The sequence below is a fragment of the Sceloporus occidentalis genome, unplaced genomic scaffold (genome assembly GCF_023333645.1).
Source record: "Sceloporus occidentalis isolate IW3139 unplaced genomic scaffold, rSceOcc1.0.p SCAF_1, whole genome shotgun sequence".
NCBI classification, from domain to species: Eukaryota; Metazoa; Chordata; class Lepidosauria; order Squamata; family Phrynosomatidae; genus Sceloporus; species Sceloporus occidentalis.
The window spans coordinates 221,504,852-221,576,384 of NW_028316981.1; the positions used below are offsets into that span (position 1 = coordinate 221,504,852).

At 44.1% G+C, this 71,533-nt stretch overlaps 3 protein-coding genes across 5 annotated transcripts in view; all 3 read right to left on the reverse strand.

The window, feature by feature from the left end:
* Positions 1-3,890, reverse strand: part of SYDE1 (synapse defective Rho GTPase activating protein 1) — a 24,220-nt gene extending 20,330 nt beyond the window's left edge. Inside the window, exon 1 of the mRNA XM_089489094.1 lies at positions 3,740-3,890. Coding sequence (XP_089345220.1) covers positions 3,740-3,836 — 97 coding nt within the window. The 5' untranslated portion in view covers positions 3,837-3,890. The remainder of the gene's footprint in view (positions 1-3,739) is intronic.
* Positions 3,891-15,276: 11,386 nt separating this feature from the next.
* On the reverse strand, positions 15,277-47,002 carry LOC149323510 (2-hydroxyacyl-CoA lyase 2-like). Of its 3 annotated transcripts, none has more exons than XM_089489095.1 (16): positions 46,842-46,912; positions 36,577-36,738; positions 36,000-36,201; positions 35,785-35,912; positions 35,361-35,499; positions 34,933-35,044; positions 27,764-27,863; positions 26,726-26,823; positions 26,238-26,374; positions 25,967-26,101; positions 24,848-24,962; positions 19,884-20,053; positions 18,779-18,849; positions 18,445-18,516; positions 17,707-17,812; positions 15,277-16,495 (listed from the first exon to the last, which is right to left on the reverse strand). In XM_089489095.1, exons 2-16 carry the CDS (start codon positions 36,712-36,714, stop codon positions 16,317-16,319), a joined length of 1,902 nt encoding a protein of 633 aa, XP_089345221.1. In that variant the 5' UTR covers positions 36,715-36,738; positions 46,842-46,912; the 3' UTR covers positions 15,277-16,316. The 3 variants fall into 3 exon arrangements, with proteins under 3 accessions (XP_089345221.1, XP_089345222.1, XP_089345223.1); XM_089489096.1 differs by having other exon boundaries at positions 36,577-36,735; positions 46,842-46,911; XM_089489097.1 differs by lacking the exon at positions 36,577-36,738 and having other exon boundaries at positions 46,842-47,002.
* Positions 47,003-57,245: 10,243 nt separating this feature from the next.
* Positions 57,246-71,533, reverse strand: part of LOC149323511 (sphingosine 1-phosphate receptor 1-like) — a 16,241-nt gene continuing 1,953 nt past the window's right edge. The window contains exon 2 of the mRNA XM_089511387.1: positions 57,246-60,502. Within this exon, the coding sequence (XP_089367513.1) occupies positions 59,115-60,275 (1,161 nt within the window). The 5' untranslated portion in view covers positions 60,276-60,502 and the 3' untranslated portion in view covers positions 57,246-59,114. The remainder of the gene's footprint in view (positions 60,503-71,533) is intronic.

Below are 71,533 nucleotides of genomic sequence, written 5' to 3' on the forward strand. Positions count from 1 at the left end.
CCACTCCAATAACATTAACAAACAAACAAACAAACAAACAAACAAAAACAAACAGTGACATATTGGACCAACCAAAATGCACAATATACATATTGCAAGCTTTCTAAGCTCCACTAGTCTCTTCATCAGGCAAGGTGTTAAAACCATAATTGAAGAGCTTTTGTATTTAGCTGTTTGTTTTCTAAATTCAGATGGTATGGAGAGGTATTTCTTGCAGGCTGGCACCCCCTCCTTCTGGCCATGTGGTTACTGGGAGATTCTTAAAAAACCAGGAAATTTAACATCCACTTAGAGACTTGCATTTAATATCCACTTAGAGACCCAGCATGTGCCAGCCTGCAAGAGATACCCCTCCATACTATCTGAACTGAGACAGAAACAGCAAAATGCAGGCCTACGACTAACATCTTCGATTATGGTTTTCAACATCCTGCCTGATGGTTACAAGCTTACAACATTTATATTGAGTATTTCGCGTGGCCCCAAAAAAAGGTATTCCTATTTGGTGGGTTTTTGATGTTACTGGATTTGCTATATGGCCAACATAGCTATCCCTGAATGTTTTCTTCATTTTGCAGTTTTATACAAGGGACACCATTTTGCTATGCCATTGTATTTAATGGTGCATCCACGGATTTTGGTATCCACAGAGGATCCAGGAACCAAACTCCAGCAGACACCAAAGGCCCGCTGTATTTTGTCAAATGACATCAGGAGGAGGAGTTGGTAGCTGCTTACTTCTTTATTATTAGAATCAGTATTGAAATAATCAAGAGCCAGCATGAAACTCTGGAGGGCAGGGTTTGAATCACCGCTCGGCTATGAAAAACCCACTGGCTTTTGGCAAGTCACTCTCTCTCAGCCACAGAGGATGACGATGGCAATCCCCCTCTGGAGAAACTTGCCAAGAAAACCTGCCTTAAAGTCACCATAAATCAGCAACACCAACAAACAACACCAACAAATTCAAATAATCATGAGTGTACGAGGCCATTTTGCAATCAGATTATTGATTATTCATAGAATCATGATTTATTATTATTAGTAGTAGTAGTAATAGTAGTAGTAGTGTCCCACTTTCCCCCCAAAACTGGGATGCAAAGCAGCTCACACTACAATTAAAAATATACAAAAGTGACACATTAAAATAAAATACAATGATTATTATATTAATGATGTACTCCCAAAAGAAAGATTGCAGATACTGATATCTATGCCACAGATGACCCTTGGGGTTTTATTCCAGGATGCCCTGTGTATTGCAAAATCCCGGGATGCTCAAGTCTCACTGAATACAGTGGGGCAGGAAAATGGTGCCACTTATATAAACTGGCAAAATTAAGGTTTGCTTTTTGGAATTTGTATATTCTTTGCATATTTTCAAGCTGTGGATGCTGGAATTCATAGACAAAATATCAGTGGATACAGAGGACCAACTGTATAATTGTCGCTGTGGTTGCTGCTGCTATTGTTACTACTGACCCAGCTTTTCAATATTTTCAGGTTAGTTTGCAGTGAAGCATAAAAGCATAACACTATAATACAAATGTTAGAACCACAGCCTTAAAAGGCAGTGAAAGGGGGAGAGAAATAGCCACAATTAACATTAATCAGAAAGAGGCTAAAAGCCCCTGGATATAGTAAAAAGGTATTTACTTAACACCAAAAGGATGGCAAATTCAGTTCCAACCAAGTCTCCCTTGGAAGACAGTTTTACTAGCACTGTTTGGTGTTGGGCGCCTTCAATTTGTTTCCAAATTATGGCAACTGATGTGGTTTTCTTGGCAAGATTTGTTCAGAGAAGGTCTGCCAGTGCCATCCTCTCAGGCTGAGAAAGTGTGACTTGCCCAAGATCAACCAGTGGGTTTCATGGCTGAGCTGGGAATCGAAGCCTGGTCTCCAGACTCCTAGTCCAACACCGAAACCAGTACACCATGCTAGCTCTATATGCCAACACTGAAAAGGTCCTGGGTTTTGCCTGTCTTCCCTGTTCCTGGTTCCTTCCCCAACCTGTTGTTGTTGTATGCCTTCAAGTCATTTCTGACTTATGGAGACCCTAAGGGTATTCTTGGCAAGTTTCTTCAGAGAAGGTTTGCCACTGCCATCTTCTGAGGCCTTTGAGACCGAGAGAGTGTGACTTGCCAGGGTTACCCATTGGGCTGATAATGCCCAGACTGGATTGAACCATGATCTCCAGGTTCATAGTTCAACACTCAAACTTCTATCCTATGCTGGCTCCTGACCTGGCATCCCCTAAATGTATGAGTGTATGACCCACGCCACACCCCACCCTGACCAGCAAGGAAATATCTGTTGCCATGTGTCTTGATGGTCAGTTCACACAACCATGGGTGGCTCTGATGCCATGTGCAACAGCCTGCCTTTGCCATGCTGCCATAAGTAAGGCTCTTGGCAGTTTTGCAAGTGACCAATGGGCTCTGGATGTGGTGTGATGTGGTGACAGGACCGCATCTTGGGCTGCCCATGGAGCGATATCTACCACAAATCTTGCCAAGAAGACCTTATGATAGGTGTTCCTTAGGGTTGCCATAAATCAAAAATGACCTGAAGGCACTCAATGCCCAAATGTCAGCCTCAGTGCCTCAAACCCTAACAGTCCTTTTTGCCCCCACCTCCCAGAACAGGCTGCCCAGAGGTCCTCCTTTCCCAGGACCTGTCCTCCATCCCAACCTTCTGCTCCAGGAGGACTTCTCCAAGGCCGTCCCTTTGGAGCAGCACTAAGGAGCAGGCATTGGCATTGCTAGGAGTCCTCTGGATCTTGCATTTGGGCCTGTCCTCCATGAGGTCCTTCAGCACTAAGAGGCACATCCAGGCTGCCCAGAGGTCCTCCTTTCCCAGGACCTGTCCTCCATCCCAACCTTCTGCTCCAGGAGGCCTTCCAAAATGCATGCACTCATAGTTCTATGAGTGTCTATAGCTTTCCTTTGGCCATGTCCTCCATTTTACCTGAATGCCCTCCATTTGAGGAGATCTGGTCCCCCTGCTTCTACTTCCCCGAGTGCCCAGGCCCTGTCCTCCTTTCCCAGGCCCTGTCCTCCTTTCCAACCTTCTGCTCCAGGAGGACTTTCCAATGGTCCTCCCTTTGGAGCATCACTAAGGAGCAGGCATTGGCATTGCTAGGGCTGCCTGGAGCTTCTTCTTGGCTCCTGGCCTCCCTTTTCCCTTGGAGAGCCTCCATTTGGCAGTGCCTTCCCCTCCTTTGGGCTGAGGACCTCCCAGGACACGTCCTCCAGGGCCCCCTTCTGCTCCAGGAGGACTTCCCCAAGGCCCTCCCTTTGGGGCATCACTAAGGAGCAGGCATTGGCATTGCTAGGAGGAGGCTTTGGCAGCTTTCATTGCAGCATGTCCTTCCTCCTTTGCAGGCTGCCCCGAGGTCCTCCTTTTCTCCAGGACCCGTCCTCCATCCCCAGCCTTCAGGACCAGGGGGAGTTCTTAAACGTTCTCCTTTTGGAGCATCACTAAGAAGCAGGCATTGACTTTGCTAGGAGCCCTTTGGAGCTTTGATTGGGGAACAGCCTCCATGAGCTCCTCCCTTTGGAGCAGCACTGAGAGGCACATCCAGGCTGCCCAGGGGTCCTCCTTTCCCAGGACCCGTCCTCCTTTTCTACCTCCTGCCCAAAAGGACTCCCCCAAGGCTCCTCCTCCTCCTCCTCCTCCCTTTGGAGCCCCGTTAGCCCCCTTTCTCCCTGGGAAGGGGCTCCATTTTGGGGCTGCTTGCCTTCTTCCTGCGCCGCGGCCACTGCCAGCGTCTTCTTGCGCCCGAGGCGCTCTTTGGCCCTGAGGCGGGAGAAGGTCTTCCTGAGCAGAGGCTGCATCCCGCCAAGGGCCAGAGAGAGAGAGAGAGAGAGAGAGAGGCAGCAGCCCTCCGCCTCCCTCCCCACAAGGCTCAGGCGCTGAGAGGGAAGGAGAAGACGACCAGGCGCATTCCTGGCATGCTTCCTCCTCCCAGCCCCTCCCTCCGCCAAGGAAGAGAAGAAGAGGAGGAAGAAAGAGGAGGAGGGAGAACAGCAGGAAGGAGGGGAGAGGAAGAGGAGGGAAGGAGGAGGAGAAAGTGGAGGAGGAAGAAGAGAAAGAGGAAAGGAAGTGGGGGAGGAATTAGGAGAAGGAAGGGGAGGGGGAGGTAGGAGGAGGAAGAAGCGGGGAAGGAGGAAGATGAGGAGGGGAGGAAGAAGAGAAAGAGGAAATGAAGTGGGGGAGGAATTAGGAGAAGGAAGGGGAGGGGGAGGTAGGAGGAGGAAGAAGAGGGGAAGGAGGAGGAGAGGAAGAGGGGAAGGAGGAAGATGAGGAGGAGAGGAAGAAGAGAAAGAGGAAATGAAGTGGGGGAGGAATTAGGAGAAGGAAGGGGAGGGGAGGAAGGAGGAGGAAGAAGAGGGGAAGGAGGAGGAGAGGAAGAGGGGAAGGAGGAAGATGAGGAGGGGGAGGAAGAAGGAAAAGGAGAGGGGGAGGAATTAGGAGGAGGGTGGGGAGGGGGAGGTAGGAGGAGGAAAAAGAGGGGAAGGAGGAGGAAGAAGTAGAAGGAGGAAAAGAGGAGAAGGAGGAAGAAGAAGGAAAAGGAGAGGGGGAGGAATTAGGAGGAGGGTGGGGAGGGGGAGGTATGAGGAGGAAGAAGAGGGGAAGGAGGAAGATGAGGAGGGGGAGGAAGAAGAGAAAGAGGAAATGAAGTGGGGGAGGAATTAGGAGAAGGAAGGGGAGGGGAGGTAGGAGGAGGAAGAAGAGGGGAAGGAGGAGGAGAGGAAGAGAAGGAGGAAGATGAGGGGGGAGGAAGAAGAAGGAAAAGGAGAGGGGGTGGAATTAGGAGGAGGAAGGGAGAGGAAGAGGAGGTGAAAGAGGACAAGGAAAAAGAGGAGGAGGAGGAAGAAGAAGAAGAGGGAAAGGAGGAGGAAGAAGGGTAGGAGGGGAGAGAGGAAGAGGAGAGGAGGGGGGAGGAGGAGGAGGAAGAAGAAAGCGAAGAGGAGGAGGAGGAGGAAGGCAGGACCAGGGGCCCCCATCCCATCCAAACCTGAACTGAGCCCACCAGGATCTCTTGGAGCTAAGCCTGTCGTAGGTCCAGCCTTTTGGTGGGTTTCTCAGGATGGGGAGACGAAAAGGAAGGAGGAAGGCTCAGGGCCACCCACCCCATCTCACTCTGTACTGAGCCTGGGCCTCCTCCAAGCAGAGTGACCAGATATCCAGACTCTCAAGGACAACAAGGCACTGCCAAATATAGGACCTCCCAGACAAATGGAGGACATGACCAAAGAAAAGCTCCAAATATTCCTAGAAATGTAGGTTCCATTGAGACAGTTTATTGACAGCTATATGACGCACACATGTGTGTGTGTGTGTTGTATACCTTCAAGTCGTTTTGACATGGCAGCCCTAAGGGGGACCTATCATTGGGTTTTCTTGGGAAGATTTCTTCAGAGGTGGTTTGCCATTGCCTTTCCCGGAGGCTGAGAGAGTGTGACTTGCCCAAGGTTAGTCGGTTTCAAACTCTGGTCTCCAGAGTTCTAGTCCAAACATTCAAACCACTAAGCCATGCTGGCTCCATATTATCCCATATAAAGATAAGTTCCATCAGAAAAGTATGGTTGAGTCCATAATAACATGCAGTATATACTTTTGTTTGTTAACTTTCCTCATGGCAACCCTGTGGATGAGGCATCTCCAAGATCTCCTATCCTCCACTGCTCTGCTCAGGTCCTGCAAAGCCATGCCTGTGACCTCCCAGACTGTGTCCATCTATCTAGCATGTGGTCTTCCTCTCTTTCTACATCCCATCGCCTTCCCTAGCATTATTGTATTCTCCCATGTCTTTTCATGATGTGACCAAAGTACAATAGTCTCAGTTTGATACTCTTGGCTTCCAAGATTTCATGCTTGATCTGTTCAAAGATGTCTTTTTGACTGTCCTTGGTATGGCAAACATACAATGGATGATGAGGATCTTGTAGCACCTTTGAGACGAACTGAAAGAAAGAAGTTGGTAGCATGAGCTTTCGTAGACTTCAGTCTACTTCCTCAGATGCATTCGGTGAAGTGGAAGCCAGCCAGGCACAGACATACAGACATATATATATATATGTATATGCCATTGGTATGTGAGCATGTCAGTTCAAATTACAAATCCTTTGTTTATGGAAATGAAGTTGCAGGTCCAATTTTAACTATAGTCCATGGTCATTAGCGCACAAAGACATAAGAAACTGGTCTTTGTGCATGGAGATGAACTGGCAGATTTTGCAAAGGGACTAGCCTGTGATAAGAGGAATAGATGAATGTAAGGCACCCCCTGAGGATGGGATCAGATAGTGTTGAAGTGTGTGTAGTGAGTGAGGAAACCATTGTCTTTGTTCAATCCATTACTGAGGCACTGTAGTTTGTGCATAAACTCCAATTCTGCTGTTTCTCTTTCCAATCTACCCTTGTAGTTCTTTTGTTCAAGGACTGCTGTTCTGAGGTCTGAGATGGAATGTCCAGAGTAACTGAAATGCTCTGCCACTGTTTTTTGTGTATTCCCATTCCTAATGTCTGATTTATGTCCATTTATCCTCTGGCGCAGAATAAATGGGCAAATGGATAAATGGAGTGCTGATAGGCATTGATGACATAGTATGGCATAAATCACATTGGAGGATGAGCACGTGAAGGTCCCCCTAATATTGTGGGTGATGCCATTAGGTCTTGTGATGACATTTCCTGGATAAATGTGTGGGCAGAGTTAGCATCTTGGTCTGTGGCAAGGCTTAGTACCTGTGTCCCCATCTGTGGCATGTGTCTTCCTGTGGGTGAATACCTGTTTGAGGTTTGGCGGCTGTCTGTAGATGAGTAAAGGTCTGTCACCAGGAGCCCTTCAAAGAGTAGCATTATTGTCCAGAATGGGTTGTAGTTCATTGATGATGTGCCTGAGAGGTCCCAGTTGGGAGATGTATGTGACTACTAGTGGAGTTCTGTCAATTTCCCTCTTCAATTTGTTCTGTAATAGATCAGTCCTGGGTACACATCTTGCTTTGTTTATTTTTTTTTTTCACTTCATGTGGTGGGTACTGTAGTTTGAGGAATGCTTGTTGTAATTCCTTGAGTTTGGCGTCCCTGTCTTCTGGATCTGAGCAGATGTGATTTGTATCAAAGGGCTTTGCTGTAGACCAGGGGTCGGCAACCTACGGCCCGTGGGACGGATCCGGCCCGGCGAGGCCTTGGGACCGGCCCCAGCCCGGTCCTGCCACCGATTGCTGACCCCGCCGCAGCTTCCACGCCGCTCCGGGCTCCATTTTGAGTTCGGCCCCCCAGTTGTCTGAGGGACAGCAACCCGGCCCCCGGCTCAAAAAGGTTGCCTACCTCTGCTGTAGACTATGGATCTGATGGTGTGTTCAGGGTGGAGTGAGCCAAAGAATTCCAGAAGAAAATCAGCAAGTGCTTTATAGACTATAGCAAGGCATTTGATTGCAAAGATCACAAAATGCTATGGAAAACTCTTAAAGACATGAGAATGCCACTACACTGGATAGTCTTGATAAGAATATGGAGAAACAGAATGGTTCCCAGTTGGCAAAGGGGTCAGGCAAGGCTGCATCCTTTCACCTTATCTGTTCAATTTGTATGTAGAACAAATAATAATAATAATAATAATAATAATAATAATAATAAAATTTACTTATATTTCCCGCTTCTCCCTTTGGATCGAAGCGGGATTACAACAGTAAAAACATCATAAAATCCATAGATAATACAAAATACATCAATCAAAATAAAAAATAAAATAAAAAGGGGAAGAGTTGTTGCAGTGTTGCTGACAGTTGTAAGAATGGAGTCATCACATTCAGATGTTCAAAATCGGATTAGAGGAGCTCCATTGGATAGGCCCGCCGGAAGAGATCCGTCTTCAATGCCCTCTTGAAGGCTTCCAAAGAAGGTATAAGACAGATCTCTTCTGGTAAGTTGTTCCAAAGTCTAGGGGCCATCGCAGAAAACATTTTACAAGAGGTGGTTTTCAACCGGGTTTTGGGTTGTTCTAATATTTTTGTGCCAGATGTCCTGAGAGTGCGGGGCGGATTATGTAGGGAGAGGCGTTCCTTTAAGTAACTCGAGCCCAGGCCATGTAGGGCTTTATAGGTAATAACCGACACTTTGTATTGCACCCGGAAGCTAATCGGCAGCCAGTGTAGGGATTTCAACACCGGTGTAATGTGCTCTGATCTCGGTGTCCTGGTGATCAGTCTGGCTGCAGCATTCTGAATCAGTTGGAGCTTCCGAACTTGGTACAAAGGTAGCCCCATGTAGAGCGCATTGCAGAAATCTAAACGAGAGGTTACCAGTGCATGTACTACTGTTTCAAGGTCCCCCTGAGCCAGGTAGGGACGCAGTTGGCGTATCAGCCGAAGCTGATACCATGCACTCCTGGCTATCGCCTCCACCTGAGATGTCAACTGTAGAGGCGAGTCCAGGAGCACTCCCAAACTGCGGACTTCATTCTTCAGGGGGAGTGTGACCCCATCAAGGATGGGTTGGCAGATCTCCCCCACTGGACCAGGGGCACCTGTCACGAGCACCTCTGTTTTCTCTGGATTCAGCTTGAGTTTGTTTTCCCTCTTCCAGCCCATTACAGACTCAAGGCAGGCATTCAGAGGAGAGATGCCATCCTTAGTCACTGCAGCAGTCGGAGACATAGAGAAGTGAATTTGAGTGTCATTGGCATATTGATAACACCGCGCCCCATGTCTCTGGATGATCTCTTCCAGCAGCTTCATGTAAATGTTAAAAAGCATGGGGGACATAATAGCGCCCTGAGGGACACCAGATGTCAGTTCCCTTTTACGAGAACAACTGTCCCCCAGCATCACCATCTGGAATCTGCTCGAGAGGTAGGAATGGAACCACTGGAGTGCAGTGCCCCCAATACCTAGCTCCCTCAGGCGTTCCAGAAGGATACCATGGTCATTGGTATCGAATGCCGCTGAGATGTCTAAGAGCACCAACAGGGCCACACCTCCCCTGTCGATGCCTAGATGGAGATCATCGACTAGGGTGACCATGGCAGTTTCAACTCCGTATCCTGCCCTAAAGCCAGTTTGAAATGGGTCCAGATAATCGGCTTCATCCAAGACATCCTGGAGTTGGAAGGCGACTGCCCTCTCAATCACTTTGCCCAAAAATGGTAGTAAAGAGACAGGCCTATAGTTGTTCCTTATCAGGGGATCTAGAGAGGGTTTCTTTAAGAGTGGCTTAACCACTACATCCTTAAGTGCTGATGGAAATTTCCCCTCTCTAAGGGATGCATTTATTATAGTCTGAAGCAGTGATGTTACAGCATCTCCTCCTTGAACGGTCAGCCAAGATGGGCAGGGATCAAGGGGGCAAGTCGTCCTCCTTACACATCCAAGGAGCTTGCCCACTTCATTGGTACTCACAAGCTCAAAACGATCCAGTCTAACGCAATCCGCGGAGTCACTGGATACCTCTCTCATAGTCTCTGTTTTAATATCATTCAAAGAGCAGGTTTAGACTCAGAAGAAGAAGGAGTGAAGGAACATCAACAATCTAAGATATGCAGATGATACCATACTACTAGAAAAAAGCACCAGAGACTTGGAACAATCACTAAAGGTAGTAAAAGAAGAAAGTGCAAAGGCTGGACTAATGTTAAGCATAAAGGAAACCAAAATAATGATCATAGACGATTTAAATAAATTCAACCTAGATAATGAGGAAATTGAAATAGTTAAAGATTTCCCATACCTTGGATCAAACATTGATCAGAATGGAGACTGCAGTCAAGAAATCAGAAGAACATTAGGAATGGGAAGGGCAGCTATGAAAGAACTAGACAAAATTCTAAAGTATAAAGATATGCAGCTGAACACTAAAGGTAGAATTCTTGAAGTTGTGTTATTCCCAATCACTGTGTGCGGCTGTGAGATCTGGACAGTGAAGAAAACAGATAAGACAATAAACTGATTTGAGATGTGGTGCAGGAGAAGAATGCTGAGGATACTGTGGACAGCCAAAAAGAAGGCAAAATGGGTCTTTGAACAGATCAAGCCAGAAATCTCCCTGGAAGCTAAGATGATCAAGCTGAGGCTGTCATACTTCAACCACATCATGAGAAGGCATTAGAAAAGACAATGCTGCTGGAGAAGGTGGAGGGGATCAGAAAGAGAGGGAGACCACATGCCAGATGGGTGGATTCAATAAGAGAGACCGTGGGCCTGAGCCTGTATGACCTGAGCAGGGATGTGGAGGGTAGGGGAGATGTCTCATTCACAGGGTTGCCATGAGTCAAGGTCGACTGGAAAGGCAGCTAACAACAACAACAGCAACAACAATGGTATCCTTAGCCCTCTTCTCCAGCACCACATCTCAAAGGAATTGATTTTCTTTCTGTCTGCTTTCTTTACCGTCCATCTGTGCATGATGATAGGGAATACAAGGCTTGGATGATCCTAACTTCAGTGCTTAGTTGTATATTTTTACTCTTTTGTTTGTTTGTCTAGTTCTTCCATAGCTGCCCTCCCCATTCCTGGTCTTCTTCTTATTTCTTGACTGCAGTCACTATTCTGATCAATGTTTGATCCTAGATATGGGAATACTTTTAAGTACTTTGATTTTCTCATTATCTAGGTTGAATTTATGTATCTCTTCTGTGGTCATAATTTTTGTTTTCTTTATGTTCAGCATTTAGCCTGCCGTTACCTTTTCTTCTTGCCCTTCCTTAGTAATTGTTCCAAGTCTGTGATGTCTTCCGCTAGTAAGATGGTGTCAGCCACATACCCTAGGTTGTTGATGTTCCTTCCTCCTATGTTCACTTCTGCTTTTCTTATGATGTCTTCTGCATACAAGTTGAACAAATAGGGTGATAAAATGCAGCCCTGCCTGACCCCTTTACCTATTGGGAACCAGTCTGTTTTTCCATATTCTGTTCTAACAGTTTCCTCTTGTCCTAAGTAGATTTCTCATCAGGACTTAAGAGCCATCCATAGCATTTTGTGATCTATACAAAGACTTCGCTATAGTCTATAAAGCACATGATGATTTTTTCCTGGAATTCCTTTGTACACTCCATTGCACTCCATTACTCATCATATGTTTGCAATGTGGGGGGAACTAAAACCATGTGTTTCCTCCAGTAATACAGTTTAAACATCCAATGGAATAATGAAACGATATAAACCATGTAGAAAATGATCAGACAGAAAAATTATTGAACAGTAACCATAATGTAAGGTATCCCATTTCTAATACATTCAGAAATGGATAAGGTAATGTCAACAATTCAAATATAAATCCATTTAGAGAAGATATAAAGTTCAGGTTTTAGAGAGTGGATACCTTACATTATGTTTCTTTTCAATATTTTTGTTGTCTGATCATTTTCTACATAGTTTTTTATGCTTTCATTATTCCACTGGATATTTAAATTGTGTCGTTGTAGTAAACACATGCAAATTATGAGTTTTAATAAGAAAATGAAGCTATCACATTTATCCAGCCTGTAAGTAGAAATATAGTGTGTAGGGGATGAGTTTAAACAGAAATTACCAAAATTCACAAGACTTGGATGGAGGAGGAGGAATTCACTTGCTGGTCCTCAGGATTTGTATGTATTGATGCAACTCTATGGGTAGATCTTTCCCAAGCCACTAGCATTCTTCCTGAAACTGGGATAAATGCTGGAGTGGGAAGGAACCGTATCATGGATGCATGCCTCCCACATGGTAGTGGGGTTTTGCGTTAGCTGCACGGTGTAGAAAAGTGCTGTGCTGCATACTTCTCTTGCTCCAGAAGGCACTGAGAAGAATTCAGCCTGGAGAAAGGTCACTGCTGTTTTCCAATCCTGCCATGTGAACCTTTGTTGGAAGTTAGTGTGATGTAGTGTTTTGGATCTGGAGTCAATTCCCAGCTCAGCCATGGAAGCCTTTGGGGTGACCTTAGGCAAGTCACACCCCTTCAGCCTCAGAGGTTGGCAATGACCAAATCTGACCAAATCTTGACAAGAAATCCCCATGATGGGTTCAATTTAGGGTCACTATAAGTCATTAATGAAGGTACACAACAACAACAATTATAACTGTCACGTACAAAAGGGCACGCTTGTGGCTTCCTTCTTCTTGACTGAGATAGAATCAGAGTTGGAAGAGACCACAAGGGCCATCCAGTCCAACCCCATTCTGCCATGCAGGAAATCTCAATCAAAGCATTCCCAACAGATGACCATCCAGCCTCTGTTTGAAGACCTCTAAGGAAGGAGACTCCACTACACTCCGAGGGAGTTTGTTCCACTGTCAAACAGCCCTTACTTTCAGGAGGTTCCTCTGAATGTTGAGCTGGAATATTTTCTCCGGGACCTTGCCTCCATTGCTCCAGGTCCTATTCTCTGGAGCAGCAGAAAACAAGCTCGCTCCCTCATCAATATCATCCCTTCAAATATTTAAACAGGGCTATTATCACCTCTTAACCTTCTCCCGGCTAAATGTCCCCAACTTCCTAAGTCGGTCCTCATAGGGCTTTATGGTTTCCAGGCCCATCAACATTTTGGTCGCCCTCTTTGGCAACCGAGGGATGCATGCAGCGGTGCTTTTCACAAATGTTGACTAATGTAACGCAGGAAGTGAACCTTTGTGCATTCATTTATGGTGGAATGATGTGTGTCCCATGTGTCCCAGCTGCTGCACAATTGCATGGCTTGCCTCCCACATCTCTTTGGATGAAACTGACAATATGCAAGATGATTCACACAGGGCAAGCAGATCACATGCAAAATGTCTTGCTTTCATATCACTTCTCATCCACACCAAATGTCAGGTTGACATGGAAGTTGCTGCCACTCCATACCCATCTCAGGTGATGTGAATGTTGCTTGGGATCCATTCACAGGAAAATAGCAGTCGTGTGGCACCAATAACAAGAAAAGAACCATGCCAGTAGCTTATTGTCTTGATAACAAGAAATTTAAAGCAGCCTAGACTACATATGGTCATTGTAACTGAAAGCCAGCATGGCATAGTGGTTTGAGTGTTGGAGTGTGATTCTGGAGACTAGGGATTCGATTCCTTGCTTGGTCATTAAACCCACTTTCTCAGCTTCAGGGGAAGGGAATGACAAACCCCCTTTGAGCAAATCTTGCCAAGAAAATCCCATGACAGGCTAGCCATAGGGTCGCCGTAAATAGGAAGTGACTTGAAGGCACACAGTAACAACAACAACACTGTACACTGGCCCACTTGACTGCTCCAACAGTTGCTTAAATGTTACACCCACTGGACTCATCTTATCAGCACTCCACATAGCTGTCTTCTGAATTTTCTGGTCATGAGACTCTTCTTGAGACTGAATATGTGCTTAGATGCCACTGGAAATGCATTGACTGCTCAGAAAGTGTTTGGGAACATTAACTATGTTTGTATGGCTATCATAGAGTTTTATAACATTACACACAGTGTGGGAAAAGTGGGATTTCCCTCCCATAATACTAGAACTCAGTTGATTTTAAAGAAAACTGCTTTGTGTATTTGGTTGCTGGTTGAAGAAATTTTATGCAGTTGTTACATTCCATTTTTCCACATTTTGCTTAAATGCTATGTATCTGACCCTGGGATATCTGTCGATCATAGTATGCATTTTAAGAATAAAATAAACTCTAAGTCATCCATCAAAAGTGATTGGAATGATTCAAGACAAACAAAAGAAAGTCTTCACTCAATGCACAGGTAATTTATGTAATCCACTGCGACAAAAAACAGTGACAATCCTCTATAACATCTCCTTATATTCCATTGTAGCTCAAGTGTGACCTCTAGGATGCTCGCAAGGTTAGCCAGATCTCTGTGTGCTGTATCCTCTCAAGTTGTATCTGATTTATGGCAACGATGAATGGGATTTCCTGGCAAGATTTGTTCATATGGAGGTTTGGCTTTGCCTTTCTCTGAAACAGAAAATGTAACTTGCCCAAGGTCTGCCAGTGAGTTTCTATGGGCGAGTGGGTCTTCAGACCCTGGTTTCCAGACTCATAGCCCAACACTGCAACCACTTCACCACATTAGTTCTCAGTATTACATCATCTCCACTCTCCTCACCTATGATGCAAACCTCCTTCAAACCCAAATCTACACACTTGGGAAATCCATGTGGTTTTATCTTGTTGTTTCCCAATTTGTTGTTATGTGCCTTCAAGTCATTTTTGACTTATGGTGACCTTAATGCCAACCTATCATGGGTTTTTCTTGGCAAGTTTTATTCAGTGGAGGTTTGCCATTGCCTTCCCCTGAGGCTGAGAGAGTGTGACTTTGCCCAAGGTCACCCATTGGGTTTCCATGGCTGAGCTGGGAATCTAATCTTGGTCTCCAGACACTTGAACAACTATGCCACACTTTCTTCCTTGTTTTCCAATAGGCATCTAAAATGCATGTATATATAAAAATAGTCCACCTGGTTTAAACTGGCTGATATTATTATTATTATTATTATTATTATTATTATTATTATTAGGGTTCTTAGGAAGGTGAGTGCAGGCAGCAAAGAGTTTTCTGATTTTCTGGCTAAACCAGACACCAGAAATTAGAGTGTTCCAAAGTTAGGCTAAAAAAAAGTGAATCTTCTGAGTTAAGTGACCATTTTTCACTGAACTCAGGTTCCCTTGTGTGAATTTATGCTTTCCTTATCTTCCAGCTATTAGAGACCAAGATGCTCTATGAAATAGGGTAGCTGCAACATCCAGAGGTCCATGGACTGCAGCTGTCTGGAGCTCACACCTGCCCTCTGACCCTTGGCATTCCCATTAAAATGCTTCCAAGGAGCTGCTTGCCCTCAAAGGGGCACAACTGGAAACTTCTGCCACACTTTCACCACCCACTTGTTGTAGGCCCTCCCCCAAAAAAGGGAATCAGAAAAGGCTAATAAGATAATTCAGAAGTGTCAGTCTTTGTTTCCAAAACTCAAGTGTTACAGATAGTCATTTATTGTCACATTCTGATGATATAACACTTGACATCTAAGCAACAAGTGCTACAACTCAATGCACACCTAAGAATGAGGCCAACTCAGAATCTTGGCAGGACTTGCTTGTAAGTAAGCGGACATAGGATTGTGTAGAAATATTTCTTTTGCAAGGAGGCTAAGGTAACAGGCCTGTTTATATTGGAGGCTAAAGTAACAGGCCTGTTTATATGTCCTATAGAGACAGGGAGGAGCAGCTATATACTGGCTGACAGAACATGACCCAGATCCTTGATGTTGAGCCAAAGCTGCAACAGTTCAAAACAGACACCAATGCAAGAGACAGAAAAAATTTCATCCCTTTATTATTTGCACTGCAAAAGGTTGCACAGTGGCTTCTGAAAGACAGAAACAAAGACACTGAGCCAAACTTTTGGCCATTTCCCCAGTTTTTCTCTGCTGAAGCATGTTTGCTAAAAGGGAGAGAAGTCCTAGACTTAGGGTTAGGGGAGGGTCTAAGGCTAGGATTATTTATAGGCCTAAGACCTTCAACCTATCAATCACAAACTGAGCAGTTTCTGGGACATGAAAGTAGGGGAGAGAGAAGAGTCAAAACCACAGACCTAAACTCACCTAAAGAATGTAAGCATGAGGTTCAGAAGGCTGTGCTGACAAAGTGTCTTACATCGGTTCTCACCCTGTGCTGCTGAATGAGCACAAGCAGCTGGTCACATGTATGCAACAGAATGAAAAGGGCACTTTAAGGGCCAGGAATGCTAAAAGAAAATCCTTCTGCGGTCCCAAAGAAGAAGACAGAGCACCCAATCTGATGAAGGGGGGGGGGGGGAGGAAGAGAAGGGCAGAAGGTGTCAATTTCAGTTGTGAACCAAACAGTATGTTTACTGCTGTGCCTGTGTTAAGTGTCCACTATCCATATGTGTAGAAAAATACTCTCTGAATCTTCAGATGGGGACACATGTGCTTGGCAGGCTGGGGAAGGTTGTGGTCTTTGTCCTTGATGGACACAAGTAAAAATATCAGGTAATCAGTGTTAGACATAAACCATGTTAGACATAAACCCAAAGAATGAAATTGCTTTCAGAAATAAACAAAACACAGTACAACACAGGCCAGCACAAGCATAGATATCAACACGATGGCTCAGTTAAAAACTAAAGAAATGGTGTATTTGCAGAAGGATCCCAAACAAGCCTGCTAAAGCAAGACTAGAGTTAAAAATCCTGGCCCACAGGAGAACCAACAAAAAGTAAAGCTTTGTGCTGACCTATGCCCTTGTTTGGGATCAGTTTATCTGAGCCAGATCTCTCAGGCAAGCACAAGTTCGGCTCTCTTGTCAGACTCCATGTGCTGCAGCTTCATCCAAGTCCTTAAACAGAGATGGAGCCTTCACGGAAGTTTGTTTTCCCAATGAGAGCATTGAGGAGGATGGGCTTTCCACTTCTGCATGCAGATTGTGCTGTCTTTATGATGTCATCCATTTGGTCCTCATTCTGTCGATTCAGCAGGAAACCTTTGCCTCCTAAACCGTCTGCTACCACATGGTAATCTGCAAGGAAAAATGTCTGCCATGAGCACGAGAGAAGAGAAGCCTAATCACAAGGGTTTATGTACAGTCCGTCTTTACCTTATGCGGAGGAACCGTTCCAGACCCCCCCCCCCCGCATAAGGCAAAAAGCGCATATGCTTGAGTCCCATTAGATATAATGGGGCATGTGTTCACCACGTGGCCGTGCGCACATGCCACAGGTGCGCACGCCATTCTCCCGGTGGCTTCCGCGAAAGCTGGAAGCCACCTATAATGAGCCTGTCTATGGCGCGGGCTCACTGTATAAAGAAAAAGCAAGAGACAAAATTTTAAGACAAGTGAGGAAGAAAGCATTTCCAAGGCCTGGTGATTTAATAATTTAATAATCCTAGAAGCCTATCCAGAATATAATAAAAACTACCTTACCTGCTTCTGAATTTGGTAGTCTGTAAACATCTATATGCATACAATTTACACCAGCAAGTTGGTAGGCAAAAACAAAGATTCTTGCATCCTGATTACACTTAGATGCTACAAAATATTGTGTTCACTGCAAATGAGCAACTTTTGTCAATAGAATTGCCCCCCAGATGTAGCAGGTCAGTTGTGCAATTCTTTTTAACTTACTTTTTTAAAAAATACAATCATGTTAGGAATATTAATAATGTTTTAATAATAAAAAGGCAGACAGTGCACTGTAAACATGGCATAGTCAGGTCCAAGAGTCTATGGTCTATGACTGTAATGAACGATTGATTTAAGGGTGTCTAGTGAATTAGGAGGAAAACATGCAGCACCTGTTTTTAATGTTACATTTGTATACACATCTGAGGCCCCTAACAAATGGGCCTGGCAAGACCAAATAATCCTCTATGCTGCAAGAATAAAAAGAGGAGTAATTGGCCTAGTGTCAATACCATTTGGAGGGAAGTAAGTGTATATCTGAGTTGCCATTCTGACAGTCTAACCTGGTTGTGTCCATTAAAACCTCAAGTGCAATGTACCATGACAGGTGTGCAATTGAATTCACTGGAGAATCTGACCTGTGATACAGGGCATGAGGAAATTTTGTTCCACAGACAGAATCTGCTTCATTCCAGGGGCTTGTGAAAAGCATTAGCTCACTAGACCTGGTTTGTTCAAGAAAAGTCAGTCTAGGCACTTTCACTTCTAGTTTGGCAGGATCTCTATATACAACATCATGGCAGATGCTATTCAGGCTGTTAACTCACCCAGGTAATCCAGGCCACAGGCTACATTGCTACCCAGCAAAGGCACTTGTTCCCGTGAGATCTGGCTCCAACAGGCATCATTCCCTACCAGGGCAATGACTGGTGTCTGACAGAACAGGACAAAACATTATTGAACCTAACAGAGGTCAGGAAGTGTAACCCAGTCCTCCCAACCAACCTTGTTGCACTATCAAATGGAGAGTACCATTCCATTACTGGGCTAATGAACTACTATTGAAGCCATTGCCCAGAGACCCTACTGAAATCATAGCCGGTCTCTGAACTAAGCTCCCTACATCTCAAACATGTAAGGAGGGAGCTTGCCACACTTTATCCTGATGTCAAAATCACATACCACCAAAACCAGTTACCAAGAAAGACTTAAAAACAAGAAACTGCTATTGAGCAGCGAAGGGGTCTTGTGGCCAAGCTGCCACAGTTCAAACAGCTTTTTCATCTTCATCTTTTTCATCTTTCAGTCTAGTTGTATTTTTTTCACCCACAGATACCAAGAGAAGACAGGATCCTTGGAAATCTGGCTGGGTTATACAGTGGTCCCTTCCCTTACGCGGGAGATGTGTTCTGGATTCCCCCCCCCCCCCGGGCATAAGGGGAATTCCACTTGTGCTTGAGCCCCATTAAAAATAATGGGGCTCATGCCCGTGGTGCAGTGTGCACACCATTACCCCTTCTGGGGTGCAGCGAGGCTTCTTCTGGCACGGCTTTCAGCGTACTTACCTTATGTCGTACGAAGGTGTCAAATTCCATTATACTGAAGCCAAGAGAGCCATCACCATATAGGATCCAGACCTATAAATGATTTAAAAAAGGACATATGCAGCAGCCAGACACCATGGGGAGGAAAACAAAACCACAGAAGATTTTAGCATCCTATTTACTTTTCCAAGTAAGCAACTGTTAACTAAGAAGAAGGGCCAGTCAGTCTGGAGAAGGCCCATGTAAGTAAACATATGGGTTGGGGACTCAGGCATTCAGCTCAGTAACATTCCTTGCAAAGAGGACGCATTTCACCAGAGCCTCCACGCTCAGCTTCCCGTTATTGAACACTAACCTCTGACTCTGGCCTGCAGAGCTTGGCTCCTAAGGCAAAGCCTCCACCAACTCCCAAGGTCCCAAAGGCTCCTGCAGTGAGAATTAGAACATCAATGATGAAACTGTTCTGGCATGCTAGGCTCTGGCAACCAGTTCCTAAATTGCTGTCACCAGGCCTTTTTTTAAAAAAGGTTTGATATGATGTGCTTATGATGCTTCTAATACATGTTTTTTTTTTAACTTAGCTACCTTGGGCATCTTAGATACAAAAAAGAAAAATTGGATATACTATTTTAAGTAAACAAATAAATAGTCCACAGCCTTGTGTCAAGTATTAACATATTATCGCATTGCATATTATTCTGCCTGCAGAATAATTTCTTCAAGTTACACGTTTATTCCCTTTGTTCCCAATTCACTTTCCAGACCTTTTGGGGGAGGCAGGGCCAGAACTTTCTGTTTGTCTGTCCTCTCTTTATAAATCTGAAGCAAGATGCAGGCAAGTGACTCTAACAACATCACTTTTATTCCCCTGCACATTTTGTTAACCTTCTGTACCTAACGTAATTTAGTTTTAGTTTTATATTTTTAAATTATTGTAAGCCACCTTGAAACCCCATTTTGGGAGAAAGGCAAGATATACATCCTATAAATAAATAAAAAGTAAATAAGTAATGAAGAAGCCACTTGGCTTCAGAAGCTAGTGTAATGATTGTTGCTCTTTCTGGATGGCTTAATAAAGGTATCACTTCTATGTGTATTTTGGATTTTATTTTATGACTACCACAACTACTCATGCATTATTTGAATTTAGGAAACTCTTCCTGCCATTTTCTCAAAATATACCTGCTTCTTGTTTTATTGATTGATTGACCTCCTTTCTGAAAGAACATTTTTCACAAGAGATGTTTTTCCAGATTATTCTTTCCACCTCAGTTATACAGAAAAGTAGAAAGCACAGCCTTTTGCATGCATCTCACAGTCTCTGTCAGACTGAGGTTTCTGGGTAATTTTGCCAGAAGGCTCATTTCTATTCAGTTGTGGAACTGGTCGAATGTTTATCTAGAGTGATGTATTCCTCCTACTGGAACAGAATACTAGCCAGGAAGTTTATCTCATGTTACCTGGATCAAGCCAGCATAGTGGACCCCTAGGCTTTATAATGTAAGCAGCACTTCCCACGAAATCACCTCCATCTGCAACTAGAAAGCTGTCTTCAGGAAGCAAGCAATCCACGTGGTGCAACAGCTTCAGTGGGTTGAGGTGGTGCTCTGTCAGTTCTTCTGTTTTTACTCTAAGGAAACAAGTGTTAGGAGGACATGAGACACACACAGCTAGCCTGACTCACTACATATCATAGTGTTAAGCAAGGGCAGGGCAAAGGGACAGGTTGCTCACCTGTAACTGTAGTTCTTTGAGTGGTCATCTGCGAATCCACACAAATGGGTTATTCTGCACCTGCGCAGCAATTTCGGATCCTTCTGGAATCGCTAGGGAAGACTTTTTGGCGGTATTCTGCCCACCCTCTATATAGGCTCGATGTCTTCCCGCCCTCTTCAGTTCAAAAAGTCCGCCAAAAGAGCAGACATAGGAAGAAAGAGCAGGACATGACAAGAGGGGAAGATGGGTGGGATTTGTGTGGATTTACAGATGACCACTCAAAGAATTACAGTTACAGGTGAGCAACCTGTCCTTCTTCTTCGTGGTCTCTGCGAAGCACACAAATGGGTTAGACTGACAAGTTGATCCATCCCAGGAGGAGGGAGTGTCCTGGCAATAAAGATTTTAACCAGGAAAGACAGTGTGATTGTCAATTATTAACAGCGTCAACTAACATGCTGGAAAGAGAACAGAGCTGCTTCACAAAGGCTGCTTCACAACGATGTCTGGTGTCAAACCTGTAGTGCTTGATAAAGGTCAAAGGTAGTAACCAAACTGCAGCCTTGCAAATGTCCTCCAATGAGATTCTGGACAGGAAGGCAGAGGATGTAGCTATTGCCCTGGTTGAATGAGCTCGAATTTGAGCAGGGGTAGTCTTCCCAAACAGTTTGTAGGAAAGGTGGAGGTCACTCATTTAGAAAAATATTGTGGTGTGACTGGGAATCCCAGTTTGGGAGTTGAGTAGCAGACAGAGTCTGTGGGAATGCCGAGAGGACGAAATCCTGTCGAGGTAGTAGGCCAGAGCCCACCTGACATTGAGGGAATGGAGTCAGCGCTCGGTGTTGGTGGTTGGGTTTGGGGCCAGCGTCAGGAGAATGATGTCTTGGTTGAGATGAAAGATAGAAACTATCTTAGGCAGGAAAGAAATGTTCGGTTGAAGGACGAACTTGTCTTTGAAGAATAAGAGTAAGGAGAGTCGGCACAGAAAGCACAGATTTCACTGGCTTGGCATGCTAAGGTCAGGGTGACCAAAAATTCAGTCTTCCAGATGAGGAGTATGAGGTCACAGGAAGCAAGAGGTTCAAAAGGAGAGGCAGACAAGGATGCCAAGACAAGTTGGAGGTCTCAAGCTGGCGCCAGGGCCACAGAAGGCGGTCTCAAGTTGGCGAGGCCTTTGAAAAAAATTTTTACCAGAGGGTTGGCAAAGAAGGACGGGCGGCCCAAAAACTGGTAGTGGGTACAGATGGTGGTGAGGTAGCATCTCAGGGAGGAGATGGAGAGGCCAGAGTCTGACAGAAAATTAAGAAAGTCCTGAACAATAGGAATAGTGACTTCCTTGGGAGAAAGTCCTTTCTTGGTTAACAAAGCCAAAAATTCAGCCCATTTGAGAGCATAAGAATGCTGAGCGGAAGGCTTGTGAGAAGCCAAAATGACCGGTCAGGTCAGAATCCTCCATGCCAAGAGACAGAGCGTGTCGATGTCGGGGTGCTGAACTTGACCCTTGTGGAGGGTCAGGAGGTTGGGATGGAGGGGCAAGGGTCAGAACCAGGTGAAGATGAGGAGTGAGCCATGGTTGCCTTGGCCACCAAGGGGTGATGAAGATGGCATCCAAGCGGTCCATCTGACCTGAGCTGTTCTCTCTCTGATGCGTCTGGAGGCGAGGCAGCATTGGATGGAGGACCTGAGGTTGACGAACCTGTCGTGAGCAAGATAGGCTGTCGAGGTTGTGGAGTCCAACATGGCGCCTATGAAGTGAACATGCTGAGTTGGGCAAAGTGTGGATTTGTCCATGTTGACCATCAGTCCCAAGGCATGAAGAAGCTTGAGGGCGAATTTGATGTTGGCCAGGAGCACGTCTTTGGTTGGCACCACAAATAACCAATTGTCGAGGTACGGAAAGATGATGATTTTTTGTTAGCGGAGGTATGCTGCCACAACCACCATGCATTTTGTGAAAACCCTTGGCGCTATGGAAAGTCCGAAGGGTAGAACACAGTATCAAAAGCAGTCGGGACTGATGGAAAAGGCCAAAAGGTCTCAATGGTCTTGTTGGATGCTGATGTGAAAATAAGCATCCTGAAGATCTTGTGTAGAAGAGGCAAGATGGAAGCCAGGATTACCATACAGAAACATCTGTATGATATAAAAGAGTTCAAGAAGTGGAGGTCCAGAATGGGGCAAAGGCCACCATTAGCTTTGGAAACAATAAAGTATCTGGAAAACAAGCAGACTTGGATTCAAGATGAGAGGACGAGCTCTATGGCCCATTTGTCCAAGAGAGAGTGCACTTCAAGAAGGGTATCTGAAGGTGGTGAGAAGAATACCCCTTGGGGGAGGATCTTGGAGCTCCAGGGCATATCCCCTCCAGACTATTGACAGGACCCAGGAGTCAGATGTTATGCTGGCCCAAGATTGGTAAAAATGGGGCAGGCCATCCCAAAAGGGGGAGGAGGGGGCAAAGGAATGAAGTGTGCTGGAAGATCTTAGAAGTGCCGCTTGCCTTGATTAGCATCCTTCTTATGGAAGGGCTGTTTGTATTTGGAGTTGGATTGGCTCTTTCCAGAGGACTGTTGCTGTTGCATAGGAAAACGCTGTTGCTGGAAGTCTGAAGACTGGTTGGATCTACCTTGGTTGGGGAGGGGGGTTTAGAGGGGTGTTTGCCATCCCGAACAGTGTTGGTTTGGGAAGGGAGACCGGGAAGTCGAGGAAGAGGTCATACCGTATTTACGGGCTGTGTTTCTTATCTTGTTTTTAAAGTCAAATTTTTCGTCAGACTCCTTATGAAAAAGCCCCGAGGCATCAAAGGGGAGTTCTTCAATAGCCAGTCTGGCCTGTGGAGTGAGGTCCAAGGATTTCAGCCAAGTGTGGTGACGAAGGGCCATGGAATCGGCAAGTTGTCTGGCGGTGCAGTCAGCCAAGTGCTTGGCAAACGAGATTTGTTGTGAGGCTAAAGAGTGAGCCTCAGCGTTTAGGACCAATGCCATGTGTTTCTTGTCCTCAGAGGCGTATGACTTGCGCACCATGGCATCGATTTTGCGACCTTCTGTGTCATTGGGATAAGTTGCCGCCTTGGGGAGTGAAACAAAGTTGACACCTCAACAATCGCTGAATTGGGTCGAGGATGTTCGAAAAGCCAAGACTCATCAGAGGGGGTAATCCTATAGAAATAGTGAAGGTTGTGAAGACAAAGAAGCCCAAGAACGCTTCACGATGTTGGTCATAGATGGGAGGAACGGGATGGAAGCTGGAGTGGGAAGCTTTCCACGTACTCTCTCATCTATGGGGTCAAGCTCCTCAGAGTCCATATGGAGGACCTTGATGTGTAGGGCTTTACCCATTTGGATCACTTGTTTGGCGAACGAGAAAGTGTCATCTGAGGGAGAGGCCTCTGGGACTGAGAGTGTCTGAGACTGGTGAATTCAAAGTAGTCAGCAACTCTGATAAGGCCAATGGAGTCTTTGGACGCGGGACGACTCTCTATACTGAGATGGATGATGGCAAAGGTCAATACAGGGCTGTGTGTGAGGCTGCCGAAGAGAGATATGATTGGGATGGAGTGGCCGAGACTGAGGCTGCTGTGGAGGGTAGCTGGGGTTCAGAGATGTGGAGAAGTGGTTGCAAACGACTGTCATGTATCTCCGAGGGGTCAAGTGGCAAGAAAAATGTGCCCGAAGCCTCGTCAAACATTGGGTCCCATCTGGAGGGCTCAGGGAAGCAAGGGAACTACGAACCTGAGGTCACACAGTAACGAGCTTGACTCAGTATAGACAGATTGGATAGGCTCGGAGTCCGGGATTGGACAAGATTTCTTTCCTGTATGTGAAGCCTCCTTGTCCTTTTCTTTAGAGGACTTCTGTTTCTTTTTCTCCGATTTGGAAGAGTCTGAGGATTTCTTCCATTTCAAAGCTAATGGCTGGCCAGCTGCATCTTGGTCGGTCTCCTTCCTTTTTTCTGGGGTTGGTGACCCAGAGACAGGAGAAAAGGATTTGCCCTCAGTAGCATTAGCTTTGGCAGGGACCCCGGAGGCAGAAGAGGGTTTGCCCTTGGCAGCAGGAGCCTTGGCAGGGACCCTATGGTCAGAGGGAGGTTAAGAATCTGTGCATATAGCATAGAACGCAGCCTCACCTCCCTATTCTTCCTGGCTTGTGGAGTGAAAGCCATACAATGAGGGCAAGTTGTGGTGATGTGGCCCTCACCCAGGCAAATGAGGCACAAGGAGTGTCCGTCGTGGCTGGGAATTTTCGCTCCACATTTCGTGCACTTTTTAAAGGAGTGCTAAGACATCATGGAGATTTACAAGGGAGTAGACAAACGAATGGTCAAACAAGCCAAGTGTTACCAGTAGTTAGAGTCCAAAACAAGCTGAATCACTATCCAAGAGAGAAGTCAGAGCCAAAAACGTAGTCAAAAATGAAAGTGAAAGGAAGGAGTGAATTTCAAGCGAGGTTCCTATGCTGCTCACGTGGCAGACAAAAGGAACTGAAGAAAGGCAGGAAGACAGCAAGCCTATATAGAGGGTGGACCGGAGCTACCGCCAAAAGTCTTTTTTAGCAATTCCAGAAGGATCCGAAATTGTTATGTAGGTGCAGAATAGCCCATTTGTATGCTTCGCAGAGACCATGAAGAAGAAGAACAAAATTTGCGGGCTCTATACGTCCACCCATCCACATAAATGCACCCAAACTTTAGACACAGTAGGGTTTCTAACCTGTTTTCTTTCTCCTTCTTGTGATCACTCTCCTTCAGACTTATTACCCAGTCACGGGAACACGAATAGCCATTAAGCTCTTGGCTCAAGTGCACCAGGAATGAGCCAGCATCCCCTGTTGGTAAAGAGTTGCAAGAAGCCTAAGAAGCACACATTTCAGGAAGGGAGGTTTATGTAACGTTCACTGTCACTTCCTTGGGTCACTGACATCACTAGGTCATGCCCTGAAACACTGTCTTCTCCTGCCAGCTATCCCACCCTCACCAAATCATAGAATCATAGAGTTGGAAAAGACCACAAGGGCCACCCAGTCCAAACCCCTGCCATGCAGGAACTCTCAATCAAAGCATCCTCAACAGATGACCATCCAGCCTCTGTTTAAAGATCTCCAAGGAAAGAGACTCCACCACTCTCCGAGGGAGTGTGCTCCACTGTCGAACAACCTTTACTGTCAGGAAGTTCCTCCTAATGTTAAGCTGGAATCTCTTTTCCTGGAGATTGTATCCATTGTTCTGGGTCCTGTTCTCTGGAGCAGCAGAATACAGGCTTGCTCCCTCCTCAATATGACATCCCTTCAAATATTTAAACAGGCCATCATATCACCTCTTAACCTTCTCTTCTCCAGGCTAAACATCTCCAGCTCCTAAATCGTTCCTCATAGGGCATGGTTTCCAGATCCTTCATCATTTTAGTTGCCCTCCTTTGGACACACTCCAGTTTCTCAACATCCTTTTTGAATTGTGGTGCCCAGAAATGAACACAGTATTCCAGGTGAGGCCTGACCAAAGCAGAATAGACTGGCACTTTTACTTCCTTTCATCTAGACACTATGCTCCTAATGATGCAGCCTAAAATTGCATTGGCCTTTTTAGCTGCCACATTGCCCTGTTGATTCATGTTCAACTTGTGGTCTACTTGGACTCCTAGATCCCTTGCACATGTAGTGTTGTTCAGCTAGGTGACCCCCATCCTATATCTGTGCATTTCATTTTTTCACCTTACATTTCTCTGTGTTGAATTTCATTTTGTTAGCTTTGGCCCAGCTTTTTAGTCTATTCAGGTCATCCCTAAAGTTCTTCTCCAAAACAGCCATATCAAAGCCCCAAGCAGGCCCCTCACCCTTTATGGCAATGTGGGGCTTCCAGAATATGTGTGCGTTTTTCAGCAGTTGTTCCGGATTCCTGTTGACAGCAATTATTTTACTGCCCTTGCTCAAGATTTGCCCGTATGACAGACGAAAATCACAAACTGTGCCTGGAAAGGGAAACAGGAATTAAAGAAACAGAGAATCCACAGAAATACTTCCCTCTCCACACAAATTTCCTAAAGTTGGCCCAGTGCTTATAAGCAAGACTCCTCAACAAAAGGCTAGCATTAACAGAACGCCTACCTGCCAGAATGACCACATCTGCCTCCTTGAGTGCCTCGCGGCGGTTCTGACGGATGTGCAGTGGACTATTCTTTCCCAGCATGCCACGGGCCATGCCTCCCAGGAAGCATGGAATCCCTAGTTCTTCTAAAGAATCTCTGTAAAGACAGGAGAAGGGAGAAATATCTCACTACAGGAACTCCACAACTGGTAGTCCATTGACAGTTAGTAGCAACTCATCCTCCTCTCTCTGAGTGCAGTCCTGCCTCCCACCTTCCACCTCTATCTATTAATCTGGATTCAAGCTATTCTCTTTCAGTTCTGGCTTCCTTATTTGATTTTGCTACCCCATCACTACCCCACTTCTCCTAAGCAATAAAAAGGTAGCCTTTCCAATTGGTGGCACTGGCCCACAAGTCGTACTGTTGTAGCATAGACTCGATGGGACCAAAATGGCTACTAAAGTTTCTCAGAACTCCTCTAAGGGCAGGTAGCAAAGCATGTCTCACCTGAGCTTCTTTACTGGGGTTGGAGGCAGGGTCACCTGGCTGCCAAGAAGGATGACTGGCTTCTTAGCCCGGCTGATAAGCTCTACACACTGTTGCACCTGCAAAGAAATATATCAAGAAGAGGATAAGACTGAGAGCAAAGACTCAGGCCCTGAAATAGCTTTGTGGCCACTACTTGTGTATTCTGGAGCTGGGGTAAGGCCAGCCTAACAGGGAAGCAAAACACCCTCATCCTAAGCCAATGAATATGGGAAGACAGTGATTCAAGGGCTATGCTGGTAATAGTGAGAACATATCTGAGAGTATCAATTTGCCTTCTTTCAAAACTAGTGCTAGCCTAAAGAAAGAGAGCCCCCCACCCCATGATAACTGTCATCCTTTAGCCTGTGAGGGAGTGAACAGGCAGGCCCAGTTCCATCAGGGCTAGCCTGAAGAAAAAGAGCCCTCCCTCCATGATAACTGTCATCCTTTGGCCTCCAAGGGAGTGAACAGGCAGGCCCAGCTCCATCAGGGCTAGCCTGAAGATAGAGAGCCCTCCCTCCATGATAACTGTCATCCTTCGGCCTGTGAGGGAGTGAACAAGCAGGCCCAGCTCCATCAGGGCTAGCCTGAAGAAGAGCCCTCCCTCCAGTCCATCTGCCTTGGTCCAGGCCTCAGAGGGAGAAAATAACGACTGGACCCCATCCCCTTTCCCACCACCGTTCCCTTCTCCTTTTGTGTCATGTCTTTTAGATTGTAAGCCTGAGGGCAGGGAACCGTCTAATTAAAAATAATAATTGTAAGCCGCTCTGATAGCCTTTAGGGCTTAAGGGTGGGGTATAAATACCATAAATAATAATGATAAATAAAAGAGCTATTCAATGCTAGAGGGGACGGCAAGGCAAACAGCCTAAGGGGACAATATTTGTCTAGAAAGCAGGACAAAAGTAGGATTAATAAATGCTCCTCGCCCCTAACTTTTGATTTTCCTAATTAAGTTCACCTGGAATTGGGGCACTCCTGGAGTGTTTTGTGATGTCTCCTACAGGGGAGCCTTACTTCTTTCTTTGTGGCCTTTTGAATCTTCACTGGCAGAGGTGAAAGGTCTTGCACCTCCCAAGCTCCAGCAAAGAGGTTCCCCAAATAACAGCGCAGGTACCTAGGAGAGAATAAAAATATGATCACTGGGATCAAGAGCCTGCCAGGGACCAGTGTGTAAGAGGATGTGGCATACAGCACACAAGCTACAAGAGCCTAAGAACCTATGCTGTCAGTTTCGTTACCTGAATTTTGAGCACCCGCAGGAGACTGGGTCCAAGAGTTACTGCACTTTGCAATTAAAGAATAGGTGGATGATTTAAAGATGTATTGTGTACATGTATTTGAGTAGTGGCAGAAGAAATGAGAGAGAGAGAGAGAGTCTGACAGACAGAAAGAGAAAGAGAGTCCCCTGCCCCTTCTTTGCAATCTCTGCATTATCTTGTGGACAATTGTGTTTAGAGTGGACTGGACTCCTATCAGCCCTAGCTAGCATAGGCAATGTTTAGAGGTTCTGGAAGATGCTGTACAACATCTGGAGGATGGCATGTTCCCCATCCCAGATGTTAGTTATGGTTTTTACTGGTTTACTTTTCTTTGTGGCAAAACTATAAACATTAAGATATAAAATACACCATGTGGCATTTTCTGAAATGGACTATGAGCACAATGAACTAGAGTGGAAATATAGCTGAGGAGCCAAGAGGGATGGCAACTAAAGATGTCTCTGAAGTTGTATTACATTGAGATTTTAAAAATTGTTCTCTTTTATACATTTTAAATAAAAACAAATATAAAAAAGCAAACATAACTCAGATCTAACCCACCTGGATGCAGCAGAAAAGTGGGGGGGAGCACTAACAAGCCAATTTGATGTGTGGAGGACAAAAAAGCCACCCACAGAAAATTGTTGAAGCATCATAGAAAATGCCACATGTAAAATGCTAATGAAAAACCTCCCTTGTACCTTAGTGAGCTAAGTCAGCAACCCTACAAGACTACAGAATAATAATCTTCTCACTAAATCACTGTAGAAAACTACTATAAAAACCTTACATTCATAAACATCTTTGTACATTGACAGACAGACAAAGGCCTATTTGCTCTCCCACTGGTAAGTGACAAGGAATTTTCACACACAGTAAGCTAACATACAGTACGTTGTTTCTCTATAACAGTGGTCCCCAACCTGTGGGTCGGGACCCCTTTGGGGGTCGAATGACCCTTTCATGGGGGTCGCCTAAGACCATTGGAAAACACCTATTTAATTACAGTTATGAAGTAGCAACGAAAATAATTTATTGGGTTTGGGTCACCACAAGATGAGGAACTGTATTAAAGGGTCGCGGCATTAGGAAGGTTGGGAACCACTGCTCTATAACCTAAGAGATTTACAACATTTTTAAAACTGCATCAAGGCAAAGACAAGTTCATAGTCATATAGCAGGGAGAGATCAGAAATACACCCTCAGCGACAGACAGAATCTCTTCTAGAACAAAGGCATTTTAGAGATTCCTCAGGATGAATTGAACTCTGATCTCATGTTAAAGATAAGGACTGGGGTTGGCTAAGGCCCCATTCCCAATGGGCATATAAAGCGACATATTTTGTTGCGATTCTGACTCAGATCTTTTTTCTGAGTCATATTCAAATCTGGTTCCTCGTTCCCATTACGAAAGGGTGCAAACGGTCCCGGGTTTTTTGACGCATGTTCTCGTTCCCACTGAAATTTTCTCTGCTGTAATTTGAAGCAGACTTTTTTTGCTCCCCATTCACATTGCCCTTCCGGAACCTCTTTTTTTTTAAGCAGCTGTCAATCAATCGCCTAGGCACTTGATGTCACAGTGACGTCAGTTGCTTCGATGCATTTTGACGTGAGCTATTTTTGTTCCCCATTCCCATTTGCATCTTTCAAACCTATTTTTCTGATTTTTTTTAAAGCAGTCAATCAATCGCTTAGGCGCTTATCCCCTCTGGGAAAGGGAGCCTCCATCCCCCCAAGTCCTTTTGCCTCCCAAGCTGTCCTGTGTCTTCCCAGAGACCCTCTGGGAAAGGGAGAAGGAGCCTCCATCTCCCCAAGTCCCTTTGCCTCCCCCATTGCTCCCTGGGCTGTCTGGGGGGCGATTGAGCAGGCATGTAAAAGAAAAAATAATAGTTAAAAAATGGTGTTCAATGGGTCTCCTCACATGTCGATCTATGATGATTGGGGAGTGTGCATGCGCAGGGAAAGATCCTCTCCCTTCTAAGAGATATAAAATAGATTTATTATTGCTCCGTTTAAAGCTTGAAGTGGATAAAAAAGCACAAGGCACTTAATTTGGACATTAGAATTACGATCATGGACAAGCAAGAACTCTGAACAAGAAGGAATCCTAGTGGGAGAGAAAAAGCTGGCTGCAATGTGATGAAGAACATCATGGAGACAGCTACGGTGAGTCCTCCCACGGGGGTTACGCTAGAAGTCCTCGATCATAAATTAGACAAACTTCTTTCAGTGGGATAGACTGTAACGGTTCTTCAACTGTAAGGTGGCTGGTGGTCGTGGGGATCGATTCCTGGGTGGGGTTTTAAAGTGGGAACTTTTCTTTGCGCCTTCAGATTCTGCAAAGACATGCTTGTGGTTACTTCTGCTGTGCATCTTACAATAAACTTTCTTGTTTTACATTAAGTTGGGTGTGGATCATTAGCCTAAGGTTCTCAGTTCGCACAGTGATGTACTTTGGGAAAGTTGCAAGACGGACTATATAATGTAATGGATGTAATAATGGAACAGGCAGTTATTACAGACCTGAGTAATATTAGACACTCGAATTATATTTTGAGGCAGTTCAATTGCTAAGAATGATAGAGGTAGAATATAATCATAATACAAAGTGGATTAAATTAGAAAGACAGAGCAATCAAATGGAGTTTGTCTCTATCTTTCAGGGGAAAATATGGGGGGGGGGGGGAGAGAAAAAGAGAAAAGAATTGGTCCAATGAGGGTGAATTATAAAATATGGGAGATGTGGAGTAAAAACCTGGGTATAAAAATAGGAAGTGGCTACCAATTGACTATTTAAATAAAAGCAACAATGAAGATCTTGGAAAGATAATTAAAAAATTAAAGAATAAGGGATTTAAAATAATTGGAGATCTGTATGATTTAACAGGGGTACGAATACTGGAAGAAAAATTAACTATTTTAATAGGTAAGCAATATTGGATTCAAATAAAAGGGACAATAAAATTACTAGATGAAACACAATTAAATATTGATGACCAAATGAATTATTAGAAGAAATAATTTTTAAAAAATTAGAAGGAGGTAAAGGACTAATAGGAAAAATTTATAAGAATATGTTAATAACCCAATTTAGAATGATAGAGGGATTGACAATGAACTGGGAAAAAGATTTATTGATTGATCTAAAATTTGGCTACAAGAAATTGTTAAAATTAAAAACACAAATGTAAAAGAACAACAAATGAAAATGATTGAAAAATGGTATAGGACACCACACCAATTAGCATTTACAAATGACAGATTTCAATCCAAATGTTGGCATGGATGTGGTGTTAAAGGAATATATGTACATATGTGGTGGGAATGTCCATTTGTACAAAAATTTTGGACTGAGGTTAAGCAACAGATAAATACAATTATAGGGATAGAAATACAATTAAGTAAAAAAAATTGCTTGACTCTCAATTTAGGGGAATTAAGATTGAATAATAATCATAAATATGTAACAATTTATAAAAGCTGCTCATGCAATGATTGCTTATGGATGGAGAAACAAATTAAATTGGAACAAGGCTTACTTATTTAAATATATAAAAGAATATATATTATTCGACTTCCTTAGGGAAAGAAGATTAAAATATATTGGGGAAAGCAATAAAGAACCCTGGGAAGACAAATGGGAAATTGTAATTAAGAACGTGAAAGGTAAAATGGGGTATGAAGAAGTTAATAATATAATCAATAATATTTTCCATATCTCTGAAACCGATTGCTAATTCGATTGGATTGTTAATTTCTCTATGCTGTTTTCTTATTTGGGTGGAGGGTGGTTGGAGAAAATTATAATATGAAACATGATTGTATAATAAGTATTATACACGGTGTAATAAAATTTTGGGGGAAAAAAACTAACATGTCGATCTATGAATGTGGAGCAAGGGGGAGGTTGCAGGGGGGCGTAATGTGTTTACCGTGTTTGGAGGTCAATGTAGCAATTTGATATGTTTGGACACCCAACAGAGTGCTTTGGCGATTGAAAGCTTTTTTTTTTTTAAATAAATTTGTCTATACATGCGATCACCTTACCATGCTTCCCACTCCACCGGGGGAAAGGCTATGCGAATGGGGGGAAATGGCACCGGTAATGCAGGAAAGAGAACAAAGCTGGTGACTCCCCCAAGCCAGCCCCTTGAGCATTGCTCCTCCCATCCCCAAGTTACTGAATTGGACACCCTTGTCATTCCCATTCATCTGCCCCGGATCGGACACAGGAGGTGCAAGGAAAAACCTCAGGAAAAGTGCAGTCAAATTAACCCAGGTTCAAACACCCCCCCCCCCCCCCCGATTTGGGGTTTCCCTGGAAAAATTGATTACATGGGAATCAGATCTGAATTCCAATGGGAACAAAATTGGTGTAAAGAGGATCGAATGCGCGCTTAAATGGGAACAATGCTCCCATAATCCGAGTCTTGATCTGTTTTATAAGCCAGTGGGAATGGGGTCTAAGAGTCACACCCCAAACTTTGTATATAGTCTAAAGAAGTAAATCAAATCACAGTAATGTAATGTAATTGTCTCTGTTCTTTATAAAACTTAAGACTATATACATTATGCAAGGGGATTATCCATTTGTTTCTTTTTTTGCCTCCAAACTTGCAATGCATTTTTTCTTACCTATTTTGTAGTTTTAGAAGAAACATGTACTGTACTTCTAAGCTTTTTATCATTTTCAAAAATATTTATTTGGTTCTCAACTATGTGGACATATGCACTGATTTTCCACTCATTCATACATTTAGCTCGCACAATCTTGCAAAGTTCTCACAAAGCGGTCCCAAAACATTAGACATTGAACACGAACATGTACTATACAAAAATGGCCCTATCGAATGTGGACCACAAGTATCATCATCATCATCATCATCTTCTACTACTACTACTACTATTTATTTGTATCCTGCTGTTTTCCCAGGGACTCAGAACAGCTCAACAATATTAAAAGAACAATACAATTAAAAACATAGAAAAGGGGTGCATTAAAAAGGAATGAAATTATTACAATAAGAATATAGATAGGTATTAAAAGAATAAAATATATTTTAAAAAGATAAAACTGTTTAAAGCACTTTAAAATGAAACAACATCCCAAGCCAGTCCTTTATAAACATTCCGTTTTAAAAGCCTGTCTAAACAGGTACCTATTAACCACTCTGAACTATTAATTTTCATAAGGTTTCATAAACGCCTGATATGAAGGTGTAAGGTACAATATAGCAGGAAGGAAGTTTAAGTAATGGCCACCACCCAAAGAGACCGGCTTCTTGTGTTTGCCAATGCAGCTATTCTAACCAGCAGGTACACAAAAAAGGCCCTGACCTATATGTATGGACAAGAATGGCTACTAGAAAGTGATTCTTTAGGTAATGTGGTCCTAAATCATTCAAGGCTTTAAAAGTATTAACCAGCATTTTGAAATCAGCCACAAATGAACTAGTAACTAGTGACACACATTCATGTCTTTCAATGCCATTTACTAACAACAAACAAGAAGCAGAAGGTCAATATGAGTGATGGTGTAAAAAACCCTGTGTTGGGTTGTATGGTATAGGGTATTAGAGGTTTGTTGTGGTTTTTTCACAGGGTGCATCCGCATTGCAGAAATAATCCAGTTTGGCATAACTTTAACTGTCATGGTTCAATACTATGGAATTCTGGGCACTGTAATTTATTGTGGCACCATAGATCTCTGATTGAGAAGGCTAAATGTCTCACAAAACAACAGTTCCCAAAATTCCACAGCATTGAGCCATGGCAGTTAAAGTAATGCCAAACCAGTGCAGACGCAGCCACAGTGCTTTGTGATAGTATCAAAAGCCACAGAGAAACTCAGCAGGACTAAGGGTGCTGTGTAAAAAAAACAACCAAAAACATTTGTGATGTTTTTAGCAATGTAATTATTCATTACAGTAATGTATCAAAATACTCTCTGCATCAGTACCACTATTATTATTGAAAAGGCAGGCCCAACTCCTGAAGAAGAGCCCTTCCTCCATGCCATCTGACTCCAGGGCCATGCCATGCCATCGCATCCAGGGAGTGAAAGGCAAGCCCAACTCCATCAGGGCTAGCCAGAGCAAGAAGATCGCTCCTTTCAGTCCATCTGTCATGGTCCAGGCCTCAGAGGGAGAGAACCACTGGACTTGATCCCCTTCCCTACCACCATTCCTTTCTCCTTTTCTGCCATGTCTTTTTAGATTATAAACCTAAGGGCAGGGAACTGTCTGAATAACTATCTGTAAGCTACTCTGAGAGTCTTTAGGGCTGAAGAGTGGGGTATAAATACCACAAATAATAAATATTATAATTAAAGTCCACTACAGGTATTGACTTTATATCTTGCATCATTATTTCAACTTAAAATTATAAAGTGCAAGATGAAAATTTCCTACTATATGATAACGGTCTTAGATCACAAAGATCTGAGGAGCTGGATTCTTAGCCCACACGCAGGTGGGTAAGATATCACAAGAATGTAACCCAAGATATTGCTACCATCGTTTCTTAGAGGAAAATATGGGCAATCAGGTTGATATTCCCCTATTGGTTTTGCCCTGGTTAGTGGCAATCAAAATACCAAATTTGCATGAGAAGTATGAAAACTATGAACGGAAGACGGGAAGGAGAAAATCGTCCTTCCTGAGATCTAGAAAACTGAGAATTCAGCTTGTCTGGAATTAACCTCATCATGTAAAACTGGCAAAATAAAATCCATTTTACCATAGTCTGATAAGGAAAACAATATTTTCTGACAAAAACTTATCCTTTAGGGTCTCTCCAATACACATCCTGATGACTAATATCCTGAAAAAACCCTTGGTCTCTGTCCTCAAAGGAACCATCACACAGCTCCCATCAATACTTAGGAATTAATGACTTTTTTAAGTGGGACGACAACTCACTTACCAGTTAATGAACTTTCCCACAAGACCCTTAGAAGATGTTTTCTTGATCAGCTCTCTCTCAATCAGATGATAGGGGTACAAAACATCCAAAGGAAACTCCACAAATACAGGACCTGCAGGATGAGCAGGAAATTTTATAATCATCTCACTCTGTCAATAAAATACTCATTTGGACAATAAATTGAGGATATGAGCCCAAGATCTGATTTTTGCCTTATCCAAAGGAAAAAGCAGTGCTACTCCAAGGGAAAGTGGTTCTGACTTCCAAGGACCATAGGGAATGCAAGAGGAATATTACTGAGCCAATACTAGGCTACTGATTTTAATCATTAGATGGCCACAAATTGCTTCAGAATTGTCAATAGCTTCAGCATTCAGCAACTGTGGTTCTAAGAGAGCAATATGGACTCAACCCAAGCCCTGACATACCTGGGGTATCACACTGGGCAATGGCAATAGCCTTTCGCAGCACAGGAGTTATATCTCGGACTGTCTTCACTGAAGCACAAAATTTGCATAGCGGCTTCAAGAGAGACAATTGGTCAATATCCTGGAGAGCCCCTCGGCCCTGAGGAGAGGGTGAGAGAAGAAAAACATGAAAGCTCACTTTTCCACTACTGTAAAAGCTCACGTTGTGACAGTTGAACTTGCCATGAGATACAAACATATGTATACACACACACAGTCAGTTAACTACAATAATTCTGCGACCGAAAGCTGGTGGAGGCAGGTAACAAGCTCACGAATGGTGATGGTGAAAGCAGATGAGACAAAGTGTAACTAGACCAACCATGAGCAGCATCAAGCTCCAGCTTCCCCTCCAACCCAAGGACCAGGGGCTGGAATAGCCTACCTTCTGCAATGTAGCTGCTGCCCCTCCAATCAACAACACTGGAGACTCTGCCATTTGGGCATTTTTCACAGCCGTTATAGTGTTTGTCACTCCAGGTCCTGCTGTCACAGCAGCTACTCCCACTGTCCCTGTAACACAAAAAAATTCAGGAATGGTGTCAGTTTGTGCCCCACTACCTCACTTTAGGCAGCAAACAATAGGCACAAAGTAGGTACCTGAGAGCCTGGCCACTGCATCTGCTGCAAATACAGCTGTTGCCTCATGTCTTGTGTCCACCACACGAATGCCCAGCTTCTCGCTGGCCACCAAAATGGGTGAGATATGTCCCCCAACCAGGGTGAACACAAAGCGTACACCATGGGCTTTCAGAACTTCTGCCACAATCTCCCCACCATGTCGAGTGCTCTTAGAGTCCACCTGAAACAGACAATGCCATCTTTTATGTTGGCTGGCTCTGTAGGAAAAATACAAGCTGGCAACTATTAACTGATATTCAGACTCTAGTACATAAATGGAGGATCTGGGTGCAGGAAGACTAGATACACCTCTGGGACTAGCTCATTTTAGAGTCGTCTCATTAAAACCACTTGCTACAGATGTTTTGCTATGGATGTCATCTCAACAGAAATCAAGGTTACCAGATCCCAGAGGGAATACAAATCTCAACAAGAATGACTAAATGGATTTGATTCAACATCAAATCTCAGCTATTTAAACCCTGCCCACTCTCGTTTAAGGTCCTTTGTTTCCTATTGAGTAGATACAAGAATCTGAAGGCAATTTCTATTTTACCTGATACCAAAGCTGATAGATCAGTCCCAGTTTGTGTGCCGCCCCAAGCATTGTCACCATGAAGGTTCCCAGCACTGCCACTAGCCATGTTGTGGTGCCTCCCAGGGTCAAGGAGGGAGCAATCATGTCAGGATTCATTCAGAATCGCCTAAGGATACACTGCTGTCCCAAAAGAAAAACAAACGCATACATAATTCTATAGCTTGTATATCTCAGACTCTTACATGAGAGCTTGATGGCATTCCTGGACAGCCATTTCCTTTATTATATCATGGTGTTATTGATAACCCCAGCTTGCCCTGCAGTCTGGGAATTACTCAATTATCTTTTAGTTATCTTATATCTCCTTGTTGTTGCTGTTGCTGTTGTTGTTGTGTGCTTTCAAGTTGTTACCGACTTATGGTGACCATAAAGCAAACCTAAAATAGGGTTTTCTTGGCAAGTTTCATCAGAGAGAGTTTGCCATTCCCATCTCCTGCAGCTGAGAGAGTGTGAATTCCCCAAAGTCACCCAGTGGGATTACATGGTTGAACCAGGATTCAAACCCTGGGCTGCAGAATCAGAGTCCTACACACAAATCACTGCACCACGCTGGCTCTTTGCCATCACTATAATCTCTAGCTTATTAGTTGTAAAGTGTAGAGTTGTAAATTCAGGAGGCCTTGTGAGGTCCTGTGGGGAGGCAGTAACCAATCTCTGCTTTAAAAAAATGCAATGTCAATACAAAGGGATCTTTTGTTCAGAAATGTCAATAACTGGCTGGGTCTGCTGTAAGGAGAGCTAACTTTAGATTCACGCCTTTGCAAATGGCTCTTTAATTCCTCTACTTTCATGAATACCTATGCTAATTCTAGCAGCTAACCTCAATAGACAGCGATTATGGTTTTCCAGAAAGTTTATTATTATTATTATTATTATTATTATTAACCTTTATTTATAAAGCGCTGTAAATTTACACATTTATAAACAGAAAGTTTTCAAACATAAAGTATTATGTATTTTCAGGACTTTATACTGACAAAGATCTGATTTAACATATTTGTTAAAATTACTTTTACTTAAAAATGCATCCTTAGTGCTATGTTACATTTATTTCTTTATTAGGTATCTGAGGTGTTCCCTGCAAAGTCAAATACAGTTAATTTAAAATAGCTGGTGGGGAAAAAATAACCGAAGTGCGGTTACAGTTGCAGAACCTACCATATAGTAAGTTCTATTGAAAACAGCAAGATCCCTGCATGTATGCAGAAGACTGAACCTTTAGTGTGGTTTTCGTTTTCATGTGTAATATTAATTTGGTGCCAGATAGGCAGGACCAACTTGCATAGACTTGTGAATAATTTCCATTAACATACTCTGCTGTTAAGGCTGTACAACTTGACTGGCAACTGTGATGTCTCTGTAGATAAAAACCCTTGGCCATACATTTCATAATTTCATCATTGCCTAACCTCATGAAAAGCAACAAGTGTACAAGGCAGGTAGAAGAATATTAAATTTTTAAAAATTATATTTTATTCAAAATTTAACACATAAATAACTGGACATGCATAAACACCGACACAAACCCACACGTAAACACACATGCAACAATCCCCAGGTAGAAGAATATTAAATATAGGCCTGTTACAGACTGCTAAAATAAAGCTGCTTCGGGTCTCTTTGGAGGTATGCTATTTAAATGATGCATGGGTCCTAAGAGTCCAGAAGTCGCGCCAAAGCCACACTCCATTCCTAAGCACTGGAGTGCAGTTTTGGTGCAGCTTCCGGATTCTTAGGATGCATACATCCTTTAAACAGCATACCTCCAAAGAGACCCCAAGCAGCTTCATTTTGGCAGTCTGTAACAGGCCATAGAAAGTACAAGCCAGGCATCAGTGGGGAGGAGTTCCAGATGCTAGCTCAAATGCATCTTCAACCAGGATTAAGAGCAAGGTTTTAACTAATTTGGTAGTGAATCTCAAAATAAGCACCAACAAAGGAACGCATCTGATAAGCATCAAGATGGTCCAAAACACACTGCAGAAATAATCCTGTTTTAGACCGCTTTAACTGCCCTGGCTCAGTGCTTGGGAAATCATGAGCACTGTAGTTTTTTGTGGCACCAGAGCTCTCTGACAGAGAAGGTTGAATGTCTCACAAGACTACAGTTCCCAGAATTCCCTAGCACTGAGCCAGGGCAGTTAAAGCGGTCTCAAACTGGGTTATTTCTCCAGTGTGTTTTGGGCCCTAGTCACCATGTTTTCAGAACTGTGAATACACAAGAGAACAAATGAAAACTTCATGCACAGGAAACGTTTCGCAACCCAATGTTTATGGCTGCATGAAGACCATCCCTATGACATGCTTCAGCACCAGGGCCGTTCCATAACTTCATTTTAGCATCAGTTTTATTACAGGAGTGGATAAACACTATGCAAGTGTGGACACAGCAGGCAACTAGAACTCCCCATAAGAAGCAATAAATGGTTCACATGGCACTATGAAAACACGTTAAGTGCAGAAATATGAGATTTCTTCTCTGCCACAGAGTAGATCTTCAGATACACCCCAACCTTCATTTGATATGATTCAGTTCAGCTCTTTTAACATCATTGTACAGTTATTCCCTCCACTTTTTGCTCAGATACACATGAAAGAATGCTAAAGCATTCATATAAACAGCTGAAGCCATTACTTTGATGTCAGCTAGGGTCTTAGCCAGAAAGCTAGGCCAAAAAACAAACAAAGATAATTCAGAAATCAATCAAAGCCCTTCCTTTCATATACATACATACATATATACATCAATAACCAAAAGTTTTAAGTCCCTAGATAGTTCAAATCCTAAAGAATCATCTCTTATCTACACAAACTGAAAGGGTTGCAACACCAAGTTTGATCTAGTTGAATCAAAAATGTTTGTAAGATAATTTGGCAGAACAATTGACAAAGTTCTTGTTCTCTGCCTTTTGTTTTACCTAAAATACAAACATTTTTACATAGATCGGGTCCAGTGAACACAACACCTTTCTTCCAGGTCCATTTTTTGTTGTTGTTTCAAAGCTGAACTCATTCAAATTGTTCCTTTTTCTTATACAAAGATCTGCCCAGTTCATGCAACCAGCTTTTAATAACATGTGCCTTTAATCAACACATATCCGAAGCACTCACACACCTAAGGAATTTCCCTGTCTAGAAATCCAATCAAGGCTTGAAATTTCCCAGTTCTTTCTCAAACACAATTACAGAAGTCATCATCTTTTCAGTGCAAAAACCATCCTACCTGTACTGTGAGCCTTGCAAAGAAAGATACCAACTAGTCTCTCCTTTCACCCAAATGGTTCTTTGGTGCCAGTCTTACACAGTCTCTATACACTGTATAGAGATTTTGTAGCACCTTTGAAACTGACTGAAAGAAAGAAGTTGACAGCATGAGCTTTCGTAGACTTAAGTCTACTTCCTCAGATATATTTGGGGGCCAAATGCCTCTGAGGAAGTAGACTGAAGTCTATGAAAGCTCATGCTGCCAACTTCTTTTTTTCAGCTAATCTCAAAGGTGCTACAAGATCTCTCTACATATTCTGCAGACTAACACAGCTATATTTTTGAATTCTTATTCTTACACGATTCCTGGAATAAAGTAACACAACATAATTTTCATCATTGCTCTACCTGGATTGCAGACACAACTTCAAATTCACTTTACAAAATGAGCTCTCCACTCTTCCAATCTTTTCTCGAGATCAACTGCCTTGCAACTTCCAGCATCCCCACCAAAAGCTCAAAACGATCCAGCCAGTGAAGAGCAGAAGAACCCCACTACTTCCACAATGACAACACTGGGGTGAGAGGGATGTCAAACCCACACCAGGCAAAACCTAACCAGACAGAGACAAACTTCCTTCAAAGATGACACGCCTATCTTCTTTTCTCAACCCAAGATCAAAGGTCTTTCCATTTAGTGCCTTTTGTGTTAAAGATCAACCATTACAAGCCTATGACTTACAACACTCCGATTACGAGGCTGGCTTAATGAATACAAAGTCCACCAAAGCCCTTTCAGGTAAGGAGCAGGAGGACAGATCGGTTCCCAGAGTGAAAACTGAAGCAGACTCCTGTCCCTTTAATAGCTGTGCAGAAGAGGAGAATTGCAGCAGGTGTTGCTTAGCATGCAGAAATATGGGGTGTGTATGTGTGCTTATTTTTTTTTAAACTGCTTCATGAATAAGCAATCTAATTTAAATGAACAGTGAAATTAATATGAATATATTACAGTCAGCCCTCCAATTTGTGGCTTTGACTTTTGAAGATCTCAGTATTCGTGGATTTGATTACGGTAATATGTTCTCTCTAGGTTCGCCTGAGAATTTGTGGGGGAAGTTGGCCATAGAGTTGCACTGGAGGATCTAGAGATTCCAAGAAACAAAACGCTTCGCCAGGCATTTCTAGGTCCTCCAGCGTGATCTAGCTCAACTTTTGGCATTTATTGACCATAGAGTTGTCCTGGAGGACCTAGGAATTCCTAGAAGTGGTTTCTCAAGTTTAAAAAATAGTGTTTTTTATTTACGTTTTTTCCACTTTCATGAGGGTGCTGTGCCCCCAACCCCAGTGAATGTGAAAGCCTACTGTAGTTGCTTACAAGCTATAATTAAATCCTGATTTTCTGTTTCAAAGCAAGGAACATGGGGAGCAATACCTGAGAGCAAGCACTAATTATTCTTAACTTTATTAAGCATGAAATATGCTTAAGTAGTCCATGTAACAGAAGTATAAACATTTATAGCAAAGAATAAAATTACATGGACATTTTGCACAACCCCCAAATTTTGTTCTCTCTAGAAAATTCTGAGCTAAACTTTAGGAATATAGTCTTGAATCCATTTACCAGAGAGCAAGCTTGTGTTAAATTTGCAGGACCTAATTATGAATTAATATGCTCATGACATTAATGCCCATGTTCAGGTCAGCAATCTTGCCTCACACCATGAAACCTCATGTACATTTTTCACATGTACAGAGAACTGAATAAGAATTCTGCAACCCCAAAGAAATTTTTGTTCAAGTTCCCAAACGTCCAAGATGCACAGTGAGAGAAATTACTTCCACCTACAACTCTTCTACTCACTGGCCTTTTACAGGCCGCCGGAAAAGGGCGGTCTGGCGGCGCCTCCGCTTGCTCCGCGAGGGAGCCGCAGCTTACATACCGCGCGGCTCCTTGGCGGAGCAAAAAGTAGCCCCAAAATGGCGCTTCTTGCAGCGCGCTAATGACGCCGCAAGGCGCCAATGGCGCACTCGCGACATGCAGATGCTAGGCGCCCACAACGTCAAGATGGCAGCACCTGTGTAGAACAGGCGTTGCCATTTTGTACGCACTCTGCCCTTTCTAACCCTAGTATGCGCAGAGCGCATACTTTCCACCGGTGCAGAATGGGCCATTGTTTCCATCCCCTTCATCAGAATGTAACAACATTCATAACACTGTGTTTTGCTGTACAGCCAACACAGCTACCCCCAGATATATCCCCCTTTGTCACTTTACCTGATCCCCTTTCCTTTGGATACCTAACCTTTATTCCTTAATGTTTAATTGAAGTCTTGTGGTTGTTCTGTGCCTTCAAGTCATTTCCGATCCATGGCTTTGTCTGAGAGAATGTGACTTGTGAAAGGCCCACTTGGGAGAAGGAAGCTTTTGCCATCAAGCGGGTACTACAGATCTGGGGCCAGTTCCTGGAGGGTGCCCCCACCCCTTTGAGGTTTGGATGGACCAATGCAATCTGGAAGCCTTACAAGCCCCGTGGCAACCCTAGCACGCAACGAGGGTGTCAATAAGGGCCTGTATGTACCGGACCATAGTGAAATAGAAGCAATTTGATATGGTGAAATAGTGCTATGATTAATTAGAGAGAAAAGAGACAGGAGGGAGGCAAGAAATGGAAGGAAAATATGCTTAGGACAAATTAGAAAGGGGGGCTGTAATCCAAATGAAATAAAAAGCGGGGACAGGTTGACAGTGGCAGGGGAGAGTTATAGTTTTGGGCCCTTTTGGTTTCCTAAGGGAAAACTTTCGATAGTAAACAAGACAACATGTTGCTTCCTGAGAGAGATGATAATGGGAAAAGTGGCAAGTTTAAAGAACCCTTTGATGTACTTGAAAGTGCACAGACTGCGGGCTGGGAGAAGGGGAGTTGGAGAGGGAATCCTTAAAGGATGGCTGATTTGGGGACAATTTAGATTTGACACTACCACATCTGTGGCGAACCATTATCTTGGATTCTGGAATAAAGTATTAGTTAATCTACACAAATATGCTGTCTTGGCTCTTTAGGTTTGGGTCCTCTGATCATGACATCTTCTCTGAAATCCTCATAGAATCATAGAGTTGGAAAAGACCACAAGGCCCATCCAGTCCAATCCCATTCTGCCATGCAGGAACTTACAATGAAAGCATCCTCGACAGATGGCCATCCAACCTGATTAAAGACCTCCAAAGAAGGCGACTACACTATACTTCGAGGGAGTTTGTTGAACTGCCCTTACTGTCAGGAAGGTCCTCTTAATGTTGAGGTGGAATCTCTTTTCCTATTGTTCCGTGTTCTAGTCTCTGGAGCAGCAGAAAACAAGCTTGCTTCATCCTCAATATGACATCCCTTCAAATATTTAAACAGGGCTAGCATATCACTTCTTAACCGTCTCTTCTTCAACCTAAACATACCCAGCCCCCTAAGTCATTCTGCATAGGACATGGTTTCTAGACCCTTCACCATTTTGGTGGCCCTCCTTTGTACATGCTCCAATTTGTCCACATCCTTTTTGAATTGTGGTGTCCAGAATTGGACACATTATTCCAGGTGAGGCATGATCAAGGCAGAATAGAGTGGTAGTATTACTTCCCTTGACCTAGACCAGGGGTCGGCAACCCCTGGCCCACAGGCCAGATCCGGCCCGGCAAGGCCTTGGGACCAGCCCCAGCAAGGACCTGCCACCGAATGCCGCAGGCACGGGGGCTTTGGCCTCTCGCGCGAGCGGCCTTTGACCCCGCCAAAGGCCCTGCGCCTGTGGCAATCAGCGGCAGGTCCGTGCTGGAGCCAGTCCCAAGGCCTCGCCGGGGAAGGCCTCTCGCACGGGGCCAAGAGGCCTCATCTCCAGCCCTGGCTTTGATTGGAAGGTTTTGGCCGCAGAGGCTCTCACCTCCTCCCACCTTTGGAGAAGGTAACCTCGCCTCCGGTCTGCAGCCACAACAGGCGCGGGTGCTTTGTGTGCAAAACGCCAAAGCAAGGGGAAGAGGAAGAAGATGGAGTCCTTGGGTTTCCTAGAAGAGGCTTAGGCTGCATCCACACTGGGGGAATAACCCGGTTTGATACCACTTTCACTGCCATGGCTGTGGGGTTCTGGGAAGTGTAGAGAGATGGAGTCCTTGGGTATAGAAGAGTCTTAGGAAGCATCCACACTGGGGGAATAACCCAGTTTGATACCAGAACTTTGATACACTTTTCAGAATTCCATAGCATTCAGCCATGGCAGTGAAAGTGGTGCCAAACCGGGTTATTTCTCTGGTGCAGATGCAGGTTAGGTCTTGCATGGAGCTTGTTGTTGTTGTTGTGTGCCTTCAAGTTGTTTCTGACTTATGGTGAGCCTTTCCTGGGGTTTTGTTAGCAAGGTTAGTGCAGAGGGGGTTTGTCATTGCCTGCGGCTGAGAGAGTGTGACTTGCCCAAAGTCACTCAATGAGTTTCCATGGCTGATCTGGGAATCGATCCCGGATCTCCAGAATTGGGGGGCAAGGAGGAGCAAGCGGGGGCAAGCAGCGGGCGAGTGGGGGCAATTGTCTTTAGGAGCCTCAGAAACATGCATTTATATTAACATTTTTTAAAAAATCAGCAAATTTTTCTCGTGTCCTCCATCTTTTTTATAAAAAGTGTCCTCCATTTTGATTGATTTTAACTGGTTTTAATTATTAGGTATGAATGACAGATTTTTAATGATGTATTTTATCATATGGTTTTATATGGGGGATTTTCGTGGTTTAATTTTTATCTGTAAAATTTTGTTCTGCGCTGTATTGTATTTCATTATTATCTTGTAAACCGCCGTGATCGAAGGAATGGCGGTATATAAATAAAATCTCATTCATTCATTCATTTTAAAATTTTGTCCTACATTTGTCCCGGTTTATTTATTTATTTATTTGTCCCCCCCCCCCCCCCCCCCGAATTGTCTGAAGGACAGCAAACTGGCCCCCGGCTCAAAAAGGTTGCCTACCCCTGACCTAGACACTATACTGTACTTCTAATGATGCAGCGTAGAATCTCATTGGCCTTTTTAGCTGCAACAACACACCGTTGGCTCATGTTCAACTTGTGATCTACTAGATCCCTTTCACATGGAGTCTTCTTCAGCCAGACGTCCACCATCCTATATCTAAGGATTTCATTTTTTCTGCCTTACGTGTCTCCCTTTTGAAATTTCTTCCTGCCAAGAAAACCCCGTGATTAAGTCAAACTGACTTGGAGACACACAACAGCAACTAGGAATTACCACGATCGTAAACCTCTCACATACGTAAAATTCCTTAATGAGCTGCACTAATCTTGCAGAGCAGTCCCCAAGCCACACTTGGGCCTGTTCCAGACTGCCAAAATAAAGCTGCTTCGGGTCTCTTTGGAGGGATGCTGTTTAAATGATGCATGCATCCTAAGAATCCGGAAGCTGCACCAAAGCTGCACTCCAGTGCTTAGGAATGGAGTGTGGCTTTGGCACCACCTCCGGACTCTTAGGACCCATGCACTGTTTAAATAGCATACCTCCAAAGAGACCCGAAGCAGCTTTATTTTGGCAGTCTGTAACAGGCCTTGCTCACCCTCAAGAGGACGGCCATGGCAACGGAGCCACTGAATGCCAGTGTTAGTGCCTGTGCAGCGTAGTGGTTTGAGTGTTGGACTGTGCCTCTGGAGACCAGGGTTTGTTTCCCAGCTCAGCCATGGAGCCCACTGGGTGACCTTGGGCAAGAAAGTAAGTTAAGTAAGTAAGTAAAAGTTTATTTATATACCGCCTTTATAAGACCAAGGCGGTTTCCAACATACATACAACAATACAGCAATATAAAAACATCGAAACATAGCATTAAAAACCTTTTACAATAAAACAATAAGCGCCACAATTCGTGCCAGCTTGACATGCTGACGAAGGGGGCGAGGAGAGAATACTTTAGGGGTCAGGGAGTCAGGGGTAAGCTTGCTCAAACAAGAATGTTTTTAACCCCTTCCTAAACTGGGTAAGGGAGGCGGCTGAGCGGAGCTCAAAGGGCAGCGTGTTCCAGAGGCTGGAGGCCGAGATGGAGAAGGCCCTCTTAGCGGCGGCAACTACTCTCTCTCAACCTCAAGGGAAGGCGATCGCAAATCTCCTCCGGACAAATCTTGCCGTGAAAATCCTATAAGCTGGAAACAACTCGAAGGCACACAGTAGCAACAACAACAACACTCCTGTCGCTGCTGCTGCTGCTAAATCCACCCGATCTTGCATCCAGCCTTGTCTGTAGCTGAACAGGTGCAATACTTCCTTCCTCTCGGGAATATGTCTGGGGGATGCTGGGAGCTGTAGTCCAAAACCTGCAGGGAAAAGAAATTAGGAGGAAGGTCTTGACAGTAAGGGCTGTTTGACAGTGGAAGACACTCCCTCAATGGAGTGTAGTGGAGTCTCCTTCCTTGGAGGTCTTTAAGCAGAGGCTGGATGGGGATGCTTTGATTGTGACTTCCTGCATGGCAGGGACTTGGACTGGATGGCCTTTGGGGTCTCTTCCAACTCCATGAGCCTACGATTCCTAGAGCTGAAAAACCACTGCCTTTCCCCAAACTATCCCATTTTAATGGTCAGCCCTGAAGCATCCAGCCCTCGAGAAGCAGCCTGGCATAGTGGTTTGACCCTTGGACTAGGGCTCTGGAGATCTGGGTTCGAATCCCAACTCAACCGTGTTTTACAAAAGCAAAAGCAACCCTGGGTGACAAGTCTCGCTCTCTCAGCCACAGAGCAAAAGCCCTCTTGCCACGCAACCCCGTGATGGGCGAGAAACAATGGCACACCAAAGAGGCTGAGACAGTGTGACTTGCCCAACCCCACTCTGTGGATCGTGGCAGGATTAGAACCCAGAGCCGCAGTCCGACGCTCAGCCCAGGGCAGGCTCATATACAAAAACAAAAAGAGGGGTTGGCGAGGCGGTCTCTCCTCTCCCTCCACTCCCCGCGGCCGCCATTTTGAGAGGGCTTCCAAAAGAGCTCCCTTCCGCGTTTACCTCCTCGGAGTGCCGCCTCAAGCCTTGCTCCTCCTCCTTGCGCCCGAGGAAGGCGAGGCCACGGCTTCCCCGCCCAGGAAACTCTCGCGCTCGCGAAACTCTCGCGAGAAGGAGGGCCGGCATCTCCCGGTTGCCAGGGCAACTTCCCTTTTCACTTCCGGGATGCCGCGGCAGAAGGAGCAAACTTGGTGGCGAAGCTGGGTGGATGTTTGGCCCGCCCCGCGACTCGTAGTCGATCATACTCAGAGATAGTAACAGTGTAGAGTCAGGCCTGGATAGGTATCTTGCGAGTTCACTTTCTCAGGCATTCCCAAACATAGGTCCTTCAAGTAAATTGTGGACTTCAACTCCCAGAAGCCTCAGCCATCTGCGTCAACCGTCAGGAATTCTGGGAGATGAAGTCCAAAACTTCTGGAGGACAAAAGTTTGGGAATCCTTAGGGGAAGTTTTGTTTGGAATTGAGGCCTAATTTAGAGGTGCATCTTGTTGTCGTCGTTGCAGCTGTGTGCCTTCAGGTCATCTCCAGCTAGTTTCTTCAGAGGGGATTTGCCATAGGCATCCTCTGAGGCTGAGAGAGTGTGACCTGCCCAAGGTTACCCAGTGGGTTTCCATGGCCGAGACGGGATTCAAACCCTGGTCTCTCAGTATCCTAGTCCAACACTCAAAACACTACATCACAATGGCCCTCAGGTTGCATCTACACTGAAGAATTAAGGCAATTTGACACCACTTCAATTATCATGGTCAATTCTATGGACTCCTGGGATTTGTAATTTGATGTCACACCAGCACTCTTTGGCGTAAACGGTTAAATACCTTGCAAAGCCACAACTCCCAGGATTCCATAGTTGACCATGGCAATTGAAGTGGTGTCAAACTGATATCCTGCCCATCATACCATCTTTACTAAGGACTGAAACAACATGCAGGCATAAGACTAACATCTCCGGTTGTTTTTTTCTCCTGTCTGGTTCATAACTTCTTGCCTGATGAAGAAGCCCATGGAGCTTCGAAAGCTTGCAGCGAGTATACTGTGCATTTTTGTTGGCCAATAAAGGTATCACCGATGGATTTTTGTTTGCATTTGTTAAATGGCAAACACAGCTAACCCTGCATGTTTACTTAAAGTGGTGTCAAACTGCATTATTCTATAGTGTGGATGCACCCTTAGAAATTATTATGATGATGATTATTTTCTTACCTGCCTCTCCATGGATCATGTTAGGGAACAACAACAATTAACAGATAACATCGGTTAAAACACACATCAGTTTAAAAAAGGACAAATGAGATTTACACATATTAAAACAACCCAAGATACTGTTTTTAAAAACCTCACAGTTAATGCACATGCATCATTGACTCAAAATTCTGCTGAACTGATCAAGACCTGTTTCCGCATAAAAATGCCAGGAAGTAAAAGTCTTGAGTTGGAAAGAACATGAACGCCCTCAGTTGCTACCTCTAAAATCTTCTTTCCTTTTTCAGGGAAGTGGGGTAGCAGAGGGTTGTAGATACAGGAGGAGCAAAATCAGGGCATGGATCCTCCAGACAAGGATTCTGCCTCCCCAAATCTGACATCTGACATCATCCGGCCTCAGAGGGCGAGAAAGGCCAGCCAGAAGTAGAGCCCTCCCTCCATTCCATCTGCCATGGTCCAGACCCTGGAAGAGAAGAACCACTGGGCTTATTCCCCTTCCCCACTGCCATTCCCTTCTCCTTTTGTGTCATGTCTTTTTTAGATTGTAAACCTGAGGGTAGGGAAATGTCTAATTAACTATCTGTAAGTCACTCAGAGAGCCTTTCTGGCTGAAGAGCAGGGTATAAATACTCCAAATAAATAAACAAACACCAACAAACAAGCTTCATTTATATACCGCTTCATACCGCCTAAGCAGTGTCTAAGCGGTTTACAACTGTAAGCTAATTTGCCCTCAACAATCTGGGTACTCATTTTAGCGACCCCGGAAGGATGCAACCCTGAGTCAAGCTTGAGTCCTTTTGCTGGTCTTGAACTTGCAATCTTGTGGTTTTAAGTGAGTGCTGCAGTATAGGCATTTAACCACTGCGCCACAAAGGCACCTCCTTGAATCAAATTTTTCTTCAGTCACCGTGTATCTAGCGTTGCAGTAACTTAAATGTCTTTTCTAAGGAGTCTTTCTCCTTAGACTGCCAAAGTACGACAGCCTCGGTTTGATCATCTTGACTTCCAGGGAGATTTCAGGATCCATTTGTTTGTGTTTTTGGCTGTCCATAAGTAAACAGAACCATTCTGAAGGCAGCTGCTCTTCACCTTGCCTGTTGTAGCCAGTCACACACAGCTACACTGTTGTGTGCTTTCAAGTCATTTCTGACTTAGGACAACAAACCCATCACTGAGTTTTCTTGGCAAGACTTGTTACGAGAGGGTTTGCTTTTGCCTTTCTCCAAGGATGACAGACTGTGACTTACAAAGATTAACTCGTGGGTTTCCATAGTCAAGTGGGGATTTAAACCCTAGTCTCCAAAGTCATAGACCAGTGCTCAAACCACTACACATGCTGGTTCTTACAGCTACACTAGGGTAAGCAAAAATAGAATTGTGCTCTTCGCAGCTGAAGCTTTATATTACATTTGTTTACAGTAGGTATATCTTATAAGGGAACTTGGGGGACATTCAGATGTTGCTGTTTTTTAGCCCAAAAATACAAATAATCTCATGCATTATGAGTTTGTTATTCACACTATGGAACCACATCAATGCACATCTCTGCATGTTATCACTCACACATGCCAGCACTTGAATAAAGATGAAATCAACGATAGGAATGCATTCAGAAGACGTTGAAGGCATGAAGTGTTTTATCTATTTGGGTCCATTTGCATTGGGTATTCACACTACCAACAATGTAGATCTTTTTTTAAAACTTGGGAAAAAACATGATACCGATTATCCTAGATTGTGTGGATTTTTGGCAGCCCCTCCCTTAATTGGGTGAATTCGGGATGCGTGTGAACAACGGAGATTCAACCTGGATTCATCCTGGATTATTTTCACAGTGCGAATAACCCTCCTGCACCATTTTCCCAATGCTGTTGCTGATTTTAAAAAAAACCTTTCAGCTACATAGAGGATGAAGAAGAAAATAGGAGCTGGGCAGGCAGAAAACAACTTTGCTGCTCTGTTGTTGCTCTTCTCAAAAAATAAAACAAAACCTGGGAGTTAGAAATCCTTGTGAATCTGCTACAAACCACCCAGAGATCTACCATGTGATGCAGATTTGGAAATAAATCAATTCAACCCAAGTGGGAATTCGAATCTGCCTTGGTTCCCACTGGCAACAGATTTCCCAGTCATATCTCCATGCTCCGTCCTCAGTCCTCCATCCTCCTGGTATGGCCAGGAGGAAGGAGGGAGACATGGTGGGGAAGCCACGGCTGTCGCTTCCTGCACAGATTCTTGAAACTAGCACAAACATAGTGGGGACCACTGTGTTTGCTGAACTGGTTTCAGGAATCGGTCCAGGAATTGAATCAAGAGATAAGTGGGAATGAGGCCATTGTTTGCACAGGCCATAATAGTAGGACCCTGAGAACGAACGCTAACCACAACCAGCAGAAGGGATTTACTTTCTTTGCTTGCTTATGAGAACTCTGAGAAAAACCAGCTGGAGCCTGTTGCAAAAAGATATACACTGAGAATTAAAGAATATTGAGCCCAGGAATTTGTTATGAGAACTTGGGGGGGAATGAACCCAGTCCTTCAGCGCAACAGTCCTCTTTGGGTGGCCCCAAGCTTACTTTGTTTTAGCAATATGGTTTAGGATGGAGGAAGGGTCATTTTGTTGCTGCTCTTCTCAAAAAACCCAAAACCTGGGAGTTAGAAATCCTTGCACATCTGCTACAAACCACCCAGAGATCTACCATGCGATACAAATCTGCTTTCTGAGCATGGGCTCACAACCTCTTAAGGGCTTCCCACATTAGACAAACTAGTCTTCTTCATACTCCCATCCCCTGATCTGACTCCTCCACTCCACTTTTTCTCATTTTCAAAGTGGCACGATGATGAAAGCAGCCCCTTTCTTACTATGCTGTATACTCCTGTTCCCTGACATGTCCTACTTTTCAGCCTTAGAGGAATTACAAAACGTCCTCTATTTTGAGCTATAAAACCTGTCCTTGTGTCAACCGAACTCTAACTGAACCGAGTTATTATTGTCTTGGCTACTGCAAAGAGCGGTATAGATGACTGTTCCTGACCATGTGGTGATTTTGTTTGTTTTTCCTAATACAGGTGTAGAAAGGAAAGGAGGATCTGGGTTGCTGAAACATACATGGGGGGCGGCAAGTGTGCTATTTGGGTTAAGGAAGAAGCAGGAGGGACGAGAGAACAAATAGGGAAACAAACAAAAGTAATAATCCAAATGTAGATTCAGTCAAGGATTTGTTACTAGCAAAGTACAATTTTAAGCATTTGTTTTGATCAAGGTTCTATAATTATATTGCACCCAAAGGATGCTCAACAATGGCTTCTTTTCATCCTGGAGAGAAGTGACCAGTGGGTTCCTCAGGGTTCTGTCCTGGGCCCAGTGCTATTCAATATCTTTATCAATCACTTGGATGACAGAATTGGGGGCATACTTATCAAATTTTGCAATGATACCAAATTAGGAGTAGATAATACCCCAGAGGACAGGATCAAAATTCAAAATGACTTGAACAGATTAGAAAGCTGGGCCAAAGCTAACAAAATGAAATTCAACACAGAGAAATGTAAGCAGGGCCGGCTCACCCATATAGGCAACATAGGCAGTTGCCTAGGGGCGCAAAAGGTTTAGGGGTGACAGTTGCGCTCCTCCTGGCTTTGCAAACAGGAGCAGCGCCAGGGGAGCACAAAGGGCACTTGCCTGAGGCTGCGTGCACACCCCCAGCCCCAAGCAAGCACCAGCCAAGGCGCCACTTGGCTTGTGCTCCTCCTGGCTTTGCTGCTCTTTGCTGTTTGCAAAGAGCAGCAAAGCCAGGATCAGTGCCAGGGGAGTGCGAAGGGCGCTTGCCTGGGGCTAAAGTGATGCAGATAGTTTTGTGCGATATTTATTTAGACTTATAGCAATGACACAGGAGTTTATCACAAGGGAGGAATTTCTCTTAATTTCGAATGAAAAGAAAGTGGGGCCAGAGCGCATTCACATGAATTCGATAGTTCAGCAAATTTACGTGAATTCAAATTGCGTTCGAACTCACTTCCCATTGTCCGAAAATAGCTTGCCATTACCTGAAATTAAGTGTGATCACCTATCACGCAATAACGTGAAACCCCATGATAGCATTCGGGCTGACTTCCCATTGCCTGAAGTTGCGTGTGGTAGTCTATCACGCAATAATGTTAAACCCCATGATTGCATTCAGATTGCCATTGGATTATACTTCCAATTCCCCTTGTCTGATAATGTCCAATGTTTTTTTAAAAAACCAGTTTAAAACATTTTAAAAGTTAAAGGCCTAACGTAGTAGCAGGCTTTCTGGCTGCCTTCAGAAGCTCAGCAAGGACAGAGCTAGCCCAAATTTCCATGAGAATAGTGGAAAGGGGGATCCACAGTAAGATGTGCTGCTCCAGGAAAAGTCCTTTCTCATATATTTGTCAACCTGGATGCTGGGATATGCAACAAGTCCTGCTCTGAAGGTTTCAGATTCTGGGCAGACTCTTATGGAAAGAAATAATCCTAAAATATCCTAATCTCAGCAACGCCCAACAAAATTGCCAAAATTTATAAAACAGGACGAGGAACATGCTGGAAATGTGGTAACGCACCGGGAACATGGATGCATATTTGGTGGAAATGCCCAAAGTTAAAACTTTATTGGAAAAAAATACATAGAGAAATTGAGCTGATGTTAAAGGTAAATTTTGAAATGAGACCGGAAATATACTTGCTAAACATGATGGAAAATATTCCTACACAGATCAGAAAAAGACAAGAAATAATTTTGTTGTACTTAATAACCGCCGCCAGAATCACAATCGCACAATTCTGGAAGAAGTACATTCTGCCTCTTCCCATGAAACTGATGTCTTCAGAAGTAGCCAGTCAAAATGTTTGAATTCAGAGATAGACTCACTCCAATTTGACAGATAACTCGTGGTTTCTTCATAAAATAACATAAATTCATTTCTAATTGTTACAGATCTTGTTTCAGCTAGATCGCGTAACAGTCTTTACCTTTGTCGACATGAAAGCTTGACTATGCCTTTCGTTCAAAGTTTTAATTATATCCTCTAAAATCAATCTGACTTCATTAACTGAAATGTCTTTCCTCTCAATTTTGCTCATAGCCATTTGAAAGAGACTCATTTGTGAATGTACAAACCAAAAATAGGCCTCCCCAGCTTCATCAGAGAAAAAAGATTTCAAATGAACTGGGCATTTATTGAGGGACAAAAAATAGGACTTCATTGGTTCAAACATCAGCAAGAACCTCTCAATTGCTGGAAAGAGACTTAACCACCTAGTTTTTACATGACTACAGAGATCATGGTATGTTGTATTCACAAAATCACAATATTCCATAAGTGATGCAACCCTAACAGTGTATATTGAAAAATAATTATACACCTTCTCTATAGTAGAGTGAAGGTCAATTGAGAGATTGTGAACTTCAGCTTGTATGGAGTTGTGCAAAATATGGGCAGGACGCCCAACTCCAACAGTTGTTTGCCCAGCTTAAATTGCAATTTGGTAAACACATTGTTCGTCCCTTTCCTTGACAAACCTCCAAAATTGGTATTTGTATTGTCTCCCCCAAATGAGCTAATTTTTCCATCAATTCCTTTACGTACAACAACACTGTGAAGGTATTCTGAAACAGTGTCAGAATTTTCATTCTGCAATTCCACCAATTCTAAAAGCTTTGATTTGTCAAAGTACTGAACAATCACTGGGAATATTTTATGGTATTTATGGTTGCTAGCATCTGTACTAACACCAATATAACCAGATTTGTCAAGGCTTTTCTTTAAATCAGACTGAATACAAGGTGAAATTACATTGTTCACCACCGCCTCAGTTTTGGTCTTTGCATTTGAAAATGTTTTAGCAATTTTAGAGTCCCCAAACATTTCCGACATCAACATGCTTGTACATGTTGTTGAATTATACGATTGGTGATGCTTTACAGTGTGAAAGGCAAATGTTACCTCTGCTAAAGCAACCTTTTTCGCTTCAGATTTGCTTGATGCAAAAAAATGAAGTTAGCTGCTTGGGGGATGAAGCACATCTAGCAGCATTCATATGCTTCGTGGTTGCAAGGTGAGAGATCATGTCATTTCGCACACCATGTGATATATAAAAAAAGCACTGTGAAAGTGAAAAAAAAATGATGTTACAGTGGTGCAAAACAAGAACGCCCAGAGGTGGTAACATTAATATTGATTAAGGTGTGGCAGGACCTCAATCCGCCCCCCCACACACAGAGACAGGCCTGATAATATGTTCATCATCACCACCACTGCTACAGCGTGAGAGAGCCACCATGGTAGACTTCACACTCTCTCACCTCAGAGACAGTGGGCCCAGCTTGCTGGTATCAATAAAATCACCATCTCCATCATTGCCACAACATGGCAGACTTATGTTAGCATTTAAAGCATTCCAAATACAATTTGCATTGGAAAGTCACACTCTCTCGCCCTCAGAGAGTGGTCATCATCATCCTCATCATCCTCAAAAAATTAAAAAAAATTAAAGGGCCCTTTCCTCATCCCCCCCCCCCCCCCCAGAGACCAACATCAAGGCTGGAAATGGCACCACATGGTGCCAGGAAGTGCCCTTTCCCCTCCTCCAGAGGCCCAGGAAGCCGAAAACGGTCTGCCTACCCCTGCCTTGCTCCACCGCCTCGGTCCTCCTCCGCCACTGTCCGCTGCCGCCGTCCGCCTCGGTCCTCCTCTGCCACTGTCCGCTGCCGCTGTCCGCCTCGGTCCTCCTCCGCCTGCCCTTGCTTGCTGGAGCCACTCTCCTTTGCGCCGGACCATGCGAGTGACAAAAGAGGAAAAGCTCCTCCACTTCAGGCTGGCTGGCCAATGGAGCAGACTGGAGCTGGAACAGCCCGCCGCCTGCTAGCGGTCACAGGCTCCTGCAGCAGGGGGCGGACTGTCCAGCTATTGGCCAGCCAGCCTGAAGAGGAGGAACTCCTGCTCAGCCCTGCACGCGGCAGGAACAAACTTCTGGGGTAAATCTTAACGCACAAGCATAGGATTAGAAGTAGGATCATCACTCACTTCTGAAGTCTGCCTCCTCTCTCTCTCATTGCCCAAACTTCTTGCCGGGTTTGATGTCTGCAGTGGGCGCAATTTGGCCGAGGACAAGTGGGCTCTCTCCTCCGGTCACGCCAAGATCTTCTCAGGTTGTCCATCTTACCGCCCAAACCCCTTCTGGGGTCGGTGACTGCGGTGTGGTGCCCTTTGGTTAAGGACAGGGAATATTCCCTCCTCCACCGCACCAATACCTTTCAGGATGTCCATTTCACTGCGCAGACCCCTTGCTGGGGTTTGAGATTGCAGAGGAGCGCATCTGATCCAGGACTGAGGGATCTCCCTCCTCCGGCCGCCCCTGGGCTCTCTGGCCTTTCAGATGGCTGGGCTGTCTTCTTGTTCTTTAATGCTGAAGTTGGGCCTAGTTGGCTTACAACACAGCAGCTTCTGAACTATCTCTCCCTGCCTTGCTTTGTTTCAGCCGTTAGAAAGTCAAAAGGATAGAGCAAGACTAAAGAAAACATTGCTGTTTTTGTAGGTAGTTGTCAAGGCAGGAGAGAACAGACCATGAATATAAGAAGAATAGCAGAAATATTAAAGTCCTTAAGACAAAGAAGGAGGAGAAAAGGAAAAACACAGCCTACTCGGAGCGAGGCAGGAAAAAGACTGAGGGATGGTGGGGTCATCGACTCATTCAAGTCTGTTTTTCCTGCCTATTTCAGAGCAAGAGATGGAATCAACCCATGTTATATGATGGTTCGTTCCACCTCCATCGCAGGAAAAAGGAAGTTTAACACCATATTACTAGACTCTATTATGGAGATCACGAGTATGAATTTATAGGACCTAAGCAAAAGAGGATCTTGGAGATGTCTCATCTACAGGGTTGCTGTGAGTCTGAGTCAACTCAAGGGTGGTGAACAACAACATAATAATTTTAATAATATGTTATAATTATATGTAATAAGTATAATTATTTATTTGCATGCAACTTATTCATTACTTATTCATATAGTTATAATTAGATGTAATATTTCTGTAAATAAACCATATGGAATGAATTTATATTTCAATTAGTTTTTTCAGTTGGTAATACCCTACATTTTTTCTTGAATGTCCTACATTTTGCAGTTTCTTGTCCTCCTTTACAGTTGTGACATCTGGTCACCCTGGCTGTATGGAAAAGCAGCACAGTTATTACAGAGGGAGAGAGCAACCTGTCCCTCTGTGGGAAACCTGCTGCCTTTTCTTGTGCTGTGCGTGCCCAATTCGCATGGAAGTCTATGTTCACGTATGGCCTGCAGATAGCAGCAGCCAGCATGCTGGAAGTTGTGCGCCAGAAATGGGGACACCATTGCACCCTGCCATTTGGCCCAATGCCTTGTCGATTGCTTACATTCAGGTCCCAGTGGAAGAGTTCCCCTGCCCCTGATTTAGACAAATCTGCCTTCATCACTGAGGGACAGTGTGGTGTAGTGGTTTGAGTGCTGGACTGGAAGGGCTTGAATCACCACTGGATGACTTTGGGCAAGTCACACTCTCTCAACCTCAAGAAGGAGGCCAACCCCCTCTGAACAAAGCTTTCCAAGAAATCTCCAGGATAGTGTTGGTTTAGGGTTGATATAAGTCAGTTTTTGAAAGTTATGTATTTTTAAAAAATATTTTTTAAGTTGTGGATGGCTGAACCCAAGAATGGCTGAATCCGTGGATATGGAGGGCTGACTGTACAAGGAGGATTTACTTCCATGCAGCACAACAATTTGCTCATTACTCACTTACTCTTCCTAAAGGCATGAATTCTTTAAGAGACTTCCTCAGAAGGCAGTGAACTCTATGTCAGAAGGTTTTAAACAAAGGTTAGAAGGCCACCTCTCAAGGATGCTTTAGCTGTAAATTCCTGCACTGTTGAATGCTGGACTTTGATGGTCTTAGTGTCCCTTCCAACTCTGTGGCTCTACCCTACATTGCATGGGCTGGTGAAAGTAAATGTTCCCACTCAGTTCTCTTTGGTAGTCACCTATCTATTAAGCCAACAAGAGGACAAGCCCCTTCCATACAGAATTCTAAAAAACAACCTGACAACTTTTTTTTAAATAATGACTTGTGTGTGTGTGTGTGTGTGTGTGTGTCTTTAACTGAAATAGTTTTGACCCAAACAAGCAAATTCAATGGCATCTTCATATTTATTTATTATTTGTAAACGAGATTTCTGCCCATGGAGGCTTCCAAAGCAAGGTACAGTATAAAATAACAATATAAAAACAAAAGCAATGACACAGTCTTTAAAAAACAGTTAAAAACATTTTAAAAGTTTAAGGCTTGACGTAGTAGCAGGCTTTCTGGCTGCCTTCAAAAGCTCAGCAAGGACAGAGCTAGCCCAAATTTCCATGAGAATAGTGGAAAGGGGATCCACAGTAAGATGTGCTGCTCCAGGAAAAGTCCTTTCTCATATATTTGTCAACCTCGATGCTGGGACATGCAACAAGTCCTGCTCTGAAGATTTCAGATTCTGGGCAGACTCTTATGAAAAGAAATAATCCTTAAGATATCCTAGCCTCAAGCTAATTATAAGTTCGAAACCAGCACTTTAAACTGAGCTGAGAAGCAAGGCAGCGGAGCAGATCAGGTCTAGTGCTGTATGGTCTAGTGATGTCTTTAGAGCATGCACAAGACACTTCCAAGCCCTAAAAGAGCAGCCCCATGGAAAACACAGTTTACTACTCTAATAGAGAGATAATTAAGATATGGATTGCTATGGCCAAATCCACCTTTCCGAGGAAGAAATATGGCTGAAGGGCTGAGTCAATGCACTCCAAGCCACAACAACACCATGTCCCTCTGGCAATAGACCGGAGTCCAGGAGATCACCAAACTACAAACCTTGTCCTTCAGAGTGAGAGTGTAACCCCATGCAGACCAGGTTGTACCCCCAATCCATGGTTATTCAGGATAGAATCCAGAATCACAGACTTGGAAGCGACCACAAGGGCCATCTAGTCCAACCAGTGTGCCTGAAGGTGGTCTGTATTTGCCGCTGTGATTCTGGGTAGATGGAAGAGCAGAAACCAGGATGAAAGTGAAGTTTGGGGTAAGCTGCTGAAGGTCATTGAGCCCATCTTGAGTTCATTTCACTCCAGGATACTGTCTAGTCAAATATTGCTAGCAAAGACCTTTGCTTTGCAGCCTCCTCATTTTGCATACTCGGTCTTTCCTAGAGACTGGAAAGAGGGTGGGCTTCAGAATGAAAGAACCTAGGGAGATAGGCCCTGAGATAGTTCTACGCATCCAGGCCCTAGGCCCAGATAGTTCTACGCATCCAGGCTCTTTTAGTCTACATATATATGCTTCTGGATCAGGCCTAATGCTCTGCCTGCGCAACAGCAAGCTTCTCTATGGCTACCTTCTGAGCATTTGTCCTGCCCCCAGGTGTCTTGTCTATGGGGGTCATTCAGGCATCAGGTTTTTTTTTAGCGTGACGATGCAAATAATCTCACTCATGCTTTCTGGGTTGGTTATTCACACTATGGAACTGCATCTCTGAGAGTTCTGTTGCTCACACATCTGAGCACTTGAATAAAGATGAAGTCAATGATGTGAATGTATTTGAAACACATTCGGTTTATCCTGAGTCTATTCATTGGTTATTCACATTGCTGACAATGCAAAGCTTTAAAAAAATAGGAGGGGGGGGGCAGAAACCCAATATTGATTGTCCTGGGTTAAGTGGAGTTTTGGCATGTTCCCCCTCTACCCCAAAAACCTTAATCAAGACACATTCGAAACATATCTGAATATCAAAGATTCAACCCAGATTATTTTACCATCTGAATAACCCCTATCCCATAGTTTGCCAGTTTGCATGCCTGCTTCCCCACCAGCCCTTCCTTAGCTCTCTGCTTCATGATCTAATCTTCAGGATCAGGACCAGCCATTTCCCATAGTCATCTACTCCCAATTCAAGTGAGGCTGGTACTTCCAGCATCCTGATTTTCTGGCTGCCCACAGCTCAGTGCTGCTGATGCCCAAGGCAGGGCAGGCAAAGGATTTCAGTGGGTGGCTTTCAGTACTAGTGCTTTGATGGCTGCAGGGGTGCCATTCCCAACAGAGAAGCTGGTGTTCATCCCCTCCTGTTGATGGGATGAGCGCTCCGATTTGCTTGTGCTACCTTCCAGTATAGGGAAACCAAAGCGTTTGGCTTGTCGCTCCTCTGTGCCTGGTGTGACCACCAGAAGGCAGCAGAGCAATTTGAAAATGGCTCGTCTCATGTCCTTACTGGTCAGAGTATAAATGATGGGATTAAGAAGGGAGTTAATCATAGCCAAGCCCAAGAAATAGTCTGCCTTGTACAGCAAGCTGCATGTCTGGGCCTGGCATGCAACATCCAGCAACAAGAGGAGAAAGAGAGGTAGCCAGCAGGCAATGAAAGTGCCCACCACAATGGTCACCGTCTTCAGGAGGGCCATGTACTTTTGGGACTTCTTTAGCATGCCCTTCCGGAGGCTGCCAAGGCGCTGCCCATTGAACTTGACCATGCGGTAGATGCGGGCATAAAGCACCACAATAGAAATCAGAATTACCAGGAAAATGGTGATGCAGAAGAGGATATAATGCTTAGAATAAAGGGGCAACACCGTCGAGCACTCAGGAAGGTTTCTGATGCAGTTCCACCCCAGGATGGGGAGCACCCCAAGCAAGAGGGAGGCCAGCCAGCTGGCCCCCACCAACAGGAACATCCGTCCTTTCTTGTCCCCCTGGTAAAGTCTCATGCGGACCATGGTGATATGCCGTTCAATGGCGATGGCGATGAGGCTGAGAACAGACGCTGCCAGTGTGACAAAGACACCACCTTCCCTCATAAACCACTGGATGGGGGTCAGTTGAAGGGTGTTGGGCCCAGACATGATGATATTGGCTGTGTAGGCCACTCCAGCCAGCAGGTCCGAGAGAGTAAGATTCCCAATCAGGTAGTACATGGGCGAGTGGAACTTTTTGTTCCTCCAGATGGCCAGCAGAACCACTAAGTTTTCAATCACAATGAAGGCACACACTACTAGGAAGACAATGGCATCTGTCTTGAGGCTGCCTTTGTATTTGCTGGCATGGAGCTTCCCGGTGTAGTTGTAGTGCAGTGAAATTATGTTGTTATTGTAATACTCCCGATAGAACTGGGCCAGGTGTGGTGGAGACGCCATGCTGATAGATCCCATCCCATTGGGGTCTCTCGCCCTTTCCTTTCAGTCTATGCAGGGGTACCAAGTCTTTCTCATCATGCTGTGCATCTCTTGTGCACACCCTTCATCCAGGGGAAGGGAATAATGCTTGTCCAATGAGATTATTTTGTGAACACTTGCCTTGCTACCTCCAGTTCAGATTCGGGAGAAGACACAACAGTGCTAGAAGGCTGTTTGTCCTGATCCATCAACCCAGAGAGAACCTAAAAATGCAACAAGAAATTTATGTAAGTTGATTGAGCTTGCAAAATCATATCCAGATGAAATCTAGTGTTCTCAAATGGTTCTGTCAGAACAGAACTAGGGCAGCTGGACTTCCTTTGATCACGGGCTGATTATGGATCCATCTTCTAACCCATGACTGATGGCAGCTCTCCTGGACTGGGCTGGGATTAAACCTGAGACCTTTATATACAGAAAGCATGAACTTGCAGTCAGAGCTTTCAAAAGTTATTTTGAAATTTCCCACAATCCCCTAAAATGGTAGTCCAAAGCAAAAACTCTTCTGAGCTTTCTCTGAGGTTTATTCCTAAGGAAGAACAAAGAAGAAGAAAAATGTGGCCTAGTAATGGCATTCCACTGTTCTATTTGCAAAGTAGTTACTGTATTAGTCTGTTCCACTGAAGGAATGGAGTACTATGCCACTTTTAAGACACTTTTAAGGCACTTTTAAAAGCCTTTATGGACTGCATTCTCCTTCCTCATAAGTGCAGAGTGTAAGCAAGTATATCAGGAGCTCAAAGATTATACTCCAAACATTTTAGGAAGTGGACTATGATCTACAAATCTTATGTGTAATAAATCTTTCAGTCTCAGAGAGGCCCCAGAACTTTTGGTTGTTTTCCTTTGTTAAAAGATTTGCACTCACGCCCCAGTGAAGCACTTTCCCAAAAAGATGCTTGCCCCTCATAGTTAGCAAACAGAATATATTTCAGACCCTGCATCAGTAGAATGTGTGTGGGATTTCCCTCGTTTATCTGGCAGCATCTTTCTTCCAGCAAAGAAAGAACATAACAATGACCTCACTGGATCAGAGCAAAAGAACATGTAGGCGGGTTACAGACCGCCAGAAAGTATGCACAGAGCGTGTACTAGGGTTAGGAAGGGGCGGTGCTTCCTCACCCCCTAACCCTAGTACACGCTCCTTGCATAGAAAATGGCAGCGACCGTTCTACACGGCCGCCGCCATCACTACGTCACAACCGTGCCGCCTCCAAACAATCGGAGCTCCTTCTGGATTTGCGTCACTGGGTGCAGCCTTCAGATGGCTGCGCCAGCGACGCAGAAGAGAAAGAGGCCAAGTGGCCCCTTTCTCCTCCTCCCCGCCATCGCCGGGTGTCCTTAGGACACCCCTTTCAAGGCTGCGGGGAAGCAGCCTTTTGCAGCTTCCCCGCAGCCTGGAAAGCGACGGATCGGGGCTTCGGAGGCTGCCGGTCTGGCAGCTGAGGCCCCGATATAGCGGGGAAAGGGGCGGGTGCACACCGCCCCAAACGGGCGGTCTGTAACCCGCCGTAGAAAGCTTATGAACAGGACAAGACAAAAACAGTTTCCCTCATGTTTTCTGCACCTACTGTAGATACTTGATTATGAGTTAACCTTGGGGCCAAAATTATGCGTGCTGGAATCTTGTAAATTCTTTGGCATTGCTTTCCTTTGCTCCATCCTTTAAATCCACTGGGCTGAAACAGATGGTAAACAGACGGCTTCTAGCCAGCATGGGGCCATGGTGTTCAGACGCCATTCGCCCCAGAGCCGGATCAAAGCCAGCTCTAGTGACGAAGGGGTGGCTTTTTCCTGCCCCAAATAGGAGTGGAGTTAAATTTTACCCTCATCTTATCAATCCTGAATGCCTCTAAATTTTACCCTCAACCTTTACCCGCAACTCAGTGCTTCAGAGACAGAGTACACTTTTGCCTTTCACCAAGGGATGGTTCCACAGTACTTAACCTGTGGATAAGCTGACCTAGGTTTTTTTTGGGTCAACTTTTTAACTAAAAATTTCTAGACTTATACATGAATATATACGGTATTTGCAGGCCACCATAAATTACTCTGGATTCCAGCATGGAGCAAGGAAGATTTAAAAATAAAATTGTGCATGTTTTTAACACACACCCAGACACACAGGTACCCCATTGGGGAGGCCAGAGGACTGCCTCATCCTGCCATTTCAGTGCTCCTTCCCCTGCTCAGCCCACAGGCTACCAGCATATATTCAAGATGTGACCACAGGATGGGGATGTAATGGGGTATGTAGAAGAGGAAGGACTGGAGTCCCCTAGTCCCACTAGTGGCTCTAGAAAGTTATTGCCACACCTCCCCTCCACAGCTTAATCATACAACTTTATTTCCTATTTTCTGTACAACGTCTATGCTACCATTTTAAGACAAAGAAATGGGAACTGCAAATGGCACACGTGACACTGTAAATGTGAGTACACCATCGATTTTTGTAACATCACTGTGATCCATCATGGTACTGGATCCCATGGTATTGTTCTACTGATGGAATTCCTCACCTTCACTGCCACTCCTGCTGTGCATCCTCAGAATATTATCCAGCAGAAGAGGAAAGGCAGAGGAAGTGCTACTAGCAGCTTTCTGCTTGCAATGACAACAGATATATAACCCCAGTACTTCACTTTTCAGCCCTTTTCTGAATCTTATTAATTTCCTATTGCCTTGCAGCTATCCACTCTGGGTGGTGGTCCGGGGACGCCATATGCAAAAGACAAAGTTAGTAGACTTTCAAAATTCTCAGGCACATGGAAAATTCATATTAGCCTCCCTAACCTGCCAGTCCATTGGCCCTCATGAATTGCAACATATATTTTGTGAATTTTGGTTGGCCCAAAAAAGGGTATTACTGATTTGTAGATTTTGGATGTTATTATACTTTGCTACATGGCCAACGCGGCTACCCCTTGATATGTTTTCTAGGTGTAACATCATGCATTTCAGCTGCATCAGGAGAAACCTAAAAAGAGGGCCAATAGACTGGGACTTTACCATTTGAAGTTTCTACCAACAACAAAGGTAAAACATTTTTCTATATTTGGCATGTTTTACCAAAACAGCACCAAAAGAATGTAAAAAACCAAAAAGAGCACCACAGAATGTAAAAACATGGAAGGATTCTTTAGAAATTCAGTACTCTCTGTCTAACAAAGGAGCTTGTAGCTTCACAAAAGACTGAGGCAACTGGGATCTCAAAAGGAGCAGCTTCTTTTGTCTTACTAATGGAACTTATTTTTTTTAAATGTCCTGGAGTACCCATATGACTGCTTGTATGAATTTCCCTCCAGTACCACCTGAACTGAGAACAAACACATCTTGACAAAATGCAGGCTTGTTACCAACAACCTTATCCTATGGCAACCCTATTATGGGGCTTTCCTGGCAAATTTCTTCAGAAGTAGTTTGCCATTGCCATCCTCTGAGGCTGAGAGTATACAACATGCCCAAGGCCGTGAAGTCGAAGGCTTTCATGGCTGGCATCCATAGTTTTTTGTGGGTTTTTCAGGCTATGTGGCCATGTTCTAGAAGATTTTCTTCCTGACGTTTCGCCAGCATCTGTGGCTGGCATCTTCAGAGAGTGCTTGCCTGGAAAAAAGTGGGTATATATCTATATCTGTATCTGTAGCTATATCTATATCTATACTGTGTGAGCCTGGGAATGCAGGAGTGATTTGCATGTGTATTGTTCTGTGCTGATGGCAGGCTCTTTTGCATTAGCCTCCCAGCCTGAGGCTAGTGTATTAGTATGGATAAGTGAATGGATGAAATTGAAAGAAAAGAAGCTACTGAAATTAGAAGGACATGAATTAAGATTTGGTTTCCATGCATATTTATTTTATGAGAAGGTCAAAGTAAATCAAGATTTTAGGAACCACTTTATTAGAGCATCATTGTATAGAATCTGGGAAAGATACAAAAGATGTATATGTCCTCAAATACCGATGCGGTTATCTTCTTATGAAGCTTTGTTTAATACTGATCCCCAAAAGAAAGAGAATTGGTTAACATACGAAGAAATATTAATGAAAAATAAGAATGGCTATGAAATGAAATCTTTAGATCAAATCAGAGCTAAGGGATATAAGTGTGAATTTACCATCAAATGGAATCAAGATTTAGAATGGATAAAAAGACAATGGATATTGCTAAAAGTATGACAAAATTGGAGGAAATTATGTTAAAGGAGAAATTTGTCATACTATCGAGATTATATAAAAAGCTATTGGAATATCAATTAGAAGAAGAGATAATAAAATATGATAAAGTGGGCAAAGGATTGTGGGAAACCGTTGGAGTGGGAAACATCATGGCCATGAATCCCACTAGATGGCCTTGGGCAAGTCACACTTTCTCAGCCACAGAGGATGGCCATGGCAAACCCCTCTCTTTGCCAAGATAGGTTTAAGGTTGGACACGAAGGCACACAGGTACAACAAAATGTTTAGTCAATGGTTTGTTGCTAGCAGAGTCCATTTTTAAGCTTTCGTCTTGCTTAGAGTTCTAAAAGTCTCTTGCAAACCAACAAGGCATTTTAAAGACGGTAAATTCACCACAAATATAACAGCTGAGCACATAACATGTAAATAAACCATATTAAATGCATGCATATTTCCATTGGTGTTTTAAATTTTTGTTTGGTAATGCCCTACATTTTCCTTAAACGTCCTATATTTTGCAGTGCCTTTGTGTTTAGGACATCGACTCACTCAGCCAGGCAGATAACAAAACACCTATCCTAAGACCACCATAACTAAAGAGATTGTATGTACAGCGCTGTGTAAATTTACAGCGCTTCATAAATAAAGGATAATCATCATCATCATCATCATCATCATCATCATCATCATCATCATCACCATCCCTGGCAAGTCTCAGCAAGTTCCTGAGAACTTTCCATACAGAATATTCCTACTCAATGTTTCTTTCACAGCACTGGTTCCAAAGCCACATCAAAGCACCACACCTCCACATTATCTCAGGGATTCTTGTATGCATGCACGCAAACTTGTCAACAAACATTCCCCAATTTCACTTCCCTTTGAGGAAACTTCATTGGCTTAAAAACTTCCACAACCGTTGTTGTTATAATGAGCAACAGAAGTTGACATCATCTTCAGGCAAGCTTGCTTCTCCCTCCCAAACAGACATCTGGCAGAAAAGCTGACGAAAGACAGGCTAAAATTCCAACAACCTCCTCTACAGTTGTTGCGGTGGTATGTTTTCAAGTCACTTCTGACTTGTCATATTGTTGTTGGGTGCCTTCAAGCCATTTCCAACTTCTAAGGCAAATCTATCACGGGGGTTTCTTGGCAAGAGTTGTTCAGACGAGGTTTACCACTGCCTTCCCGAGGCTGAGAGAGTGTGACTTGCTATGGGTAGATAGATATATAGATAGAACTTGGCTGCCTGCCTGTTCACTTTCCCTTTCATTTCCTTGCTTCCAGCAACAAGGCACTTTGCAGGAGGCTTTTTTTCTTTGCGAATGCTACAATGCGAATGTCACAAACGCTTCTCTTTCCAATTTAGCAAATTGATACAGAATGCTTAGCTACTGTCTGTAAGGAATTCAGGGGTAGCTGAGGGGAAGCAAAGGATGCATGGCATCCTTTCCTGGCATTCCGAGGTGAGGATATTATTATTATTATTATTATTATTATTATTATTATTATTACATGTGTATGAGGCACTCTGGGGTAGCAAGGAGGGGGGACGCTGGATGCAGAGATGGCATTAGATTGCATTTTGGGGTTGAAAACAGGGCCAAGGGAAGATCCATAACCTGCAGTGACCCAAATACCCACAACACACACACACACACACACACACACACAGGAGTTTTTTTAAATTTGACAAAATATGTGCATACTGGCGCCTGTTTGTTTTTTTTAAAGGAGGAGGGAAGCACACTTCCGATTGCCCAATGGGTGCAAGAAACGTCACCTATGACGAAAGTGGAACTGAATTTGATTGACAGCAAAGGTGCCTTTATTTTAAACCGATTTCTCCGCAGGAGCTTAGAGGGCATTCAGGGTTAAAATACCCTGAGTGTGGTAGTGGGCACTTGCCTCTGGAGGGATTCGGGGGGGGGGGGGGGGGAGGAACCAAACCTTCCCAGTTCCTTCCAGTGCAAAAAGGTCAGTATGAATGGGGCCAGTGAGTGAGATGTTTTTCTGAAGCCCAGGCGGGAGCATCTGGAGTGGTATAGGCTCCATTTGCAGAGGTTTGCTAGGGAAACGGCAGAGCCCAGACTGTGGAGACCTGCCCTTGATTTTGCAGAACATGACCTATAAGGATGGGATGGGAAAGGAAGTAAGTAGAAGAGCCTACCTAAAGCCCAAAGAAAAATAAACTTAGTTCAGCAGGGCCAATCCCAGGATTATAGAGGATGGAATTATGAAACTATTAAAGGGTGTAGTATGAAAGAGTGAACCAACATGGCATAGTGGTTTGAATGTTTGACTCTGGAGACCAGGGTTCAGTTCCCAGCTCAGCCATGAAACCCACTGGATGACCTTGGGCAAGTCACACTCTCTCAGTCTCAGGGGATGGCAATGGCAAACCTCCTCTGAATAAATCTTGCCAAGAAAGTTCCCCTAGGGTCACCGTACATCAGAAATGACTTGAAGGCACAGAACAACAACAAAGTGTGAAAGAGCCCCCAGAGAATATACATTCTGTGTCTACAGGGTCATGGGCTCTTGGCAGGGAGACGAGACATCCTCCTTTTTCAAGACATGCCCTACAATTCAATATTCTGTCCAGGAGGGATTTCAAAATGTCCTCCATTTTGAACATGACTAAGAAGCATGGATTTACATTTATATTAATGTTTACAGCTTTTATTTTGGAATGTCATATATTTTCCTTCAGTGTCCTACATTTTGTGGTGCCTTGCCCTCCTTTGCAGCTATGACATCTGTTCACCCTAGCTTTTGGTAAACGAGGCTGAGAATGATCTTTTGTTTAGGAGAACCACCGAGACAGGATGGACTAGTGGTCTCACTTGCTGTATATGTATGCCACAATATCCTACAGTGGAAATAAGAGAAATAAAGATTCGCTTCCCTTTGTTGTTATTGTTGTTGAGTGCCTTCAAGTCATTCTCGACTTATAATGACCTTAAGGCAGTTTCCCGGCAAGCTTTGTTTAGAAGGGGTTTGACATTGCCATTTTCTGCGGCTGAGAGTATGTGATGTGCCCAAGATCACCCAGCGGGTTTCATGACCAAGTGGGAATTGAATGCCAGTCTCCAGATTCATAGTCCAAAGCTCGAAGCAATACACCACTCTGGCTCTCTCATGCTTCTCTTAGATGCACATAAATTATAATAACACCCAAAATCCACCATTATCAGCCATCCAAAATGCACAAAATACATGATGCATGTTTTCAAAGCTCAACTGGATTCTTCACCAGGCAAAGATGTCAAAGAGGAGAAAGAGGAAAACAACAACAACAATGATGTTGGAATCATATCCAGGCATGGAGATAAGTTCACCAGTCCTAGATGGGGTCGCACTTCCCCTGAAGGACTACGTCCGCAGCTTGGTGGTGCTCCTGGATCAATCGCTTCATCTGTCCTCTCAGATTGACGTGACAGCCAGGAGTGCCTGCTATCAGCTTCAGCTGATATGCCAGTTGCATCCCTACCTGGAGCAGCGGGACCTAGAAATGGTTGTACGCGCTCTAGTAACCTCTTGTCTTGACTTCTGCAATGTGCTTTACATGGGGCAACCCCTGTGCCACGTCCGGAAGCTTCAATTGATACAAAACACGGCAGCCAGACTGGTCGCCGGAAAATCCAGGTTCGACCGAATTACACCTATTTTAAAGTCACTTCATTGGCTGCCTACTAGCTTCCGGGCACAGTACAGGGTTTTGGCTACTACCTATAAAGCCCTACATGGCCTGGGTCCAGTCTACTTGAAGGAACGCCTCCTCCCATATAGTCCTCCCGAACACTCTGATCCTCCGGGAAAAACCTCTTACAATTAAGAAAGACCAGATTGGTGGTGACCTCCCGGAGATCTTTCTCAGCTGCCGCCCCAAAAATTTGGAATGACCTGCCGGAAGAAATTTGCCAATTATCCTCGCTGGAGGCTTTCAAAAAGGCAACTAAAACCCTTCTCTTCCGGCAGGCCTACCCAGACTGAAAATTACCCAGAATCAATTGAACCTTTTCCACCACCTCTTTCATCGCGGATTGTGCAATAATTGTGATGTGTTGTTATATATTTTAACTGTGCCCTACTATGTAATTTTAAATTTCGCTGGGAGGGTTAGGCAGGGTTTTTGTGGGTTTTAATGTTTGATCTTTATGTACTATATAAAGTTGTTACCCGCCTCAATCCCCAAAATGGAAGAGGTGGGATATAAATAAATATTTCAGTCATTCATTCATATGCCTACATTTTATCAAGATGTTGTTATTGTTCTTCTCAGTTAAGATGGTACAGAGGGATATTCCTATAAGTGGAGGCCTAACGGCCATGCTGGAAGCAAAGAACAAACTTAAGGAACTAAACTTTAAAGTCCATTAGAAACATCCATAACAACCATTAGCCAGCTGAGTGATATTAATAAATAAATAATAATAAAATTTTTATTTATATGCCGCCCTTCCTCCGATCAGGGCGGCTTACAACATATTAAGATACAACAAATTAAAATACACACTAAATAAAATACACATAGAAAACAAACCAACAGTAAAAAAGCCCCATAGCCCAACCTCTTGGCCACGAAAGACAATTACACAATCTTATACAATTACAACCATTTCATCACTCAAATTTCACAGGGCTGTGTGTGGAAATGAGGGATCCAGATCCTGGCAGAGAAGCAAACAGGTCATTAGACTTCACCGTCGGAACCTATCTCGCTTATAATACTTGCACGAACAAACAAAACAAAAGTACCACCTAGCAAAAATGAAATGAAATGCTCTTAAAGAAATGGGAGTGCCACTACATCTGATAGTCTTAATGAGGAATCAGTACTCAGGACAAGAGGCTACGGTTAGAACAGAATATGGAGAAACTGAATGGTTCCCAACTGGCAAAGGAGTAGGTAAGGATTCATCCTTTCACCTTACCTGTTCAACTTGTATGCAGAAAATATCATATGAAGAGAAGGTTTAGACTCAAAATAAGGAGTGAAGATAGGAGAAAGGAATATGAACAACCTAAGATATGCAGATGACACCATACTACTAGCAGAAAACATCACATATCACTAAAGAAACAATCACTAGAGAAAGTTAAAGAAGAAAGCACAAAGCAGGCCTAATGTTAAACATATAGGCCCGTTACAGACTCCTTTTTTGCTGCGCGAGGGAGTCGTGCGGTTTGCATGCAGCGGCTCCCTCGCGCAGCAAAGAGCAGCGCTGGCAGACTGCCGTATTTCAGCGGTCTGTAAAGAGCCAAAGAAAACAAAAAGAACGACCATGGTGGATTTACACTAATTCAACTGAGATGGTGAGAAAATCAAAATAAAGATTTCCCGTACCTTGGATAAAACACTGATCAGAACAGAGACTGCAGTCGTGAAATCAGACGACTAGGAATGGGAAGGGCAGCAATGAAAGAACTAGGTAAGATTCTAAAGTGTAAAGATATACAGTTGAACACTAAAGTTAGAATCGTCCAAGCCACTGTATTCATCATCATCATGTACAGATGTGAAACCTGGACAGTTAAGAAAGAAGATAGGAAGATGTGGTACTGGAAAAGAGTGCTGAAGGTACTGTGGATGGCCAAAAAAGACAAACAAATGGGTCCTTGAACAGATCAAGCCTGAAATCTGCGTGGAAGCCAAGATAATCAAACTGACACTATCATACTTTGGCCACATCGTAAGAAGGGATGAATCTTTGGAAAAGACCATGATGCTGGGGAAAATAGAGGGCAGGAGAAAGAGAGGAAGGCAACTTACCAGATAAAAAAATCCAGGGGTAGCTGTGTTGGCCATTTAACAAATACAAACAAAATTCCATTAGTGATACCTTTATTGGCCAACCGAAATGCACAATATACTTGTTGCAAGCTTTCAAAGCTCCATGGGCTTCTTCATCAAGCAAGATGTTACAACCAAACAGGAGGGGGAAAAAACAAAAACAAGTAGAGATGTTAGTCAATCAAAGAGGCCACAAGTATGAACCTACAGGACCTGGGCAACGAGGAAGAGGACAGAGGACCTTAGAGACGTCACATTCACAGGGGTCGCCATGAGTTGAGTTCCACTGGAAAGCAGCTAACACCAACAAAGCAAATGAATGCACCATGCCATGAAAAGAAGACAGAAGACAGACACCCCACCAGAGAATTGTCTCCTGGGCAAGATGACTCAGCTTGTGGGCAGATCCCTTGGCAGATCTTTTTATCCCAGAACATACAGCTGAGCGCCACATTGTATATCTTGAAAGAGCTTGAAAGGACCTGGGCAAGTAGAGGCAGAGCAAATGGAAACCTTTGGTAAGGCTCCACTTTGCAAGCTGCAAGGCTGCCATGAGTCAAATGCCCCAGGGCAGTTTGAAAAGTATAGTTTCCCTGTTAACTGCCCTTCCTACTGCCCTCTATGCAAGAAGTGCCCAGGCAGTGGTGCTGAATAAAAGCAGGGGAATGGTTTTCACTTTCTGGGGAGCTCCCCACAACTGGAACAGAGAAAACCCCAGGGAGATTTGGCAGTGAAATCCGCTCCCTTCGAGGGTGGTGGAGTCTCCTTCTTTGGAGGTTGTTAAAGAAAAGCTGGGTGGACATCTGTCCGCTCCAGAGGGCTTTGATTGTGTCTTCCTGCATGGCAGATGGGGGTTGGATTGGATGACCCTTGGGGTCTCTTTGGATGCTATGATTCTGTTGTTGTTGTGTGCCTTCAAGTCATTTCTGACTTACGGCCACCCTAAGGTGAACCTACCCTTCTTTCTTCCGAGGGGGTTTGCCATTGCCATCCTCTGAGGCTGAGAGAGCGTGCCTTGCCCTAGATCACCCAGTGGGTTTCATGGCTAAGCAGGAATCAGACCCTGGTCTCCCAGTGTCCTAGTCCAACACTCAAACCAGAGAGGGTGAAAGGCCATTTCTGTGCCACATCGCCTCGGGTGTCTGAAGCTGTTGTAGTTGTTGTCATGTACCTTCAAGTCTTCCCTGACTTACATCATGGGTTTTTCTTGGCAAGATTTGTTCAGGAGGGGTTTGCCATGGCCTTCCCCTGAGGCTGAGAGT

What these genes read in the sequence shown, in the direction of transcription:
- LOC149323510 (XM_089489095.1), bottom strand. Translation starts at nt 36,714, where the DNA reads ATGAATCCTGACATGATTGCTCCCTCCTTGACCCTGGGAGGCACCACA. An exon ending in TCTATCAGCTTTGGTATCAG is followed by an intron (nt 36,202 to 36,576) that starts GTAAAATAGAAA and finishes TGTCTGTTTCAG; the next exon opens with GTGGACTCTAAGAGCACTCG. An exon ending in CAGCAGCTACATTGCAGAAG is followed by an intron (nt 35,500 to 35,784) that starts GTAGGCTATTCC and finishes CCCTCTCCTCAG; the next exon opens with GGCCGAGGGGCTCTCCAGGA.